This window comes from Leptinotarsa decemlineata, unplaced genomic scaffold (genome assembly GCF_025532065.1).
Source record: "Leptinotarsa decemlineata unplaced genomic scaffold, Ldec_3_MD MMD2_tig00026374_RagTag_RagTag, whole genome shotgun sequence".
In the NCBI taxonomy this organism is placed as follows: domain Eukaryota; kingdom Metazoa; phylum Arthropoda; class Insecta; order Coleoptera; family Chrysomelidae; genus Leptinotarsa; species Leptinotarsa decemlineata.
In genome coordinates, this window is record NW_027412710.1 from 2,821,941 (window position 1) to 2,894,029 (window position 72,089).

General features: G+C 36.9%; 5 protein-coding genes and 1 pseudogene across 5 annotated transcripts in view; 1 reads left to right on the forward strand and 5 right to left on the reverse strand.

Moving 5' to 3' along the window:
• Nucleotides 1-1,097, reverse strand: part of LOC141486869 (uncharacterized) — a 9,021-nt gene extending 7,924 nt beyond the window's left edge. Inside the window, exon 1 of the mRNA XM_074185455.1 lies at nucleotides 1-1,097. This exon is cut by the window's left edge and continues 309 nt beyond it. Coding sequence (XP_074041556.1) covers nucleotides 1-123 — 123 coding nt within the window. The 5' untranslated portion in view covers nucleotides 124-1,097.
• A 12,106-nt stretch (nucleotides 1,098-13,203) lies between these two features.
• Nucleotides 13,204-20,228, reverse strand: LOC141486802 (uncharacterized). Its single transcript, XM_074185368.1, has 6 exons — nucleotides 18,421-20,228; nucleotides 16,506-18,075; nucleotides 15,338-15,538; nucleotides 15,088-15,179; nucleotides 13,982-14,231; nucleotides 13,204-13,208 (listed from the first exon to the last, which is right to left on the reverse strand). The coding sequence occupies exons 1-6, from the start codon at nucleotides 18,718-18,720 to the stop codon at nucleotides 13,204-13,206; spliced, it is 2,418 nt and encodes an 805-aa protein (XP_074041469.1). The 5' UTR covers nucleotides 18,721-20,228.
• Nucleotides 20,229-26,946: 6,718 nt separating this feature from the next.
• LOC141486803 (ubiquitin carboxyl-terminal hydrolase 10-like) lies at nucleotides 26,947-28,208 on the reverse strand. The gene is made up of 2 exons (XM_074185369.1): nucleotides 28,203-28,208; nucleotides 26,947-27,270 (listed from the first exon to the last, which is right to left on the reverse strand). The coding sequence occupies exons 1-2, from the start codon at nucleotides 28,206-28,208 to the stop codon at nucleotides 26,947-26,949; spliced, it is 330 nt and encodes a 109-aa protein (XP_074041470.1).
• Nucleotides 28,209-41,283: 13,075 nt separating this feature from the next.
• Nucleotides 41,284-43,893, forward strand: LOC141486852 (uncharacterized). The gene is made up of 2 exons (XM_074185425.1): nucleotides 41,284-41,470; nucleotides 42,469-43,893. The coding sequence occupies exons 1-2, from the start codon at nucleotides 41,335-41,337 to the stop codon at nucleotides 42,885-42,887; spliced, it is 555 nt and encodes a 184-aa protein (XP_074041526.1). The 5' UTR covers nucleotides 41,284-41,334; the 3' UTR covers nucleotides 42,888-43,893.
• An 8,124-nt stretch (nucleotides 43,894-52,017) lies between these two features.
• LOC141486804 (ubiquitin carboxyl-terminal hydrolase 10 pseudogene) lies at nucleotides 52,018-52,638 on the reverse strand (annotated as a pseudogene).
• Nucleotides 52,639-68,957: 16,319 nt separating this feature from the next.
• LOC111506458 (ubiquitin carboxyl-terminal hydrolase 10-like) lies at nucleotides 68,958-70,887 on the reverse strand. Its single transcript, XM_023161525.2, has one exon. The coding sequence runs from the start codon at nucleotides 70,514-70,516 to the stop codon at nucleotides 69,383-69,385; it is 1,134 nt and encodes a 377-aa protein (XP_023017293.2). The 5' UTR covers nucleotides 70,517-70,887; the 3' UTR covers nucleotides 68,958-69,382.
• Between the last annotated feature and the right edge of the window lie 1,202 nt (nucleotides 70,888-72,089).

Here is a 72,089-nt window from a genome sequence, read left to right on the forward strand (position 1 = left end):
ATTGCCATGCAAATCTGACTGGTTTAGGCCGAAGCACGAGATCAATTGGCAAATGATGCTAATGATCTCGGTCTTGTCCCTCCCAGCCAGATTGCGAAGCATTTCCTCCATGCTGCTTGACATTCTACTCACTTAAAATTGACAGTAAAGCTCTGAGCAATTGAACGCAACGAAAAATGATATATTCAATCGTACTCAACGGAAACGTTTCTTCGTTTGCCCTAAGGAACCAACGAACCACTATCACAAGCCAGAAAACACCACAATACGGCTGATCATCAACCAGAAATCTTGGCGAAAACACACCCGAACGCTATGACACTTCAGCACTGTTCCGCTGTCAAAACGGAACTATGACAAAATATGACGTAATCCATCTTGATTTCCTGCAGGTTGAAGCCTGGCTCCCTTCCCCTTTCAACTGGTGTTTGTCAGAAAGACAAATGGGCTATGACTGGTGTTTATTGGTGGCATGAAAGTCCTGAGACATCCATACCGCCCTCCGCTGTATACCCCTACCTGGCTGGGGTGAGATGGATGAAGATATTATTCATCCGTTAACTGAAGACATAGGGGCCTTATGCGACAGAGTGTCGGGGCCTTCTATATCGGGAGGGGTCGTCTACAGCGTAATCTATAGTTTCCCTGACTAAAGGATTTTCATGAGTTTCAGCATAATCTAAAACTCGCCGATTCCTCGACTGAATGGATTGCTGAATGGAAGGCAGCTTCAAATCTCTGCGGATGGCTTCATTCCGCACGAACCACGGAGCATTCACAATCATCCGTAGAATTTTGTTTTGTAGAGTCTCCAAGATGGAGATGTTAGTCGGAGCCGCTTGTCCCCAAACGCCTGAAGCATACATGATGACAGACTTGAACATCATGTTATAGATCGTAATTTTATTCTTTAGGCTTAACTTGGAATTTCTATTTATCAAAGGGTACAGGCTTGCCACCCGACCCTGGATTTTTGCCTTTACGCTTAACAGATGCAAGTTCCAGGTGAGCCTACGATCTATAAGAAGACCTAGGTACTTGACCCGCGCTTGCCAATTAATCTCCCTTCCAGAGATTCTCACTTTCATGGCCGGAGAAGCTATCGTTCTTCCCATGGTTATTGCCTGAGTTTTGTCCGGATTCACTCGGATCTTCCACTCGAGGTACCAGCGCTCGAGGTCGCCCAATGCACGTTGCATATAGACGATCCCGAGCTCCCGACCCAAGGAAGATGAGAGGAGAGTCGTGTCATCGGCGTAGAGAGATACCTTCACATGCTCGGACCTCGGAAGGTCGCTGATATAAAGGGAGTAGAGCGTGGGAGAGAGCACGGCCCCCTGTGGCACTCCAGCGAGGATTTCTCTGTTGTCAGACAGAGAGCCCTCTACTTTAACCTGAAATGTTCTGTCTTTCAGGAAAGACCCAATCCACCGGATCAGGCCCCGAGGCAGGTCGAACGCAATTAGTTTGTGAAGAAGGCCTTCATGCCAAACGCGGTCGAAGGCCTTCGAAATGTCTAGTAGGACTAGATGGACTTTTTTATTTCTATTTAACTCCGCGATGGTGTTTTCGACCAGTCCCAGAGCCTGCAACTCAGTGGAATGTTCTCTCCTGAAGCCAAATTGCTCATCAGGCAGAACATTCCGGTCCTCAACTTCTTCGTTGAGCCTTTGAAGTACGATTCTTTCAGCCAGCTTAGCCGCCGACGAGAGCAGACTGATCGGACGATAATTCTGCGGGAAAAGCCGGTTCTGCCCCTGTTTTGGGAGCATGACGACGACCGCATGTTTCCACCTTCTGGGGAAGTATCTCAGAGCCAGAGAGCTGTTAATGATGTTCAATAGGCTCTCGACGCAGTTTTCCGGGAGCTTCTTCAATAACTTGTTAGTTATTGAGTCAACCCCCGGGGCTTTCTTGGCTTTTGCAGCCTTGATGTAGCCCTTCAATTCTTCCACAGAAGCCGGACTAATGACATCATCGTCATCTTCCCTGAGGATGCGGTGAACCCGATCCTCGAGCAGAATATCGCGATCGATGTCGTCATTTTCGTCAACGTTAAGTTGAAACTGACGTTCCATCGTGTCAGCAAAAGCCAACGCTTTGTCGGCGGGGGAGTAGCATACTCCGCGCTCTCCGTGAATGGGTGAGGGAGCTGTCTTCTTTCCTTTGAGTCTTTTAGTGATTCGCCAAAGCTCGTCACCTCCAGGCTCAATGGATTCCAACAGCTCCTCCCACCTGTCATTTCGGTAGTCAATGATGGCCTGTTTTACTTGATTGGCCATCCTGTTTGCCGCTGTTTTGTCTCCAGGGAAGAGTGTTCGCTGATAGAGCCTTCTCAGGCGGTTTCTCTCTCGTATCAAGGCTTTGATACGAGGGGGAAACTCATTGTAGCTCTTCTGCGGACACTCCTCACTGGAGGTGGCCGTCCGAAAGGCATCATTCACAGAGGTCTCGAAGCGGTGAACTGCCGCGTCGAGTTCGTTGGGAGAGCGGAGACCCTCAGGAGGGGCGCGCATCTCTCCGAGCTGAGCTGTGAAGACATCCCAATCCGTCTTATATCTCATGCAATAATCAGGGGAAGGAAGTTCATCACCCAATACCAGGATTACTGGATTATGATCGGAGTCCAGTTCCGACTGAACGTAAATTTCGCTGGTCAGAGTGACGTTTCTGAGAAGCGCGATGTCCAGCACGTCAGGCCTATACTGCCCGCGATAGAACGTAGGTTCACCTGGTCCCAACACGAGATATTCATGTCTGTCAGCATGCGCATGGAGCGCTCGGCCGTTTCGATTGGTGGCTCTGCTCCATAGTCCGTGCTTGGCATTGAAGTCGCCAGCAGCAATTGTCGGAATATCACTACCCATCAGCAATTCATCCAGTGATTCTGGGAGTAAAAGATTAGTTGGAGGGTTATAGACAGAGATTAAGCTGTGACAACCCCGCCTCAGTCGAATTTCGACCCCTACGGCCTCAGTTCCGTGTAACCGAGCACTGTCAATGCCGTATTGGACACACTGGAGGGATCGTTTGACAAGAATGCCAACTCCCCCACCAGCACGTCCAATACGTTCTCCATGGAAGAACTTGTAATTTGGAATGACAACGGATTCATTCCTCAGATGCGTCTCTTGGATTAGAGCCGCATCGATGTTATGTTCTAAGAGAAAATTCTCGAAGTCAAGTTTTTTTGGAAGAAAGCCATTGGCATTTCAAAAGACTATCTTCAAAGATCTAGGCAATGTCGGTTGTCTAGACATTAGCAGTACCAGTCAACACGTTTGTATTCACCGTGAACATTTTTTCGAGCACGGGGAATTTGGTGAATAGTTGCTTCATCTGCTCCAAAGCGGCGCAGATGTCTGAAGCCCCCTGAGACTGAGGTGAGGGCTCTGGTCGAGAAGGAGCGGGTCTTGCAGAGCTGCTGGCACCCTTGGATGCAGCTCTAGCAAAACTAACCCCTTCCTGGACACGTCCAGACCCCGCAGGTCTTCCTGAAGGGACTGGCTTTTTAGCTGGTTGTTTTCCTTTTGATTTTGACTTTTGGGTCTTGGGAAATTCTGGACATCCTCTATAATTGGCTGTATGGCCCCCTTTACAATTGTTGCACTTCGGGGGATCAGACCTTGGCTTTTTGCAGGCGCTGGTGAGATGCCTGCCTGCGCATTTGACGCATATCGGAACTGCCAAGCAGTTCTTTTGGCAGTGGCCAAAGCGCTGGCAGCGATGGCACTGACCCACCGAAGTTTTGGGGTGCTGGGGTTCGACCTGAACCTTCACACTCAAGAGATCGGTAACCTCAAATATATTCTTCTGGTCTCTATTGACCAAAGCAAGAACCATTGGCATTGGCTTTCCGGCACGCTTCATGCGCGTGACCGAAGTTAGGTCAAAGCCTTTGGATTCAAGCTCCTCACGAATATCATCGATCGTGAAGTGTTCTGGGACGCCCCTGAAGACGGCGCGGATTTGCCGGTCTTCAGGAAGTGAATAAGTGTGGTACGGAATATTTTCCGTCACCAAGAGCCTTGACAACCGACGATAATCGTCAGGGGTCACAGGCTGAACCTTAATTCCATCATGTAAGTTCACAGCTTTGGAGAAGTTGATCTTCTGCTCAGCTGCTGTCTTAATTAGCTTTACCCATTTGTCTTTCTGACGAACGACAATCGGAGGGATTTTCACCTTCTTGGAAGTGGCTGTGGCAGTAGGTTGTTCGTTCTGCCTAGTTGGAGCGGGGGAGCCACGCTCCAGATCCTGAATGGCTCTGACAGTATGTTCAGAACCTTCAGTGGAACTGTCATTTTGTTGATTTGGACTGATGTCCATTTCATTGACGTCGTTGTTGTTAATTTGAGATGTGGCCACCTCGCGTGCCCGACTTCTCGTAACTGGTCGTGACGAAGCTTCTGACTCGGAATAATAATTCCGAGCCTCAGATTTAACGTTATCGATGACTGCTTTTTTGGAAATCTTCTTCAATTTCCTGGGCTTTTCCTTTCTGATCCACTCATTTACCTTGCGGCTGGACACGTCCGGGAGTGGAGGAAAATCATCAGTAATTCTTCTTTTCTTCGAATTGGAGGAGAAGGAAAAGTTACTTTCGTTGTCGGAATCTTTTAGTGAATTCTCAATTTCAGTTTGGGCATTAGCCACTCCCTGATTTTCATCCGTCAAAATTTGACGGCTGACCCCAGGGACTGGCAATGCACTGCCATGCAAATCCGACTGGCTTAGGCCGAAGCACGAGATTAATTGGCATACAATGCTAACAATCTCGGCTTTTTCCCTGCCAGCCAGACCGCGAAGCAGATCCTCCATACTGCTATGAGATTTTATGAGCGGAAATTGACACTTATCTGACGTGAGCACAATGAACAATCACGAAAAGGATAAATTTAAACGTACTCACCAGAAGTGTTGGGGGTTCTTGCGCACTACAACACGCACACAACTAACACGAGAGAACTACATCCGGTGGTTGACTAATCATCAACTATAACACCAAAATTAACGAAATTTTCGCAGCGAAAATTTATACTTGTCACTTTGACGGATCTCAATGTGACATGTATGTTATGTACAAAATATGAATAACCAAGAATTATACTTGATAGAAATAACTGCTTAAACGCAAGCGAGACATAATTGGAACCACCTATTGGTGTTACACCCAAGTCAACTTGCCAAGTTTTTATGTCAGTGTTGGTGGTTTGACCAATCAACCCAACTGCGGTAGCAAAAATTTGTAAAGCTGTCCTGGAATGCCATCTGTCAACGAATCCAAGTTGACTTGGATATCACAACAATAGGTGGTTACACTTATGCCTCGCTTGCATTTACGCAATTATTTTTTTATCAAGTACTTTTCTTGGTGATTCACATTTTATCTTCAATCGACGACCGCCTGCCCGGTACTGACGACGCACAATGGAGGTAAATACTTTTTGTCAAGGAGGCCTGTTGCGAACGTTGAGGCTAAATCGTTTCGAAATTGAATAAAGGGAATTAACCCAGTAAAACAACAATCGATATCAAAAAGAAGATGAAAGAACTTTTTGGCGATGATTCGGACGAAGAGAATTCAATTCTGGCATGAGAGAAGTTCCGTTTGAAAATGTTATCGCCGTTGAAATCGTCTCCAGGAAGAAATAAATCAGTGGAATCTCAGAAAAAGATTCTAGCATCCGTAAGAACGGGACATTCGGACATGACTGAAGGCCTACCGGCAATTCAGAAATACAAAGGTGCGTGCTTTGTACCTTGCAGAAACTATTGATTTTGGAAATTGCAAATTGATTTTGGAAGAATGGTATTTTGATGTTTAGACCACTGAACGTTTCGTGTCCTTGAAAAACGGTAAGTACTGATACTATCAATGGGATACGATGATTTTTAAATACGCGATTAGACAAGGGTAATTGAATGTTCACAAACGAATATTATTGTTATAATAAAGCGGTATATCGGTATTCAATTTTTATTGTACTACGATAGTCTGCAAAAAATAAAGTAGCAAGTGGAGAAAATTATTGTTGGCAGTTTTATCTATTTCATAGCTAAACAACACAAGGTACTCCGTACCTTGTAGAAAATATAACAGAACTAAACCGATTACCGGGAAGAGAGTGCAAAAAACTGTTTACTCAAATGGACAGGACACCGACATATCTTCGGGTACAAAGATCAAATCTGACGAAAAGGCGAATAAAAGGAAACAGGAAAGGTGTACTCATGGCTCCAAGCGGAAGAATGAACTTTGGAATCCGACGACGGAGAAATGTAAGATCCCGGCGGATGGAAGCGTACAGAAACAAAGGCTAAAGTCAAAAAAGTAAAATGCGCCTTGCTATTACATAAAAATGTGATGAGAAATTTTTCAAAGAAAAAAAGGGTAAAAAGATTGACACTGATGAATCTACTTTTGAAGAAGAATTTGGAAGTGTCTCAGAAGTTAGTGAGACTGAAATTAATGACATGGATGTATCTGAAGATGATGAAGAAATATTAGTTGTGAGAGAAAATTTTGGGAAATTGACTCGTAAACTAGTTGAAGATGACTATGTGCTTGTAGTTTTTGATGCAAAAAATATTAATGTTTATTATGTGGGCAAGATTATTGAAATTATTAATTCCGACTATGAAGTTTCATTCATGCGGCTAATTACACAGCACAACGAAAAAATATTTTTTGAATGTTTCCTACACTAAATTAGTCAATTTCTACTAATTTTGGGGTGATAAAAACGAAAATAATAATGAAAAATTTTTATTAGCTCTGGTTTTTGAGATACACAGTACTTAATCTTAAAGGGTAGTTATACTATACGTGAAAAGTGAAAGTACATAAAACAATATTGTTATGTTTCTTTTAAAATATTTTAAGTACAAAATTAATAAAAAAAAACATTATTCTTAGTGTTTTGACAAATAAAAGAAGTTTGTACCACCAAATTTCAATTAAGTCCATCCGATTCATTGTAAGATTGCTGTCGTTTAGCTTGTCTTTTATAAAACACTTCTGGAGCATCCCTACACACAGACCAGCAGTAGTCTGCAAGCATTGCTTCATTCCAACGGCCCTGATATCTCTGTTCCATTAAGGCAATGTCTTGATGGAATCTTTCTCCATGTTCGTCACTCACAGCTCCACAGTTTTGTGGGAAGAAATTAAGATGAGAGTGAAGAAAATGAATTTTTAAGGACATGTTGCATCCAAGTTGGTGGTAAGCTTGAAGAAGCTCTTTAACCAATGCTGTGAAGTTATCATCTCTTTTGTTACCTAAAAACCCATGTACAACCCCCTTAAAGGCTTCCCAGGCTCTTTTTTCATTTCCTGTTAAAATCATGTCTAAAGCAGGATCATTTACGATTTCACGGATTTGAGGCCCAATAAAGATGCCTTCCTTGACTTTAGCATCACTCAACCTGGGAAACTTTGCTCTCAAGTACTTAAAAGCTTGTCCTTCCTGGTCCATGGCCTTCACAAAGTTTTTCATTAGTCCCAACTTAATATGTAATGGGGGAAGGAGAACATCCTTACGATCTACAAGAGGCTCGTAAACTACATTTTTCTCATTATTTTTCATTTTTCATTATTTCTCAGATATTTTCACATCATGTTTTAGAAGATTCCACTGTTGTAGTCTTGACCCTAACAGCTTAGCCTTTTCCTTAGAAGATCTCTTATAAGGTCACTCAACTCTGCTTGACTATTTCTGTGCGGATCACTAGACCTATCGCTTACCTCAAAATCAGGGTCATAGGATGTAGAAGGATGGGTTGCTCCTTCTAAACAGTCTTCATCACCTTCCTCTAAAATTTCATAGTTTTGGGGTGGAGGAGGGACTGGCAAATTGTCTGAGTGTGGTACAGGCCGAAGAGCAGATGGGAGATTAGGGTATTTAACCGTTCCTCTTTTCTTCATAGATAAACCTTGCTTAATGGGAGGAGTTAAGCAGAAATAACAGTCGTCTGTATGATTGGTAGGCTCACGCCAAACCATAGGTACTGCAAAAGCCATTGCCCGGTTTTTATTTTTCAGCCACTCTCACAATATGACGGAACAAGAATTACAACATATATGAGGAGCCCATGATTTATCTTGGTCCCCAACTTTCACACCAAAATAATGTTCATAGGCTGTCTTAACGATAGGTGTCATTTTACGTTTCTGAGCCTTAAATGTTATTTCACCACATATATAGCAAAAGCTATCGACAGAATTCACACACTTTCGAGGCATTTCAGATCAGCACTTAAATTAATTTAAAAATCAACTTCACACGATAATTTCAATAGCAACCACGTGCGTACAATTGACAAACTCACATAGGTTATGTTTACTACTTAAGAACAGATGAGAGGGGTGTTATGTAAACAAACATGTGTACCAACTCTTGGTGATGAAAAATTTCATTTGTTGAAAACTCAATATACATATATATATAATATAATGATACTATATCTTGAAAACAAGAGCTAATATATAATTTTTATGGTCACTTTCGGTTTTAACACGTGGAAATACATTAAAATCATCTAATTTCAACCCCGAAACAAAAACTTTGTTGTGTTGTGTTATCGAAGAAACTATGAAGTTCGGATGCTTTTTGAGCCTGATTTGGCTAACGTCAAATTAAAGGATAATAAAATGTTTCTGCCACAGCCAGAGATTAATGGCACACAAAACCGGAACTCAACGTTTAGTTTACCGATCAGAGTTCCTTCAACTATTAACTTACGTTAGGTTCATCAATATCAGGTGAAAATATTTACTGTTTTTTCTGTTTAATAACTTTTTTACTGTTTAATACAAAAAAATATTGGTTTTGGCTGGAATAGCCATGGTTTTGTAAAATGTCCTGTCTGTATTGAGGAAGTCTCAATACTGCATCTAAGTTTTTATTAGTCTAATTATGTTTCATTACTCTAAATATTTTATTTTTGTTTATTAATCTTTGAAAGTTTACTCATAGCATTATTATATTCATAAGTATTTTACTGAAGGCACTTTGAACCAATATCTTCTTTGATTGTGAAAAATGTTTTGTGATTCATAAAGTGCCTTCAGGTTGTATAAAATTTAGAGCTATTTTGAGTTAAAGAATATGTTGTTCAAGTGCAAATAAAGACTGATTACATTGTAAAACCATATAAATATATAATATTAAAACTCAGCTTTTTTATTATATTACAAATGATTATTAAGTCTAATGGACTCGGCTCATAGGGTGATTCAATGTGGAAAATACCCCGGTTGCATGTGTACCTCTTGATGTACACATTAAACCAAATCTAGTTTTCGATAAATTCTTTTTCATGCTGAAACCAAACGGAATTTGAAAAATTAATATTCGTACAATTGTTTTTAAATAAATTCACAAACTACACACACAAAATTTAGGGCATTAATTGAAAAACGAGCGCGCTACGAGACTTTGAAATTCACCTGATTCAATGTGAGACAACCTACCCTATCTTATATAAATTGTTCTTTAACAGACAAATCTGTGGTGTCATCTGCCATTATTGTGGAAAACTTAGAGTCTTTCATTTTATTTACAATCTTGTCACACAATCTGTCACATATTCTGCGTGGTTTTGCTGATGTAACCTGGCATTCCTTCCACAATTTTTTATGTGAGACTAAAACGTAATCACTAGCGTCAACTCTAAATTCAAGCAATGCTCTGAAATTTCCTTCACCGAAACAGCTTCCAGTTGTCTCTTGAGTCCCCTCAAGGGTATGTTTTGGGCACCACATAATATGACGCTTTCAATAATTGGAATAAGCTTCCTACATGTAGTAATAACAAAAATAACAGTCAGCCATTTACTATAATATTTCTAATGGAAATATCCCGGAACCACAACCAAAATATATCACACGTATTCTGCTCGATCGACCGTCCAACCTCTCTAATTCCACTTGTCGCCTCGTAGCCTTTTTTCTCCGTTATCAGTTCGTACTCGTGAATCAGCTACTTTTTATCCTTTGATTTGCATTAGCGTAAAGGTGGGTACTGACCGGCGTTACGAGGTGTAATGTAACATTCGCATCGAGCGGGTACGCATCGAGTATGGTAGGCTGGGTTTTGAAAATCGGCGTAACATCCTCGTCAAAACTCTGTGCTCCGCTGTCGTCGGTAGTTCACTCAAGATGGCCGACAGCGAGGACGCGTTGGTATCTTTGATTCTACTTAATTATTGTTACATCAAAATTAAGAAGAAGAAAAAACGTTACTGGACATCAAACTTATTTAAAAACAGAGGAATATGTGGTGGTTTGTCATTGATAGCAATTTTAAAAAACCGAATGATTACTGGACAGTATAAAAACTTTGTACGCATGTCTCCGATCGATTTTGAAGAACTCATGACGTTAATTGGACCAAGTGTACATAAAAAGGATACCAATTATAGAAAAGCAATTAGTGTCACGGAACGATTAGCACTAACACTTCGTTTTTATGCAACAGGAGATTCCTATACTAGTATGCAATATCTTTTCAAGATATCAAAGCAACGAATAGGATTTATAGTAAAAGACGTCAGCGAAGCCCTTATTGGAGCATTAAAAGGATATGTAAAGGTATGTACTGTTTTAATTAAATCAGAAAAAGTAGTCAGTACATATCAAATTATTTAATTAATTAAATCACCAAATTCTGATAGAAATTGTTCACTCATAGCTGGGGACCCACAGTAATTTTGATGGGACGTATTTGATGCAGGTGTTTCAGGGTTCTGCTGTGACATCGGTGAGGCCCTTGAAATTGGTTGTGTAGAGTATCCTTGTGAATAATAATTGTTAGTATTCATGCCAACATAGTCATATTCTCCGCGATCAGCACTAAACAATAAGGTACAGTTACACATGCTAGTTAGTAGCATGCTTTTTAGTATGCTCATTGGCATACTTGTTTCGAGCATGCTCTGCACTTGTCTACATTTGCTAGATATAAGCATGCTAGTTTTAAGTATGCTTCTGAAAGAGCATGCTCAAAGCAAACACTCCGGTACACATGACATTTTATACGTGCTTACTGTCAGTTCAAATAAAACCATGGACAATCAAACAGCCATTCGTATGGAGTTGAATAGAATTATTCTTTTGGTAGCGTTGCAATGCGTCCAAAAACTTCTCTCAGATAGAAAGAAAAAAACAAGGAATAGGAAGATTTGGGTCCGTGATTGGCTAGGTAGAAGAGAAAAACTTGGAGCAAGTACTCGATTGTTAGTCGAAATGCGAGAAGAAGATATTAATGGTTACAATAATCATTTGCGCATGTTACCGCATCAGTTTGACTGGTTACTATCTAAAATTGAAAGCGCTATAAAGAAACAAGATACACACATGCGAAATGCTATTCCACCAAAAGTGAAATTGGAAGTGACATTGAGATATCTAGCAACTGGAGATTCGTTATACACATTAGAAGCACTTCACAGAGTTGCAAGATCTACGATAGCTCTATTTTTACCTGAAGTGTGCGATGCAATATATAATGCTCTGAAGGATTATATGCGGGTAAGTAAAGTAAACCAGTAATTATTAGTAAGATCAAGTATTTATTGTTTGTTTTAACAAAATTTATATTCATAGCTTTAACACGTTTTCCATGCTTTGTTCAACAAATCTTCTTCGGGGACGGTAGAATCTGATTGGGATAACGAGTAAGGAAATGTGTAAGTGACTGTGTTTGTGTTTGTACTGGAAGGTATGAAAGTCATTGTTTGTGTATTTGTCATTGTTTGTGTATTTGTAGTAGGAGGTGTATAAGTGACTGAGTTTGTGATTGTATTTGAAGGTATGAAAGTTTGTGTATTTGTAGTAGGTGGGGGTATGAAAGTCATTGTTTGTATATTTGTAGCAGGAGGTGTGTAAGTGACAGGTGTAAAGGGAGACAAATTTGGGTACTGGTATCGGCGTCTTGCTGCAGTCAGAATTTTTTGGATCTCATTTTATACATCTAATGCCTCGTACAATGGTAGGGCTCGCAATTGAGCTGCAACATTTTGAGCAAAATAATGGAATTCATCGTAATTAGACTGTGTATTTATAGCAGAAGAAATATTTTCCAAACGAGCGAGCGCACAGGTAATGGGTTCTTCTTGTAAGCTTCTCTTTCTACATCGTGTTGACGAGCTGTTATTAGATGAACGGGATTGTGATCGATCTTCTGTAGTTGGAGGAGGGGAGGGTGATAGCAAGTTCACCGACTGCGGTGTCAACGAGTTTGAATATGAAACAGCATCACTTAGTTGTGAATCTTCCGATGACTCTTCTCTGTCCTGTATCTGTAAAAAAAAACTAAGTTTATAAAATATCAACTTCACATATTTATTGTTTTTTGTTTTACAGATTCCCGGTCATGGAGATTGGAAACGCATTGAACACGGATTAAGAACTAAATGGAACTTTCCTGGTTGTGTTGGGGCGATGGACGGTAAACATATAAATATACTCGCTCCTGATGATACTTCTGACTACTATAACTACAAGGGCGCCCATAGCATTATACTTCTGGCATTAGTTGATGATGACTATTGTTTTTCATACGTAAATGTTGGGACTAATGGTAGAGCTTCTGACGGAGGTGTTTATCAAAAATCGAATTTAGCACAAGCTTTGGAAAATAATACTCTCAATTTACCAGGCCAATCAGTTGTTGTGGCAGACGCTGCTTTCCCTCTAAAGTCATATCTTATGAAACCCTATCGAACAACTCCAACGCTTCAAAAAAAAATTTTTAACTACCGTTTATCGAGAGCCAGACGAATCGTTGAAAATGCGTTTGGTATTTTAGTAACAAGATTTCGAGTTCTTATGGATGCCATAGATATGGCCCCCAAAAATGTTGATAGAATTACATTAGCTGCCTGCTCTTTACACAATTGGCTTCGGAAAACATCTGATATGTACATCACACAAAGATGCGTCGACTTTGAAGATATATAACAACGTGTTGTGGTACCAGGATCATGGAGGGCACAACTGCAAAGAACTTTAGAAGGCTTACCACCTACACGCTACAGTAACCACGCTTCTCGACTGGCAGAAGCAATAAGAGACACCTACGCGCAGCTCTTTGAAACTACAGAGGCAGTACCGTGGCAATGTCATATGATATAAATTCACCATCATCATTTCATTGTTCTGCCTATATGATACAAATGAATGAATAGAAAATGCTGTACTTATTCTATGATATTAAATAACTATGTTTTACTAACATTTAAGTGCATTTTTATTTATTAAAAATCGAAACTTACCAATTCCATAGAAATAGGGTTCCTGTACTTGCCAGTGTCTCTAAGAAAAGAATTCATTTCGTGAAACCAGGATGTGGATGGGTTGTACACAGTAACGGTACCAGAACCGGATCGCTTGGAACTCTCAATTTTTTTTAATTCGCTGTGGTAAACAGACCTCAAGTTTTTTATTTTTGTTTTCATAATTTTCAAAGTCAAAGCAGGATCGTCCATGTTGGTTAATATATCTTGATATGCATTATTTCTTGCAATATTGTTTTTGTATTCTGGTATGCGTGGATTCCATAGGCATTCATTGTTCCGATATAAAATCACAAATTTCAACGTTTTTTCATCGCCCCAGCGAGACATTTTTAGCGCGAAATTGTGCACGCGCACCAGCCGCTAACGACTGATCGATACTAGCATGCTCAATAAGCAAACCTGTTCACACACGCTATAAGCACGCCCCCTTCCACCCGCGCTACAGGTAGCATGCCCAATAATCGCACGACCGTCGATTTTTGAGCAAATTCGAAACTAGCATGCTCATTATTAGCAATGTTTCGACACACGTACCACTAAGTAGCAATTGCTCAAAAGTAGCATGCTTTCGTGCTACTAACTAGCATGTGTAACTGTACCAATATATTTGATATGTAATGTTGCAGATGTATTTTTGTTGTCTTTGAATGAGATCTTAATTTATTTGCCAAAAAAATACCATAGGCTTCACATTCGTCAAGTTTGTGCGAAGGTGACTCCGTTTGCTCGGTTTTCTTTTTTAAAATATTGAAAGTAGATGCCATTATCTCTTCCGGGCTTGGGGCGACTGCTTTCTTCCTGTTTTTTGTAGGCGTAGGGCAATCATTGTCGCTGATATTGGCAGGCGGAGGGCATTCATTGTCGCTTTTATTGGCAGGCGGAGGGCAATCATCAGGCGGTTGTTCTGAAGCACCTTCACGTTCACGTAGCTGAAAATAAATATAAATCATTATTTCAGATGCCAGAAACACCGGAGCAATGGCTGGTTGTAGCGAATGACTATGATACTTTGTGGAATTTTCCATATTGCTTAGGCGCAATTGACGGTAAACATATTTTACTGCAGTCACCGATCAACAGTGGAAGTGAATTTTATAACTACAAGGGTTTCTTCAGCATCGTATTACTGGCAGTTGTTGATGCGAAATATAACTTTTTGTATGTAAACATTGGATGCCAAGAAAGAATATCGGATGGAGGAGTTTTTAACAACTGTGAATTAAACGAAAAACTAAAAAATTATACACTAAACTTCCCTCAACCCACTGCGTTGCCAGCAAGAACAGAAGAAATTCCGTTTTACTTTGTTGGCGATGAAGCTTTTGCTCTTTCCGAAAATATGATGAAAGTATATGCAGGATATCATGAACGTGGTTCAAAGGAAAGAATATATAACTACCGACTTTGCAGAGCTCGTAGAGTGGTGGAAAATGTGTTCGGCATTTTGTCTGCAGTGTTTAGAGTTTTGCGGAAACCTATGTTGTTAGAACCGAACACCGCGACATCTGTCGTAACAGCAATAACATGCCTTCACAATTTTTTAAGAAAAGGTAATAATTCTCAGGTATATACCCCTGAAGATAGCTTTGACGAAGAATCGAACGACCAGGTCAGATTAGGACACTGGAGAGACGGTAAAAATGACATGGCTAGTATGTTACCCTTGCAAATAAGACCGCGAAGGGCTACAAGATCTGCTCACCATATTCGTAATGAAGTTGCTGAATACTGCATTCAGCAGGGGTCTGTAAGCTGGCAGGACAATTATGCTTAAAATGGACTTACCGTATCTGTTGTAGCACGAGGTGTATTTCTATCCAGTATAAATATCATAGCTTTGTATGCAAACCAAGTACTATGGTATACTTCATCTGCACCTGAAATTGAAATTAACAAACGTCGACCCAAAGTAGTATATTTCGTGAATATCGTAATCTATGGTAGAAAAATAATTGTAAAAAAAATAAATAAAAACCAAATTGTATCTGTTACTTGTGGGCCTATGTACTTAAGAACTTAATAAATAATTACGTACCTTTTCCTGTACTAGTTGATTGTTTAGTTTTTTGTTTTTCCCTCCTCAATGATGCCAGTAAACTTGTCATTTTCTTTTTACATGTTTCTCTGTCGCTGTCGAATAACGAAGCCAATCTATTCCAAGCGTCTTCTTTCTTGTGTTTGTTATAATGCTCTGGATGAGCTGGGTTCCACAACACTTCCTCTTCTCTGTATTTTTCTATAAAATACAGAGTTTTTTTTGTGCCACTCCATGTTTTAAGAAATAAATACGAGAAGAACAACGTGTGATTACTCGCGACGCGCGTGCGCTCGGGACGACTTGCAAGAGCGTACTGACCGACAGCCGGGTGGAGCACCCAAAGCGAGCAACGAGCGGCTCGTTGCTCGCTGGTTTCCCCGTAACACGACGTACTGACTGCACGAATGCTCGCGGTGTAACACGTTACATTACGCCTAGTGTTGCCCAAATGCAAGAACAAGACGAGACTTAGCCAGTCTTGGTCTTGGTCTTGCGCCAATACACCTGGTCTTGGTCTTGGTCTTGGTCTTGCGCTCCCAGTCTTGGTCTTGGTCTTGGTCTTGCAGCAAGAGTCTTGCAAGTCTTGCAATTACCTATTAGTCTATTACTATTTATTAAAGTTTACTTTAAATCTTGAAAAAACGTATTAGAATTGGAACATTGTGAGCTTGAATTAACACAGCCATAGTAAAGATCAAGCAGATTAACAAATAACTGAAGATTTAATAAGAAATTCGAAAAATTAACTGACCTATATGTCGTTTTCCATGGAAGTAACTGTTTCTTAATAAACATTTATGATTTATAAGCTTACATTTGCTAAAACATGTAAAAAAACAAATTAATTACAATAACTTGACTGTATTTTAAAGAACAATACTTATCTGTCTAAAAAGAGATTGAACCCTCAACTTATAAGAAATTTAATAAAAGAGTTTTACGATTTATCATTTATTTGAACAAAAAATAAAATACAACACTAATCAACAGCTTTATCATTAGGTTATGATACTTTATATCAATTTTTTTGACCAACAATTAATACAAAGTAACCATCTGGCTGACTCATCATTTAACCTATTTCTATGTTTTCTAATTACTAATGATGCTTTAGAAAATAACCTCTCAGCAGGTACTGAAGTTGCAGGTATTGAGAGAAAATCACGGGCCATTTTCGATAAAATCGGATACTCTGTCTCATGCGTCCTCCACCAATCTAAAATGTCTTCCGAGCTGGCAGTTCTTGGTTTTCTCAGGTACTCCTCCAACTCGTCTATCACTAAGCCTTGAAGACAAGATCCAGATGACGTCGAGGGACATTCATAGAGTTTATCAAAGTCTATTACGTCTTCATCTTCATCACATACTTTATTTTCTTTTTCTGGTAATTCCAGAGATTTGTTCAGTGAGTGTAGATTTTTATATTCTTCATAAAGTTCATTGAACTTGCGCAGACTTTCTGTTTTAAGTTGCTTCCCCCACATTGTCAGGTCAAAAGTCTGAGCCTTATGCCTTGGGTCTAAAATTAAAGAAGTACAATAAATCCAGTTGCTCTTTTTGTAATGTTTAAGCATTTTGTCTCGAGCTGCTTGGAAAGCTAGAATGAGCCTTTCATCCACTTCAGATCGATTAGGTTTCTCATCTAACTGTTTTACCATAGATTCAATTTTATCTAGCAAAAGATTGAATGATACAATGACTTGCGGTAATGTAACATATTTGTCTCCACCAAGTTTTGTACTTAAAAGTTTAAAGTTTATTAGAAATTTATGTAATTTTTCGAGTCCCTGCCATTCATTAGCTGTGATTTGAAAATCATTTAATTCGGTGACAGAACTGCACAATATGTCAATGCCCGCTCTCACTTTTAAACCAAATCCAATCATATCATGTGTGGAATTCCATCTCGTTGGACAGTCAAGAATGGCATTTAGATTTGATGGCACGCCAGCTGCTTCACAAGCAGACTGAAACTTCTTCTTCACTATCTCACTTCTTTTTATTTTACTGGAAACACTGCGTAACTTTGTTACAGATGTACGCGAGTCAGCAATATTTGGTGCAGATTCTTCATCTTCCTCATCCTCAGTTTCGTCTGCATAGTCTTCGTACTGCTGATCTTGCGCGTTAGTGTCAGACTCACAGTGTAATGCTAAGGTCTTTAATAAATCTTGTACACAAAGGTTTAAAATGTGAGCAAAGCACCGGAAATGTTGATTGTCTGAATCAAAGTGTGGCGGCAGCTGTTTGCCCAGTTCATACATAAATTTGGTATTTGCAGTTGCGTTGTCGACCGTGATACCTTGTATTTTATCAATTATGCCATATTCCAATAAACATTCATGGAAAATCGTTGCAATATCTTCCCCAGTATGTCGACCGCGTGATGGTATAAAATCAAGAACTACAGATTGATACTTCCATTCGTTGTCTATATAATGAATAGTAACCCCGTAGTAACTCCTACCAGCAATTGACGTCCACCCATCAATGGTAAAAGACATTTTAGATGATAATTGTTGAAGTCGTTCCTTGAGATTCAATTGGAGCTCTTCAAATCGCTCTTTGACTTTCCTTCTAAGTGTAGACCTTTTAGGAAACACCATATTAGGGCAAATGCAAATACGTCGAAAATATACTTGTGTAGCTTCGTCATCGAAAAATGAGAAGGGAAGATATTTTTTCACCACCCAATCAACTGTAGCTGTCGTGATGTTGTCACTGCTGTTTTCCGACTGAAACAAAACAATAAATCTTGTGTTATTATTTAAAACATACAAGGTTTGAGCATATAAGAGGAGGAGGTATGTTGTTGTTAAATCGAGAAAATCGTTAAATTGATATTTGTTATATTAAGGTTGCACTGTACTGTAATTTACCAAAATAAAGTACTTAGTTGTTACTGGCCGATTAAATGAAAATATGGGTGTTTATAAAAAATATTTAAGACGATAATTACATACTTAATATGTCGCACCCCTAGATGAAAACACCACTAACTCAAAAATACTTACGTAAGTTAATGGCGTTTTTGAAAGTATCGCATGAATAGCTATGCAGAGTTGAAAAAATATTCTTACCTGTCCACTTCTTCCAGCGGTTACTAAAAAGCTTGTGATATCTCCACTTAATTTTGGTTTAACAGGAAGAAATATTTCTGATTCCTTTTTGTGGAAAGATATTAGATGTTTCCTTAAGCCTGAAGTGTTTCTGTTTTTCATTTTTATTTCAATCTTTTTATGTTGGCACAATTTACAGAAGGCAGTTTGGGATGCATGAATTATTTCGAAAAACTCTTCAAATTTGCTTTTGGGTCTTTTAGATCTGTGACTCAAACTCTCGTTACTCGGACTCGAATAATTTGAATCTTCGTCACTCATATTAAATTGTACACGTGATACGTTTTTAGAAAACAACAAGAATTAGTAAAAACAATTATTAAGTTAGACTCGAAGCACAGCTCAATTGGAAATGACTGGAATTAAAATAATTCCTTTATTTATAGTACGTTTCCTTGCTTTCTACCGCGCCGCCTCGCCACGTGCCGGCTCTATGAAAAGGATGCCGCCGCAAATCAAATAATGCCGCGTGCGGCGTACAAACACACACTAAATATTACCTACTTGTACAGACGCGACGCGTGAATAAAATATATAGAAAAGAATTAGTGAAAATCACTATTCTTTACATATAAGTGAATGTTTTGGCGTACATCTATACTAATATTATAAAGCTGAAGAGTTCGTTTGTATGTTTGATGACAGAAGTTTTAAAATAAATAAATAAGTCCTGAACGTCACTATACCTCCAAAGTTACTATTCCTCGTGGACGAAGTCGCGGGCACAGCTAGTAAATACTTACTCTCATCATCTCTCTCAGAGATATTCGGGCTGGTAAGTAATACAAAACTCTTATCGCAGGCTTTTTATTTTATTAGTAGGTAAGTACCTACGCTTTTTATATTATTTTATTAGTTTTGTAGAATTTTTTTACACGTTTCAAGTATATTTAAAAGTGGCTACAATATTTATTAAACGGGTGCGGGGTGATATTTGAACACTTTTTTGCTATTTTTTCTTGTAAAAACTTAAGAAATATAATGACTAAATGTACAATAATAGTACCTAAGTAATTAGTTTAAAACCATATAAGTAATCAATATTATAATATATACTTACTAGAATGAATTAATTTGACATCTACTACCTATCCTTACCATTTTATCCCAATCATAATACTACTTGCGTGATCAGTATAATGTATTCATTTTCATTCTAAGCACTCTGAAACTTATTTATTCTTTGGAACACCTGTAGGTACTCTTAAAATTCGAAATTATTTTACACGAGTATACCTACGCCTACGCCCTATGGCGGCAATCAAATAGTGTCAAATGTTATGATTTCGGCGTGGCGGCAACGATTGTTTTAGATTTCAAAAGAAGCCGCCGGCGCGTGTATCGTAACCATGTACTTCCGAAAAGCGGCAAATTTCTTTGAGAAGTAAGTACAAAACCTTTGAAGCCGCATTATCAAAGTGCCGATGGTTAAAACATAACTATGCATGCACTCAGTTTGATTTTAATAGATAGGTCCAGTTTTTCATACCTATTCTTTGATACAGTTTTTTGCGTCTCATAGAATTTCTAAGCGTACCTACCTATACACCGAACTGTTACACCTAACTACTCAGTGAAATAGCGCTAAGTCCTAGCTGCAAGACGCAAGAGTCTTGCAGGCTATGTCTTGTTCTTGCTCAAGTCTTGCACGGTCAGTCTTGGTCTTGGTCTTGCTAAAAATACGCGGTCTTGTTCTTGGTCTTGGTCTTGCAAAAACGCAAGAACAAGACCAAGACTGCAAGACCAAGACTGAATTTGGGCAACACTAATTACGCCCCGTAACGCCTGTCAGTACCCACCTTAACAGGCAACTCTCCCAAAGGGTAGAAATACGGAGTCAATCTCCTAACACAGTTCTCTTCAATTGTTTTTTTTCTGCTGCATTTATGCTGACTATTACACTGTTTGCTTCACTCTCATGAGTCATGCATTAGTACTACCTTCACAATGACCAAACATTACACAAAATTCGCAGTGATCCCATTGTGATTCTTTGGAGTACCCTCGATCTCATTGCGCTACTACTGCTCCAGATGGAAATATTACATACAATTGACGTAGATATTGTATACGAGGGCATCCAGTAACAGAGACTGAAATATTAGATTAGTTCAGTAATTAACGTTATCAAATTTGAATACGCACACCAGTCATTCACTGAGAACCATCAGATGGTAGATGCTTGCTTTTGGGCTAACGTTTCGTTGCTGTGCTGCTGTTTCTGGTTTCAAGGGTGGGAATATAAGGAAAAATGGATGATGGCGTTCCTAGGGTCAAAATACTCCGGAGGTAAAATAGCCCCCCAATCGGATCTCCAGGTGGGAGTTGATCTAAGGGCATCATCCTGCAGAAGTTATTCGAAAACTACTATTTCTGACAGTCAGCAGGGTCTTTCCAACATCAATCCACAGGGAAATAGCATGGTAAATGCAGTTGCTAAGAGGCCTACTAGCAAGTTCAAAATCGATTTCTGCAACATCAGAGGACTCAACTCAAATATAAACCGAGTGTACCAACATCTGCAATCAAATAGTCCTCCTATTATTGCACTCACAGAAACCAATGTCAGAAACCAACATATTGTAGAATATCTGCGTAACTTTGGAATATCTCTTTTTATCAGAAGCGATCTCTCCTGTCAACGGCAGGGAATGCTGGAATCCCGAAAATTTGATGTTATGTGGTTCTAAATAATATCACAGATCACCAAATTTATATGCTGCGTTCATCAACCACCTAGTGATACACAATATAGGGTACTATTCTCTTCACTTGACTGCAAATCAATCATCCCAGTGTCGAAATTTCCATATTCGGTGACTTCAATGTCAAAAATATCGAATGACTCAAATTTTTAGATATCAACGACGAACAAGGTCGCGAAGCAGAGGATTTACTCAGATTACAAATGAGCCAACCAGAATTCCTGACCGTGATGGAGAATTTGCTAGTCTTCTGGATCTATACCTAACAAACAATGTAGAAATTTACGGTAACCGTAAGGTCTCCATTGGGATTTTCTGTCCACAAATTCATTTCAGTGTTGAGTGAATTACCGATGAATGTTGGGGAACAATCTAAGCCGCGCAAAGTTTGACATTACAGATCAGTTGAATGGGAGGATCTTCAAGATCATGTCGCTGGAATTCAAAGGCTACTTCTCAAAAGCTTGGAACACTGTTCCGAACCAGAAAACTGTACATACCTCAGCAACTTTTGATGCTTTATAAAGCTCAGATCAAACCTTCTTTGGAGTATTGTTCTCATGTATGGAGCTCTGACCCCGAACTTATCCTGAAGTTACTGGATTCCATCCAAAAAATAGTCATCTGCGTGATTAGAGACGCAAACATCACGTACAACTTTGATAGCCTGGAACATCAAAGAAAGGTTGCAGATATGTATCTATTGGCGGGTTGGCTGTCCTTGTTCATCTTCCACTGCCTGAACCACTGCCTGGCGAGTGCATTGGTATGTGATGTGGGGGTTGAGCAAACCGGCCATCGGATGCCTGCTACCACGTAGCCCCGCTGGATACGGGATTGACAGAATCACTTGTGGCTCTGTTATTTCCTAACTGAATGGCATTTCAATAACGGCCTAACCATAAGGTGTGTGTATCCGTGCCGAGAGGATGAGTAACACTGAGCTTATCAGCTGTTTCAACTCTTCAACTCCTGATCCAATAACTGGACCTCAAGAAAAAGTTTGGTGGTGCAGCCAGGAAACGGCTGGGTCGTCTCCTCAAGAGCGGGGTACCTTATGAAACTGCCTTGCACCAAATTCTTCAGCGGCGTACGCAGAATCTGTCTCAGGTGGCAGAACAAACCCCTCATGAGCAGGTTAGCAAACATTTGCGCTCAAGTGATAATTCACCAAACCAGTGGCGAAAAAGCCCTGCACGGCACGCGCACGCACACACGGCAAAACAGCCTATTTACGACGACAAAAGTCAAAAAAATAAAGTTTTATTTTGAATAAAATTTCAATGCCAAACTGATCTCGAATATCCCTTATATCCAATACAAGATTAGGTTTTTTCTAGAAATGCCCTAATCCATGGGGCAGGTAGCCGAACTTCGAGTTCTTTCATCACCCTTACTCGGCTCATCAGGTCTATCCCAACCGTAGGTCGATTTGTTGTGTTTTTGTGAAGTTATAGTGCATTAAGTGGAATATTTTCAATATGTAGATTTTACCTTGTGGTAAGTACATTGTAATTTCAATATAATTATGTAGTTATAGAAATATCCTAGTGAAATATTCGAACATATCCGTTGAATGCACATTTTTTTTTGTTGTTTGCCTTAGTTTGACTAGATTTTCAAAAAAAGTTCCACATTGTTCCGATTAGAAAAAGTGAACAAACAACCCACGTGTCTGAACTTTAGTTCGCAATAGTTTTTAGCACACCTTTTTGCCACCTTTTCACATAATTCGTCATTTTTCACAGGTAGTCAGACAGTCGATGGCGCTGTGGCGTTGCCGAAAATAACCAGAAAAGAACTGTTCTTGATACTGAGGAGCGAAAGTTTGTTCAAGTCATCGATACCTAAGTGCAATAAACGATTGTTTGATTACATTGTCGACAAATACAACATTGAGGATTGTCCATCAACAACAGAAAAAGCATTGAGAATTAAAATAAAAGTTTTCATCACGAAGTTGAGGTCTAAATGGGGAGAATGCCACAACATGCAAGAACGATTCTTTGACAAACATGCAAGGTGGTTGAGCGAAGAATTCCAAGTTCTTCAATTTTTGAATAGTGAAGCAGTTACACCTAGGAGAAAAAGAATCCAAAGCAGACTAAAAAAAGTTTTGAAGAGTGTTCTCTGCGCACAAAACAACGAAATGTTTGAACTTTTGTCGACAATGTATCTCCTGAGCAACTTTCTTATGCTGCCGAATCCAGCTTAGTGAAGACGGGAAGAAGAAAAACTGCGAACGTTATAAAGCTTGCTCTCGAAGCTTCACCAAGGAGTTCGAAAAAAATGCAGCATGTGAAAGAAATACCTTCATTACAAAAATACAGCCCGGAAGAAGCTTTGGCACTCATTATTGATACGAATCTTACCAAAGAACATTACATTAATATTCAGAGAGGTGCCAAAACAAGAGGGGCCAATATTTATCCTGCTTACAATACCATTTCAGAAGTGAAAAAAAAAATGTTACCCAAATAGTATTATAATTTCTGCAAGCGAGGCTGCGATACCTCTTCAAGATCTCTTGGACTTGATAATCCGCCAGTTATTCGAAGTCCAGAGTGAAGTTCTTCAACTGCACCTCCCTACTGAAGTAACGCAGATTGATGTCCATTATAAATGGGGCTTAGATGGGAGTGGATGTCACAGTATTCACAAGCAAAATTTCACAAATAATCCAAAGTACTCAGATTCCAATATTGTCATTAGTACAATAGTGCCACTAGAAATGTCAGTTGTGCATAGAGAACAAAAGTTTATATTCTGGAAGAACTTCAGTCCATCTTCGACAAAATACTGTCGCCCTATATGTTTCAAGTTGGTAAAAGAAAATAATGAAACCACAAAGCAAATGTATGCATTCATTATGCAGCAAATTCAAAATCTGAAACCAACAGATATCCTGCTGAACGCAAAAAAAGTATTCAGTTTAAGCATATACCCATATGCACAATGATGGATGGGAAAACGTGTAATGTGTTGACGGACACAGCGTCAACACAGGCTTGTAATATATGTCGAGTCACACCAAGAGATATAAATGACCTTGAGAAAGTGATAGCTAGACCATGCAACATTTCTGCATTCAAGTTTGGAATCTCAATTTTGCATTCATATCTCAGGTGCTACGAATATCTTTTGCACATAGCCTATAAGATGGAATCAAAATAGTGGCAAGCTAGAGGAGATACAGCAAAAAACGCAGTGAAGGAAAGAAAAAAACATATCACTGATCTATTTTATGAGAAGATGGGTCTAGTTGTAGATCAGCCAAAGCAGGGTGGAGGAAACTCAAATGTCGGGAACACCGCGAGAAAATTTTTTGACAATTCCTCTATTGTTGCAGAAATAACAGGTCTGGATGAGAATCTATTGAAGAGATTTGCCAATATATTGAGCACAATGTCCAGTTGCCACTATATAAAACTAGACACAAATCTCACTGTCTAGAGACTGCAAAACTTTGTGTGCAAAATTACGGGTGGTACAAGATGAGTGCTTCTGTTCACAAGCTGCTTATTCACAGTAGTGACATAATAGCCTGTTTGCCATTACCTGTGGGACAACTTTCAGAAGATGTTTTGGAAGCAACCCAAAAAGAATATAAAAACATCTGGATGAAATCCAAATGCAGATTTGGATTTCATCCAGATTCTCGTCGAGTAAGACTGTGGAGACGACCTGGAAATAATGAACGTTTGAGACACTTCCAGGAAGTCCACACATACAGAGGTGGTACAGTAATGCTATGGGGGAATCATGATCGGCGGCAGAACCGAACTCGTTTTTCCAAATCGCTCCCTCACTGCTCGACAGTACCTCGACACCATTCTTCTACCTATCGTCCGTCCGTTTGCTGGTGCTGTTGGTGAAAACTTCCACCTGATGCACGATAATGCTCGTCCACATGTCGCGCGTCTAGTGACTGACTGGCTCACCAACGAAGGAGTTGATGTATTGCCATGGCCAGCACAATCACCGGACCTGAATCCCATCGAGCATGTGTGGGACATACTTCAACGAAGAATTACTCCGCATATGGGGAACATTCACACAACGTTTCAATTGAGAGAGCTTTTAATCGCTGAATGGGCAAATGTACCTCAACAAGACATTGACAATCTCATTTTGTCGATGCACGATAGATGTAGGGCCGTAATAAACCAGCGTGGAGGCCATACTTTGTACTGATTCCAATTTTTTTTGTATCATGATTTTTTTTCGGGGTGCCAAAGAAGAGCCATATTTTTTTTAGTTTTGCTTATAAGTTGTAAGTTACATTCGTTTAATAATCACCCGCCAACTTTTTTTTCCCTAAAGCGATCTAAAAAAAAATTATTGCCATTTTTAAAAATATCCCTAGACTTTTCCGATGTGTATATATATATATATATATATATATATATATATATATATATATATATATATATATTCATATATTTTTTTTAATAATTAAAAATTGAATATGTCTTACAGTGATAATTCAGAAAGTGAAAGTGTGCAGTCTCCTGCAGAGAAAGCAAAATCACACTATCAAGTCATCAGTAAGTTATTTATATTTTTATATTTTGTATTTGAAGTGTTTATTGATCTGTGCATTAAGCCCGTGTATATTTGGTATGTCTCAAGAGTCAGTAATTGTAAAATCTGCTCTCTTGATTGTTTGAAATTTATGTAATTTTCATAGCGCATAACATTTTCAAATTAATTAACAGTTATTTTAATTTTCTTCTTATGAAAAATAATGTTAATCTATTTAAAATTTGCTTGAAATCTGTTTTTCCGTTAACCAGCTGTCGCACCCCTACGAACGACAACCCTCGGAAGTCGAAACTTGTGCGAGCTGAGGACTAACGAGGTCTTACCTTTTAACGTGTGATTCCTAACACGGGTTGCAGGATAGCAAGTGAAAATTGATCTTTCAGCCTGGGGCTTGAACCACCGACCAACACGGCGCTCGATTTGAGTGAGTGAACAAAGCACCTACGTCGAACCGACCGGCTACCGACCGACCATGTACTAAAACACTTGCTCCAAGATTAAATTTTATAAAGACTAACAAAATTGTATTTTAAAATCAACTGACAACGAGTAGCGCACGAATGTTTTTCTTATTAGTTATTAATTTTACCAAATTTATTAATTAATTACTTTTCTAACGGTGGCGGAATATATCAAAGCCACTAGTATATCAAAGCCACAATGAAATATATCGATGTATATTATAATTACATATTTTTCATTAATATTGTTGTAAGTCATGCCCTCAAGAAAATAACGCCAGACGCCACTGGTAGTCATAAAACCAATTGTGACGTAGCTAAGAGCGCGCGAATGCTCCAGTTCTTTCGATTGCCAAATATAGGCGCCATTCACTCGCCCATCGAGACAGTCAAGTGGAAGTTACATTGCGGTATGCGAAACGATCTAATAAGGCGATAGACACTTGAAAATAGGTGAAGTTTAAGTGTTTTGTCGCATTAAAAGTGAGTTTGATATTATTGTTCAGTGAAGTAAATTATTGGTAAACCCAAGGGGAAAAATGTAACAATATTTCAGTACCCAACAATCATCAAAAGGGTCACAAAATATTATTACTGAAAAGTCATCTAACATTCGATTATACTTCTTGAACCTATCATATTATACTCATTCAACCTATCATAAAGAATTTTTTCAAAGTCAAGCAAAACAATTGGTATATAAATATTACATTATAATATTATATTTAAACAATAGTCATAATTAACAACATAAATCATATTGGGTGTTATTCAGATCACATTATATCGCTACGCCTGTAGAACAGCAGATAAGCAACCCGAGTTCCCTGGGGCTTCAGCACGTACTCATTCTGCTCGGTCTTGACCGAGTAATCGTTGTACCGCAACCAACAGTTGTAGCCGACGTGGAAGGCATCGGTTACGTAATGTCCCATGTCAGCCTCATTGCCGTCGTGGTACACGATGGCGAATAGCTTGTACTGCTTCTCTTCTGGAGAGTGTGTTTTCGACGAATCCAGTGTCGAATCAATATTCAAATCGAATTCATATTCCAAATCCTTGATGATCTTAGTGCAACCGCCGTGGGTGAAATCGGAAAACTGCAAATGCAAGATGAGGACAACAGGAGGTTCGTGGAGTGTCACTTACTCCCAAGCTTCGACCTGGCCATTAGTTTTCGAAGAAATCATCCCCTCCAATTTGTTTTTGGATACGAATAGGTCGAGCGCTTCCTTGACACTCTGAACTGTTAACGTTGAGAGGCAACGTGAGAAAAGGCTAGACATTTTCAGTAATGAGACCTCCGGCACAGTGTATGCTCGATTTTAGTTGTCCCTCGAAGATGTCGCATATCGGTGAACTGGCAAAATTGGTCCTTCTGTATCCATATCCACTATTTTTTGATCCTTAAAGTTTCCACTCATCACTTGAATCTTCGCCGGTAGCAGAGTCAATAGGAGGTTTTCCCTCTTCAGAGCAACATTCAAACAACTCCAACATTTCGTCTTTTGAACCGTTCAAAAGAAAACTCAGAAACTCTTCCGCATCTTGCTGTCTACCCTCTATATATTCAACTGAAACAATTACTTTGATTACTATCTGGATCGATCTATCATTCAAAGAATTTTTCTCAAATATTTATAAAGTTTTATTTTTTCTGTCGAAACTCTATCATCCACCTTTCATATCAAGTCGAGCCAAACATCACTGAATATATTGAAAAAAGAGTTGCAAAATGTCATCACATAATTCAATGTTTATGGGAAAATAGATGTTTCGAAAAAGTTTTTTTTCTTTCAGTTTCTGTCTGAAACGTCTGTGTATGCACTACATACATATCTTTACAAAGAGTTTGCATTGTAGTTATTTTTTTTTCTTTCTCTCTTTGGAAGACTCCCACATGTTTTGGTTGATAATGGTGAATTAGAAAGCTAAAGAGTACTTAATGAATCGAAGAGGTTTTGTATTAAAGTGTATAGTATTTTAAAATTCTTGCAAAGCGCTTTCGACTTTCGTCATCATCAGTGCTCACCATCATCAGTGCTCAACTTGTCAGGCAAGTTGCCTGACAAGTAAGTAATCTCAAACAATTTTTCCAAATTTCTTAACCTTAAAAAATTTTACAACTTCAATTTCACTAAATTCCCTTTTCAACTAGATCACTTTCTTTCAGGTGAGCACTGATGATGACGAAAGTCGAAAGCGCTTTGCAAGAATTTTAAAATATTATACACTTTAATACAAAACCTCTTCGATTCATTAATTCAAATAAGTGTATTCAGCTTTTCCAAATCCTTTTAAAGAGTACTTTACAAAAAAATTATCTTTCCTGAAAAGAGTTTCTCTTCATTTCATACATTTCATAATCAGTTCGAAATAAAAACCGTTCGCAACTATTTACAAAAAGTAAGGCTCTTCGACACCCAAAGCAAATTTGAAAAGGATCACTTCGTTTGACAAAATTGAAAAATAACTATTTTGATTAGGTCACACTTCGATTCTGAAAAAATATAGTCCTACTTTCACAAAAACTACTATGCACACTTATCAAGTTGAGATTGTGAGCTGGGCAATGCAAAACGATAAGAGAGTATTAGGTAACAAACTGAATCTTCAAAGTGTTAAAAAATAAATCATAATTCGAAACAATTGAGATAACTTAAATGATTTAAACGGTTGATGAAATGAAAGGCATAATCGATCATAGAACAATTATGTAAAAAAATGTTACTGTATCGAAACTCTGTTATTACTCAGTTGTGACGCCAAATTCCGTATCAATCTTATTTCAACCCGAATATAAAAAAAATAACTGCAAGTCCAAAGAATTCTCGAAATACGAACTACCTTAAGGTATCAATGGTTTTTGAACCATCTAAATTCCCGACCTAGTCCACGAATGCAACACAATGTTCCTAAGTATGTACAATTACTAAAGTACCAAACTTCGAAACTAGTAGAAATAGAAAAATATCTTTAAGTCCTAATAAATTTCAAAGTGCCGAACTATTTTAAAATATCAACAATTGTTAAAATGTCAAAACTCGGGAGAACAATACAAATCAAAAAATATTTCTATGTCCTAAGAAATTTCAAAGTGCCAAAATATTTCACAAAGTATCAACAATTTTTAAAGTATCAAAATTCGGGAAAATAATGCAAGTCGAAAAATATTTCTAAGTCCGAAGAAATTTCAAAGTGCGGAAATATTTCAAAGTATCAACAATTGTTAAAGTATCAAAAATTCGGGAAAATAATGCAAGTCGAAAAATATTTCTAAGTCCGAAGAAATTCCAAAGTGCCGAAATATTTCAAAGTATCAACAATTGTTAAAGTATCAAAAATTCGGGAAAATAATGCAAGTCGAAAAATATTTCCAAGTCCGAAGAAATTTCAAAGTGCCGAAATATTTCAAAGTATCGACAATTGTTAGAATGTCAAAATTCGGGAAAATAATGTTATTTTGATAGGGGCTGGCTTATTCTACCCTTGAAGGCGAAGGGGCACTGGCATGGGCCGTCCTAGCTTTATAACAGTGGAGGAGGCGGGGTTCATAAGAAAGTTCTTAATTATCAGGGCGCCACAAGGTTTACCTTACCATCCAGTGCCTTTTCGTAATGATCCACTCGCGAAACCTAGAAATAGTGGAACACAATGATGTCGAGTAACTAGAAATTCAATGGGTAGATATGTCTAGTGAAATCAAAATATAAAGCCACCAACACTGTTTATTTTCACCCATATAGCACGACAATCCTGCTTACGTAACGTTAGACGGTAACTATGGTAATGGGTAAGCAGTCAGAAATATTCAGAGTGGAATCAATGGTGAAATTAGAAAGACAAATGCGATGAAGTAATAGTCAGGGGTAGGTTACCATGGTATGGCCATATCACGTTTACAGGATCCACCCCTGTTAAAACAAGCATTCAAGTGCGTGGTCAGGGCAAGACTTCAATAGAACGGTGTCCGACAGCCCCAAAAAAACCCTAACTTATACAGTGTGACCCATTTAAGATGGAAGTACCCTTATAAAACTTACATTTTTCAACCGATTGGAATGTTTTTTTTTGTTAGGTAGATATTCAAAAAGTCTATTAGGACACCAAATATCATGAATAAATCTCAATTTCCAGGGCCAACTAATCTTATTTTTCAAGGTCAAAAATCTAAAAAAATAACTAGCGATTTTTTTAGAAAAACTTTGACTACACCACTGGATTTGTGACATTACGTAAATTACGTTGAAATGCGTCAATCAATAAAAAAGTTATAAAGGAATGAAATTTGAAAAATATGCCGTTTAATCAACCCACCAATTCATGTTCAGGATTTTTATGAAAATTCTGAATACACCACTGGATTCAGGATGTCTTGAAATATCACTGTTCACAGTTTCATTGAAATCTGTTCAGTAATAAAACAGTTATAAGGGAATGAAATTTGAAAAATATGTTGTAAAATGAAATTTTAACAACGTTCTTACTACACCACTGTTGATTATTGAAAAAATTATTGGGGTGATTATTGCAATGTCGTACAATTATAACATCTGAAAATCATGATGGTAAAAATAGTCTATAGGTATTTCTCGAAGTGGAGTGGATACATAAACAAGTACAATCAGGAGAGAACTCCTGGTTAATCTTCATGAAAACAATTTCAACAATATAAGACAAGTCTAATGTACTCCCAATAGAAATTATAACGAAAAAAATATGCAATGGATAATAATTATTATCATTCCAGTAGGTAATATCAGCTGTGATTTCTTCCTTTTGTTGAATAGCAAAAAATGAGATTTGCAATTTTAACTGCCTGTTATTCAGAATGCATTAATGAAATAAACAAGTTAGCTGTGACTTACAGTTTCTCATCTATTTATTTGCACATGAATTGTCATTTTGTTAAATTGTCATTTTGTTACGCACCATTAGTGAACTGAATAATTTGTGTTTCAAAATAAAAACAGATAATGGCTCAATTGTCAATTCAAGAAAAAATCGAAATTATACGTCTTTCCGGTGATGATTACCGGAGTGAAAAAGAAGTAACTAGAATATTCAATGAAAGACACCCAAATCGTCCAACCATAAGTAACAGCACGGTACATAAAATAAACCAAGTTTTCAATCGGACTGGAGCAGTAACCACATATATTTTAAAGAACAATATACGAAGAAGGAACGAAAATAACCAGACTATATTAGATTACTTCAGAAATAATCCAAATAGTAGTTTGAGGGATGCCAGCTTAGATTTAAACTTACCTAGGGAGAATATTAGGCGATGTCTGAAGAAAAATAAATTGAGGCCATTTAAACCAAAGTTTTTACATACTCTGGAACTAGGTGATCAAGAAAAACGATTGGAATTCTGCTTATGGGCCCAGGGCGAGTATCTTAATGACAGGCAATTTTTAAAGAAAATTTTATTTAGTGATGAAGCTAGTTTCACAACAAATGGAGTGGTTTCATCACAAAATATTCGCTATTGGGCCACTGAAAATCCTAACTGGGTGATAAACTGTAAAAGGCAGTATTCAGAAAAAGTGAACGTTTGGTGTGGAATACTGAATGAAAGGATAATTGGACCATTCTTTTTCGACGGCAACATGAATGGCGCAATTTTCCTACAATTTTTAAGGAATGAATTTTCGGACGCAATAGATGAACTTCCCCTTGCAGAAACAAGAAATTTATATTTTCAGTTAGATGGTTGTTCCATACATAATGCGGGAATTGTGAAGAGTTGGCTGAATCAAAATTACCCTAATCGTTGGATAGGAAGGGGGAGTACATTAATTGGATGGCCACCAAGATCGCCTGACCTTACTTCACTCGATTTTTTCCTTTGGGGTTATGTTACACAAAAGGTTTACAAATCACGACCAAGGAATCGAGTGGAACTGTGCACCAGAATTCAGCAAGCTTGCGATGCAATTACTCCACAACAATTGAGGAATACTTTAAAAAATATTCGTAAGCGATATGATAAATGCATTGAATTGGATGGAAGTTTGGTGGAGGCCACCAGAATATGAATTGCACTCATTTATTTTTCAATTCGGTATCTTCTTGGTTTCTATTTTTACATTGATTGTAATAAAAGATTGTTTTCCGCTAGTTTGTAGCAATTAGAAAAATGTACTTACAGTTAGTTTTTTGTAGATTCATTTGAAATTATTGACACTAAAGTTTGTTGTGATTAACTGATTGATTGATATGGTTCGACATACATTATGAAAGGAAATTGATTCTCCCATAAACGTTTCATGAATTTTATTTGAATAAATAATATTTTGTTGAATATTGCCCCTAATCCAGTGGTGTAGTAAGAACGTTGCTAAAATTCCATTGAACAACATATTTTTCAAATTTTATTCCTTTATAACTTTTTTATTACTGAACAGATTTCGATGAAACTGTGATCAGTAATATTTCAAGACATCCTGAATCCAGTGGAGTATACAGAATTTTCATAAAATTCCTGAACATGAATTGGTGGGTTGATTAAACGGCATATTTTTCAAATTTCATTCCTTTATAACTTTTTTATTGATTGACGCATTTCAACGTAATTTACATTTTACCCATTTGAAAATGTCACAAATCCAGTGGTGTAGTCAGAGTTTTTCTAAAAAAATCGCTAGTATTTTTTTTAGATTTTTGACCTTGAAAAATAAGATTAGTTGGCCCTGGAAATTGAGATTTATTCATGATATTTGGTGTCCTAATAGACTTTTTGAATATCTACCTAACAAAAAAAATCATTCCAATCGGTTAAAAAAGTAAGTTTTATAAGGGTGCTTCCATCTTAAATGGGTCACACTGTATGTAGTAATGATAAGTAAATAAACTATCGATATAGTTCAAGGAACGAGTCCCTTGTATGACAATTCATTAAATTTACAATTTCTAAATATTTTAAACGGAACAATGACCCACTGAGGGTCTCAAAACGCGAAAATGTACAAAAAAATAACTATTCTTCTGATATGGTTAAAGTCGGTTCAGTTGAAAATAATAATTGAATACCAGGAGTAAACATCAGTAATGGTACTTGCTGGAAAAAAGGGCGGTTGGCATTCCCTGTGGATTCTATCTCTGCTTCAATGAACGGCTCCTGTGTTGAGGGCCGAAATGACTTTACTGGGCCACAAAGTCCATATTTTGTGCCCTGCACTAGAACCCTGTGAAATTCATACTCTTTCACGAACAGTTAAGAGAAAAATGAAAAGAAATCAATATGATTCTTACTTAATTAAGTTTCTTAAGGAAACCTATCTATAAGAAAGCAAAAAAAAAAACGACTAAACTAGAATAATGTTTAGTTTTATACACAAAATATAATACCTTCAAGAAGGGTAGAATTTTCTCTCCTCATGGCTTCGGCTACAAATAAGTCCGCTGAGGTGAATCAAATGGTCAATGCGATTATCCAAACCTTTAACAAATGAGTGATGGTGATGCTAAGAATACCCAAAATGGTGGAAAATAGACTCACGTGATATGCAAAATGATCCCAGATAAACTGAACGGGCTAGTCACCTTAACCAACAATTGTCGTCACTAAAACTATACGACTCAAATGCCGACAATTTGCCCAAAATTATACAGGCGAAGTGAAATCCTGGAATCCTATTACAGAAGGTATAATACAAAATTAACCTCAGCACTTTAACACCTGTTGCATACCAGAAATCATGTTTTTCCGTCGAGATAGGCTAAATTTTCACGTTTCCACTCTCGAAATGTCCCCCTAACAGTACATTCTCGGTTGGTGTGCGCGCTCACCACCTAATAAATTCAACCTGAGGAACTGCCCACGCCATCCAACAGTGACTGGATTACTCACATATTTAGCGAAAACAGTATGCTAGCAACATAGCACTTCATTCAGGCAGAAACTGAAGGGTGTTCTACACTAGGATAATTTACGGTCATGAAGACAATTGCAGATTATAAATATAAAATGGGTGATTCGTCTTAATGTGAAAAATAAACGTAACAAGTTCATATGTAGAATTAAAAGAAATCGTAGTATATATACTCGAAACAAAAATTACTGTATCTATAAAATATAGTTACGGAATGAGCTTTTCATTATCAGTTACATGAAGTGGAACAATTCGTATCTATTCATAAAAGTATTACCTTTTGACAATTACAGCTGTTTTGAAAAGTATCACTTCATGTGTCTGTACGATACGTTTATAACAGACAATATGTTTTTTTACTAAAACAGTAAGCAAAAGCAGGAAGTGAAGCAGCAGGTGAAATATCGACTTAATTTCTGCTGTACATATTCAATAGTAAGTTACACTTGAGGGAAAAAACTAATCAATCCTTTTTCTTATGTTTCAGGTACTTGCGTATATTCCAAGCCTCAAAGTCCAAGCAGTTTCCCAGTAAGTAAAATGTATCTTTCAGGCCTCAGAGTCCAGGTAGTAAGTATCCCAGTAAAAAAATAAAATCCTCGAGAAAAGAAAAGTCTCATTTGAACTAATGTGACGCTGACTTTTGCTGAGACTGAGATATAATAACTCTTCCCAAAAGAATGTGACAGAAAATGTATGGTTGAAGTTAATGATCTTAATTCATGAAAAGAAATTATATGTTTTATCACATTTCCTAAATATCTATGTGACAACGTGCAAGCTGCATTTTCATTTAATTAAATTCAATCCAATCGAATTTTGGAAAATATTTGATTTTTTTCAATCTTGGCAACAATGTCAGGAAACGATGTTTTTCAATAATTTCAATAATTGTCAACAATAGAAAATGTTTTCCCACATCCATAAAAATAAATGTTTTAATGATCGATCGCAACTGTTGATTTCCATTTCAATATTCTTCAATAAAATGGAATGACTAGTTTCACTAGTTCGGACTTCCATTGTCTATTATATAAAATGATTTGAAATCCCTGAAACAAGTAAAAAAAGAATAATTAAAAAAGAATAGTTGAAAATAACAATTATATTAAGCAACAATAAACCTGAAATGAAATGATAGTAAAATAACCTACAAGTAAAAATATAATAATTGAATAAATAAAAATTAAAGGAATGCAAAAAGAAAATAATAAAAAAATAAAAAAGTGTAGAGATTCCAAGTCACGTTAGTTCACGACGTTTCGATTGTTGGTATCTACAATCGTCTTCGGGTGATGACGTTTTTTAATTATTCTTTTTTTACTTGTTTCAGGGATTTCAAATCATTTTATATAATAGACAATGGAAGTCCGAACTAGTGAAATTCATCACGAAACATTGTCAACCACCTTCAAACAAACATGGAATGACTAGGTTATCTTTTATCCTCACTAAGTTATGTTGAAGATACTTGATGTCTCAAGTATCTTCAACACTGTTAACCGTTAACGGTTAACAGTGTTCGATTAGCATTGTGATTCATCACGTTCGATCGAACATTACTTCTAATAAAAGGACAGTAACGTTGGCAACAGCCCCTTTAGGGTAGCTGTTGTGATATATGAGAAAAATTAAATACAGGGTGATTCAAAAGTACTTTGACAAACTTCAGGAGGTGATTCCTCACAATATTCTAATATGAATTGTCCAAATAAATAAATGTCCGGAAACGCTTCGTTTCCAAGATACAGGATGTTGAAGTTTTATTTTTATTTTCGTTTTTTTTCAAATAGCTTTTGAAATACTGAACTTAATAAAACGAAACTTGGAACTAGGAGGTTTTTGAGGTGTCGAATTCGAACCTGATGTTATTATTGCTCTTACTCGTAGGGGGCGCCACCTACACGTCTTTTTCTTTTTTAAAGATTCATAACTTTTTTGGGCGTACTTCTAGCACATTTTTCAGTAAAAAAATCGATTCCTCTATCATATCTACGTGAATAAGCTACCCTTGTTACTAGTCGCTGTAAGCAACCGTTTTCTAAATATTTGGACTTGAAAACTTCAAGTCGATTATTTGATAATCGATGCATGTTGAAGTTATTACGAATATTTTGCTTTTTTCACATGAATGCTTTGGAAATGAATTTGACGTTTTACTCGTTTCAAGAGGTGATTACTGTTGGGTACGTTCCTTTATGACATCCTTAAGCAAAATAGTTATTTTTTTATCAAAGGTGCATAATCAGTATTTGTTTTAATAAAGTTTGCAAGAAATGTCAACATTTTATTTCAGGAAATTTTGAATATGTAGAATAAACTAAAATAAACGAAAGTAAATTGTATTCAAATAAATTGTTGGAAGTGTCCACCTTCAGCGAAGATACAGGCAGTCAGTCGTCTAGTCATTGAATCTCGTACCCGCTCAAAAATTATTGGTGTATTTCTTATTGTGTCACAGGCGTCTACTATTCGGTTTCTTAGATCTTCCTCGTTCACTAATGGAGTCTTATGACTTCAAATGTCCCCAAAAATAAAAATCTATCGGGTTTAGATCTGGGGACCTTGGTGCCCACGCCTGGTTAGGTTCTTCTACACCCCTACCGATCCATCGATTTGGATAGACTGTGTTAAGGAATTCCCTGGCTACAACGCTAAAATGGGCCGGAGCCCCATCATGCATAAACCATATGCGGATACGAATTTCTAATGGTACATTCTGAAGTAGTCCCGGCAATTCATTTTCTGAAAAGTGTCTGTAAGTTGCGCCATTCAGTCGGAGCGGAAGAAAAAAAGGACCTATCAAGTAATTATCAATTATTACCGCCCATACATTTACAGAAAATTGATACTGATAATGCCTTTCACTAACTGCGTGCGGATTTTCGAGAGCCCAAACATGGTTGTTATGAAAGTTTGTGATAGCATTTCGGGAGAAGTTTGCCTCGTCCGTGAAGAGTACATATCTTAAATATTGAGGATTTCCAGTCAATTTTCTCAAAAACCATTGACACATAGTAATGCATTGGGGAAAGTCTCGTGGCAAAAGAGCTTGTACCCTTTTAATATGGTATGGATAAAACTGTTGATCGTGGATAATTTTCCAAACTGTGGATTGAGTAGAATTGACAGCTTCAGCAATTACTCTTGTGTTTGTTTCTGGATTCTCCTCGAGAGCGTTCAAAATAGCTTCTTCTAATTCTGGGGTTCGGACTGCTCGTGGTCTTCCAATAATATCAGCTGCCCTCTTTAAGCTACCTGTTTCTGCCAAACGACGGTGGAGACTAGCAAATGTTGGAGCTGAAGGCAGTACTCGATTGGGAAATCGCTCCTGGTAAAAACGTCTTGCTTCGCGCGCATTGCCATCCGCAAGGCCATAAACGAAATGCATATCGGCTAAATGAGCATCATTGTTTAAATAATCCATTTTTTCAAAATAAGTGTTTTCTACTTCTACTTACGGAAACTTCAACAAAACGTCTAACTGTCACAAAATATGTAATAACCAAAACTACTCACAAACGTCAAATTTATTTCCAAAGCATTCTTGTGAAAAAAGCAAAATATTCGTAATAACTTCAACATGCTTCGATTATTAAATAATCGACTTGAAGTTTTCAAGTCCAAATATTTAGAAAACGGTTGCTTACAGCGACTAGTAACAAGGGTAGCTTATTTACGTAGATATGATAGAGGAATCGATTTTTTTACTGAAAAATGTGCTAGAAGTACGCCCAAAAAAGTTATGAATCTTTAAAAAAGAAAAAGACGTGTAGGTGACGCCTCCTACGAGTAAGAGCAATAAGAACATCAGGTTCGAATTCGACACCTCAAAAACCTCCTAATTCCAAGTTTCGTTTAATTAGGTTCAGTATTTCAAAAGTTATTTGAAAAAAAAAACGAAAATAAAAATAAAACTTCAATATCCTGTATCTTGGAAATGAAGCGTTTCCGGACATTTATTTATTTGGACAATTCATATTAGAATATTGTGAGGAATCACCTCCTGAAGTTTGTCAAAGTACTTTTGAATCACCCTGTATAGACAATACAATGTACACAATTGAAATTATACAAGGAGGCATACCTTCGAGTTCAGAAGGGTTTTCCACTGATACGAATAAAAAAATTGTTCCGGTGAGACGAGTCTCTTCCAGGTTCCACAAAAAAATCTAATCTACGAATGGTCCAATCGGATCAAGACTTCCAATGGCTCCAAGAATACTAGGAACTATACTGACCATAAATTCTTCTGGAATGAGGAAAAAATATAAGTACACCTTTTTCTAAAGGCGAAAATGAATCAGAAAGATTGACCCAAAATGGCGTGTTCCTACTCAAGTGAAGTTCACTAATCGTAAAAAGAGTGAAAGGGCCACAAACAACCAAAAATCAACAAATAGTCAAATATCAACGGCCACCTTTTTCACTAGTAATGAAGCTTTTGAAAATTTCTCCTCTACGAGATTTTTTTAAACACAAATTTTTCGAAAGGTTTTTACTGAAATTGCACTTGAGGAATCCTGATAATGACAGGTCGATCGCCCTACCTTGCTACCTTCCCCACCCGGAAATATCGGGTGGGGAATCATTCCCTTGAAGCCTACTTTAAAAAAGTTCGAATATTGGAACGCAGGTGCATACCCCATGAGCAGACTTGAGCGAACCAATCACATTTCGCGTTGAAAATGCTTGATTTCCGATTATTTCCAACATTCTTCCAAATAAATTGAGAATCAACCATAACGGAGTACCCGAAAATTGGAAAACAATAATTTAATGATATTACCACATACAACTGATGAATATTTTCACAAATTGGAAAATATTAGTTTCTCTTTTGAAACGAGTGGGTGAAGTTTCTCCACTGGTCACTTAGAGTTGAAGTTTAGCAGTTTATTAAAATAAATCTGCTGAAAAGGCGTATTAACTTAGACCTAGGAAGCTGGTCAACAGATGACCCTAATAGGGCAAAACTGGTCCAATTTATAACGTTCACCAATTACTCAACTACATTTCTAATTCTGACAAATTACCCCGATAACGGTTCGAACAATTGCTTCCCAGCAAGACTTTCTGGGAAAATTCCAACAATAAATAAAAATGAGACTTCTCACGCCCTCTATCGACAACGGGAGTTACCCTCTCGTGATCCGGACGTGATAGCTAATTGAAGATCACGACTGAGATCCAATCTGGGACGAAATTCTATTCTCAGTCAACAGTCGACAAAAATGGAGACGAAAGTAAACAATCGAAAAAGCGATGGAATCGGACTACAACTGGACAATCATCAGCTAACAGATGGGTAACGTATCAAAATGGTCTTTAACTAGAATGGGAAACTATTTCCTGAAGATTTGTCTTTCAGCCCAAACGAACCTACATTATAACTTTTCGTTTTTGTTTCAGACGGTTCAGTCTCGAGATTGAGAAAGAGCGAGCCCAAGTGACATTTGTCGGCTGACGGCTAGCAGATTCGGAAACTAGCTGACCGAAAGACCATACCTTTATCGATAATTTCATTCATTCAACCTCAAATCACCGTGCTTGTGACCTTCATCCAGTGCAGTGGAATATTGCCGTGATAGAACAATGGAGGATATCGTGTTATTAACAATTTGAATTATAGCATCTGAAATGTATATTTATTGTGAACAAAAAATATTTTGATAGAGTTGATAATATTCTTCATTTTATATGATGAATAATTTAAGTGGGGATTTATCCCGTTACAGCATCTTCCACAGGATCCATTCGATCTATTCTTCCCAAAACATGTGCCAATTTTGTTTGCAATTTCACCACTTCGCTAGAAGTTCTTAGTCCACTCAATGTACCTAGTAGAAGTCCAATCTCATAGAACTTTCCTTTGACTGCCAGTTCATCTTCTCGCGCGTCACAATTGGTGGGCTGTCACGATGACAGTCGCGGCATACCGGTTCACTACACAGGAGAAGGAGTGAGTTCGTGGAAGTTATATTTTTGGGCGCCAGGTAAATTGAAATGCCAAAGTCCCCATAATTACGCTCTAATCATTTCCTCAACTTACCAAAAGAAATGAAATGAAACTGGCAAGCCACAATCCCAATAAATCTCATATTGATTATCGATACCAACAATTATTCAAACAATATAAGAGAATAACAAGTTGCAAGAAATGGTTGTAAAAGCTAATGAAAAGAATATGGCCGAAAATCTCAATCTTATTGTCCAAGATATGCATGAAAGACAATCAAGGACATCTAATATTATTGTATGTAATATCCAATAATCGAATCTGAATACTCAGCGTGACAGGGCCAAAGAAGATATAAAAAATATCAATGAAATTCTTAGTGACCTTTCTAATGAAGTAACCATCAGAAAGACTTTCAGACTTGGTAAATTTTCCGAAGACAGAAACAGACCTATCAAAGTAGTTCTGTTGAACAGTGATGAAGCCCTATATGTTTTATGGAACAAGAACAAAATTATAGTTCCTGGAATAATTGTATTTGGTGACCAAACAAAATTACAAAAAGAATACTATCTCTCAGTCAAGTCTAAGCTTGCGGATCTCACTTCTCAGGGAGTAAACAACAAGAAGATCCGTTATATCAACAATATACCAACAATTGTGGATGTTTCTCCTGAGCAGAAGCGAAAAAACTGAATCAATATCCTAATATACCCTTTAATACTGATATCATTTATAAAAATATACAAAGCCTAATAGCAAATCATGACCAACTCGTGCATGACATCATTTGTTACCAGCCTTCAGTAGTTTTACTCAGTGAAGCCCGAACAACAACCGACATTGAAGACTTTGAACTTGATATTGACGGCTACAGGATTGTGAGAATTGATTCATCTAGCAGGCATAATGGTGGTGTTGTGATTTATTTACGGAAGGAATTTGATTTTAAAATATATAAAAAAGTTTGTATTGACAGGGTTTATTGGTGTTCAATAATTAGCTTTAAGATGCATGGTGAGAACATACTTTTAGGCTGTTTGTATCGTTTGTATAGTTAATGAGCCTACAAGGATGACTAACAACAGCAGCTCTTTAAAGGCTCGCGCAAACCGGAGCGGCCGCGAACGCGGTGGCGGACGCGGTGGCGATGCGTTCAAACGCTATGCGTGTAAAATAATTAAAGAGGGCAAACCTAAGCGATCTACCACACGCGCCCGCTTGTTTTGCAGCGAACTGTCCGCGTCTCGCTTGGCGTTTTGGCGGTAGAACGCTGCTTACACTATTTGCCCGCTCAATTCGCGCGATCTTCTGCAGGACAAAACATGTTGAGCACAGAGGAGCTTATCGAAAATGTTCGTGTTAAACCAATTTTGTATGATCTCACTAATAGTGAGTATAAAAATATCAAGAAAAAAGACAAAATATGGGACGAGATTGCCGAGTCGTTTGAAGTAACTGGTAAGTACAAAATAACATATTTGTAGTAGGTAATGTATTTTTCTTGAAATATTTATTTTAATCATTAATTATTGTCATTAAAAAACGAAACAAATCTTTGACGAATTTGAAATGCAGTATTTGTTGATCTTCTGTTATCATTTCTATTTCTAATGGTTCCAGGGTACGCTTCATTTTCTTCTAATAAATTGGATGGCAAGTCACACTGTTTTATGAGCAAGTAATTGTGTAATACACGAATAGTTTTAACAATAATTATGGCTGTTTCAACTCTTACTTCAATAGGTCTGAAGAGAAGCCGCCACTTATTGGATAACATTCCAAATGCATTTTCCACGACACGGCGTGCTCGGCACAACCTTTTATTAAAGACTTCTTTTTTTAGATCAGATTTTGATTGACGATGTGGAAAAGGTCGCATTAAATATTCCTTTAGTGGGAAAGCTTCATCACCAACAAGAACACAAGGTGTACACTCATCTGGAAATGGCAAAGGTTTATCTTTTGGGACATTAAAGGTTTTGTTATCAAGTCTTTGCCCCATAATAGATTGTTCGAACAATCCACCGTCGCTATTTCTGCCATATCCTCCAACATCCAAACAGATAAATTTGTAATCATAATCTACGATAGCTAGTAAAACGAAAGAAAACTTTTGCAAATAACAAAAGTAATTGGATCCAGTTTTATCCGGACATTTTATGGTAATATGCTTTCCGTCAATGCTTCCTAAACAGTTTGGAAATTGCCATTTTTCGTAGAAACCATTTATACTTTTTTCCCATATTTCTTCAGTTGGTTCAGGCATGTATAAGGGTTGCATATGGTTCCAAAGCGCAGTACAAACCTCAAAAACTATGGCGCTCACTGTTCGAAATCCCATTCTAAAACTATGGTCAATAGTTTTACATGAATCTCTAGTTGCAAGATATCCTAAAAATAAATATTTTCTTAAAGCATTTTAATAGATTAGCAATAAAAATGTTAACTTGTTTCAGGTGAAGAAATAAAGAAAAAATGGAAAAACATACGCGATTCCTATAGTAAATATTTAAGAACCGAAAAAACCACCACTGGACAAGAAACGAAGATCTTGGATCGTTATAAAACTTGGCCTTGGGCTCAACAAGTGGAATTTTTGCGACCTTCCTTGGCATTTGCCAAAACACATTCAAACGTAATGTCAGTACGACAACCACCATCATCTGAACTTACTGAAGAAGGCCACAATCAAGTCCAATGTCAGGAAACAGCAGATAAAAATGACCCTTCGGTTGAATCACAGACACCTAGTGAAAGTACCCACTTTCTGACATGCAGCAAACAAATACTAACCGTCAGCCAATTGGTACAAATCAGCCACCAGCAAAAAAGAACAAAAAACATGAATTCAGCAAAGCACCAGCAACTCAGTTAAGCCAACGGCAAAATCAGCCAGCAAAACACCAATCATCTTCATCATCTGTAGAGCAAGTTATTTCTTATTTTGATAGGAAAACTGCAGAAAGTGCATATGATGACATTGATAATATATTCAAAGGATATGTTAAGACTGTAAAAAAATTTTCAAAAAGAAGACAGGCTATCATTAAATTTAAAATATCACAACTACTAATGGAGCAAGAATTGGAGCATCTGGATGAGGAAGAGCGACGCAGGTCTACGAACTCGTACGTTTTTCCACAACCTGAGGCTTACTCCAATCCTGTGGTGCATATTTCTGAAAATTCTTCTCTGGACAGACCGGGATCATCAGAATCCAATTTTCACGACAGTGAATCTTCTGTAGATTGGTATGAAAGATTTGGAACTTCACTAACGAAGTTCTCGTCCAACATTTAAAACATGTGCAATACTTAATTAGGTAGATACTTATTTCGTTATTTACTTGTTCAACAAATAAAAATTATGTTTTAAAAATAATTATTTCGTTAGTTACTTACTAAGTGTTACAGCTAGTCGTTCAGCTGGTCCTATAGGTTCTCTGTAATGAGTAAACTGTTTTGTTATGTCCTCTTTTATGAGATCTAATATTTCATCGAAACATTCTACAGTCATCCTGAAATATATTAAAAAGCGCTGTTCGTCCTCTCTTAGTTCGTGATATAATGTGTGAAATTCTCCTTGAATTTCACGAGTTAAGTTAATATCGTGAATCCAAATTCTTCGTTTCTTTCTACAAAAAAATATACAGGCCAATTTTATAACTATACCTATTTATTAAGAAACAAGATTAGTTTATACTTACTTTTGAGGTTCACCATCTTCGTCAATTAACATGGCGAGAAGCAACGTTTCCTCTTCAAAATCCATATCGTTTCTTACACTTTGAACGCATTGGTGTGCGGTGGTTTTGTTCGCTTTGCGACCGCATCGCCACCGCGTCCGCCACCGCGTTCGCGGCCGCTCCGGTTTGCGCGAGCCTTAATTGATTATGTATTGACCAATCGAGGTACTTTTCAAGTGAAAGTTCACAATACTCCCAAAATTGCCGATCATAGTGTAATAACAATGTCGATTAAATTTTCATCAAATCTTAATAATGATTAAAAAAAATTTTTAGAAATTTTAGAGGGAACAATCTTGATTTATTGAACACTGGATTAATAATGGAAAATTGGGTTTTGTACTCAACTGATGTTAATGTTATTTACGACAACCTGATGGAGAATATAAAAAGGCAGCTAGATCTAATTTCACCATTGAAATCATTCACAATAAAGAAAAATCAACTGCCCTGGTATGACTATGAAGTTGTTGTATGTAACAAAGCAAGAGATAGGGCTTATAAAGCATTTAGGAGTAGCACTGGTGTAAACGAAAGACAATTGAACTGGAATATATATAAAAACCACAGAAATGAAGTGGTGAATCTTCTCAAAATAAAAAAATTGAGTTATTATAAAACAGAAATAGATAATTGTTCAAGGAATCCGAGAAAAATGTGGAAAATACTCAAAACTCTTATCAAACCCAATAATGCACCTATACCCACCCAAATAATTTTTGAAACAACAACAGCTAATTTAGATTACGACAAGGCTGAAATGTTCAATTCTTTTTTCATTGATAGTATAGTATCAATTAAAAATAGTATTCCCTTGGCCCACCCTTGGTCAAACCATAACCTTCCAATAATTGAATGCACTCTGGTAGTTTTTAAGCCTTCAACCTTGAATTAGCTAAACATTTTAGTAAATAGTTTAGACAGCAAGTGCAATTCAGATATTCTGAATAATAAAGTGCTGAAAAGTATCTTTCATGTGATTGGTCCGATAATCTTGAACTTTATCAATACGTCACTTACTACTGGTGTTTTTCCTCATTAGCTTAAAACAAGTACAGTTGTACCAGTTCCCAAAATAATAAATACAAATGAGGCTATCAATTTCCGACCTATCAATACATTACCAAGCTTGGAAAAAGTACTTGAATTAGCTGTGTACGATCAAATTCTTGACTACATCAATACAAATAAACTTTTAATGGAATACCAATCAGGGTTTAGAGCTGGTCATTCCTGTGAAACTGCTCTTCAAGTAACACTATCCAAATGGAAAATTGATATGGATGCAAATAGGTACATTGTAGCAGTGTTCCTCGATTTTAAACGAGCTTTCGAGACTATAGATATTTCAATTCTACTTATGAAACTACAGTACTATAGTTTGACTGGCAACGTTTTCAATTGGTTCTCTAGTTACTTACAAGAGAGGTCACAGTGTACTAAAGTAAACTACATTTCAACAAAAAAAGCCATCAATACAGGTGCTCCACAAGGTAGTGTACTAGGTCCGTTACTGTTTATTTTATATCTAAATGACATCAATCATATTCAGGACTGTGAATTTATAAACCTCTTTGCAGATGACACTTTGTTGACAGCAATCGATATCAGCTTAACGAATGCTGTCAAAAAAATTAATAATATGCTTATTAGAATATCCGAAATCCTCAATATCAATAAAATGAAACTCAATATAAACAAAACCGAATCAATGATCATAACCACTCAATATAAATATAATCTAATCGACAAAAAATCCATAAACATAAAAATATATAGTGAAACAATTGAATTGGTTGAGGAATTCAAATACCTCGGATTTATGATAGACAACACTCTGAGCCTAAAAAAACATTTTAATTACATTCATAACAAAATTATTAAAAAAAAATTCTTCTTTACAAGAATTAGTAACACGTTGACATTTAAAACATCACTAAAAGTCTATAATACGATAATTCGACCTCATTTTGATTACTGTCCATTACTTCTCAATCTTTTTGATGAAAACTCTATATACTCTTTGCAAAAACTACAAAATAGATGTATGATGTAATAGATACACCCCTATAATGACCATGCTTCAGGTTCTCGATTGGCTATCTGTAAAAGACAGGCTTTCCTATTTTTCCATAATATTTATTTTCAAAATTATTACTGGAAAATTTCCTACCTATTTCAACCAGTTCATAAGTTATCAAAATGAAATCCATTAGAATAAGAGAATAAGAACTTAAATGTTACCCAAACAAAATATACCATGACAATGAATTCTCTTTTTCACAAGGGTCTCTTGGACTACAATAAACTTCCCAATGATGTTAAATGTAGTGACTCCATTTTAATTTTTAAAAACTGTCTAATTAAATATCTGAAAGAAAAATATGTTTGACTTTAACATATCTTCCACATTTATATCAGCTTTTCAGTTCATTGGTCTATCGGGAGTTGTACACTCCATCCTTTGATTTTATTTATTTTTATTATTCTTGTCATACTTTTGCTTGTATTTTCAAAATGTGATTGTTATAACAGTATTATGTATATTAGGATTCCTAAATTAATAAATGCTCTCATCTTATAACCTGAATTTCTAATCAACAAGAGGGAAAAATTTTATAATTGTGTATAATTGTAAAGTAATTGAAAATTACCCTGATAGAATATTAACGGTATTGAGGTAAGAATTAACGCCAAGTGTTATGTTCAGGACAGCTGGACGTTATTGGGCACAATTATTATTTTCACAGTTCTAACCGTAAGATAACAAAAAAATAATTTGAACCGTACTGAAGTCACCTTCAGCTACATTTATAACAGACAATATGTTTTCCTTTTTTTACAAAAAATTAGCAACAAGCAGGAAGTGAAGCTGCAGGTACGTAAACTCCAAAATACTATGAGATATCCGAAGTCATAAGCCGTGGGCCCAGAGTGCAGACGCAATATTAAAGAAACCAAATGAGTGAAATATTGACTTAATTTCCGCTGTACATATTCAATAGTAAGTTGCACTTGAGGGAAATAAAAAAAACTAATCAATTCTTTTTCTTATGTTTCAGGTACTTGCGTATATTCCAAGCCTCAAAGTCCAAGCAGTTTCCCAGTAAGTAAAATGTATCTTCGAGGCCTCAAAGTCCAGGCAGTATCCCAGTAAAAAATAAAACCTTTGAGAAAAGAAAAGTCTCATTTGGACTAATTTGACGCTAATATTTGCTTTTGTGAGTTATAATAACCTTTATATATAATAACGCAGACTGCGATTCCAAGAATTGCATTTACTGGATACCCTGCGAGTGCGGAGAATCATTCATCGGTGAAAGTTTGCATTGCTGAGCACAAGAAACACACACAGCGAGAAGAAACCAGCAATTTCGGAATAGCAGAGCATGTTTGGACTCATCAACACAACATCAAGTGGGCTCAAGCTGAAATCATCCACAAAGAAGAACACTGGTTTAGGAGAAAATTCAAAGAAGCCGCGTATATGTTGTCCAACAACGCATTCAGTCAAGCTAGCGTAGAGATACGTAACATATGGAAACTTCTAATCAAGCGAAAAACGACCAACTCCCGCCAAACAATCATCTCCCGCCAAACAATCATCTCCCGCCAAAACCAATAAAGCGGAAAGAGGGGATAAGTGAAAGCACTCGAATGACCTATAAATAGTCAGATCTCGGAGGAATAAGTCCAGTTATCACCCGAAGACGATTGTGGATACTTACAATCGAAACGTTGTGACATAACTTGGTTTGAAATCTTTTAATTTTTTCATTTTTTGTTAATAATATTTTTAATTTTTTCAAATTTTTCGGCTTTTATTAATATTTCAATTTTTATTTGTTTGGTTGTTGTATGTTATTTCTTTGTAATTTCAGTTTTTTGTTCAATAAAATTGTTATTTTCGGTTAATCTCTTTGATTTTTTTCAGGGTTATCAAATCAATTTATATTATATTAGACAATGGAAGTCCGAACTGATGAAATACAAACATCTATGTCATTATTGCAGCCTAAATTACAACCTGTACTTTTAACACGTTCAGAGATTACTTATCTCTCGTTTTATCCCATATTACTTTGTCATCATGTTCAGAATCAAAAATATATATATGAATATTAGAACTAAAAGATTTTTTCTTTTTTTAATCTGTGTGACTGTGTATAAATCATTTATTTATTACTTATTCTATATATACAGCTATATATAAAACTAGTACAATGTTACTGTATGGCTGCTGTTCCAATGTTTTGACAGGCTCAGAATCAACGAATTTAGGCGTGCGCAGCGTTATAGAACAGTGCTCTAAAAAAATTGTTCTACAGCGCCATGTAGTGGCGAGTTACAGAAAAATTGATAGCCTAAAGACATTCTCTATGAAAAATTACTTATACATGTCAAGTTTCATCAGGATCGGTTGAGCGATGTAGAAGTTTATCACTTACTAACCAACCAACCAACCAACAAACATCCATTTTCATATATTAGATTTTGCCTCTATCGTATTTGGATATTACTACATCGTATACATAAACTTATTTATGTATACTTATATAGGATTGGGCACTTGGGGACTCTTTCCATCATTAGTGAATAATATGACATGAATAATAAAAAAATTAATTTTGCTTTGCTTGTTATCTCATGTACCCAATTACTATATCAATACAGCCTCTAACATGCGTAGTATCTTTTCAGCTCAATCCTATACAATATATGTAGAGTTCATTCTCTGTACTCCTCCCCACTTTCACTGCTTTCGGGACCCTCTTCTAATGATTAGCAGCTTACCAACCGTGGTGACGTGGGCGTGTCATTTCTTAATTTCCTATAGACCGCAGGCGGGTCTCTGTGTCTCTCGGTTGAAGTTCCTGTTATCGATATCTGTGGGGGAAATCCGGTCCATGTTGGCGATCAAGCGGGAACATTTCTAATTTTTACTAATTTTCCTGCTGTCTCCTGAATGCGTTTCTGTATCACGCGTCCTAGCTTCCGCCCACCTGTGCTCTGGCTGGCTGGTGCTCTGTAAGGGTTGTATCTGGCGACTGGCCGGTCTTAATAATTAATTTTTATTTCATTCTTATGAAAAATAATGTACTGAAACACTTGCTTCAAAAATAAATTTCATAAAAGCTGACAAAATTGTATTTCAAAATCAACTGACAGCGAGTAGCGCACCAATGTTTTTCTTATTTGTCAATAATATTAACAAACTTATTAATTAATTTTCTAATGGTGGTGGAATTTATATTGAAACATTTATTATTGATATTAATAATTCAGCATCTTCAGTGATAAATTGTGAAAACTACCTAATATTCTTGAGTTTCCTAGTGTATTAAAGCCACCTTAAAATTTATCCATGTATACAGGGTGTAACTGAATAAGTGTAAAACATTTAAGGAGGTGATTCCTCATCGAAAAAAAGATAGGATCTTTCATATAAAGAAATTTCATTGAAGCATCCCTTGTTAAGATACAGCCCCTTAAAGGGGGTACATAAAATTTGTACAACAATTTTTTTCACAAGCACTAAAAAAGTTACGATATTGAAAACCTGACGTTTTGTACTATCAAAAAGACACTCAACCAGAAATTTATTTGGTTTACCCCATGGTTGTAAGGGCTGGAAAAAGCAACGCCTAAAATTTATTTCCAATGTAACTTTTTGTCTTATCATTTGTTTACCATTTAAAAATTTATTTCCGATAGCCTGTTTCATTCTAAACAAAAAATGTCTCTTGGGTTTTTTGCCCAAGATAAACCAGTTCGCAGCAAAAAATTATATTACGAACAACTACAGAGATACATCGTCATAAATGCGAAAATACGAAACTAATCTATCTAGTAGGTCGCTATTTGCGATAGTGACAATTAAATTGGTATGACACTGTTAGTTTGTGAATTTTCGAAATTGAATTAATACTAATTGTGTGTTGTTGTTCTGTTCTTAATTTGTTACTTTAATAATTCAATTGTTATTAAAATGGCATACACAAATGAGGAAATAGCTGATATGCATTATGTTTACGGTACGTCGCAGGGGAATGGGTTAAAAGCTTCTAAAAGATATGCTGAGATGTATCCTCAACGGCAGCATCTTTCACATAGAATATTTGCTCGACTTCATCAACGATTACGAGAATATGGTTCATTCGACAAAAGAACGCAGGATTGTGGTCGCCAGCGAGAAGTACGAACACCACAGCTTGACGAAGCAGTACTTAATTTGATTGAAGAACAACCTACTACCAGTACTAGAAAGATTGCTTTCCAGCTAAATGTTGATCATATGACGGTATTTCGAATTTTAAAGGAACAACTCTCATACCCTTACCATCTGCAACGAGTACAGGCACTGTTACCGCGAGACTTTCCGAACCGTCTTGAATTTTGCAATTGAATGCTGGAAATGATTAGAAGAAATTGTGACTTTCTGAAGACGATATAATTCACAAACGAATGTAGTTTTTCTCGGGACAAAATTATTAATTTTCATAAATACCACATATGGGCTGATGAAAACTCTCACGCTATTGTCGAAACTAACCATCAAGAACAGTTTTCTCTTAACGTGTGGCTCGGAGTTATTGGGGATGATTTAATTGGCCTCATTTTCTACCTCCTCGATTAAATGGTGAGGCATACATTCAATTTTTAAGAGAAGTGCATCCAGTACTGCTGGAAGAAGTTCCTGTGGGCGTCAGAAGGGATATATGCTTTATGCATGATGGGGCTCTCGCTCATTTCAGTCAAGTAGCACGTCAGCATTTAAATGAAACATATGCAAATCAATGGATAGGTCGAGGAGGACCACAGAACTGACCCGCGCGATCCCCGGATCTCAATCCTCTCGATTTATCTATTTGGGGTCATTTACAGCATTTGGTTTATCGTACTCCTGTTCGCGATGTAGAGGACTCAAGAAACCGCATCATCGATGCGTGCAGGGTAATCAGAGAGACTCCAGGAATATTTGAGTGAATACGTGGCTCAATACGCCGACGTCTAGATGCATGCGTAATGTCTGAACGTAGACATATTGAACATTTACTATGATTTCTACATGCTGTGTGTTTTGTTTTTAATAAATTAGTTTTCTTTATTGCCCTTTAATCATTTAATGCATGTACTAACTACAAAATAACAATAAATCCAGTTCGCATTTATGACGATGTATCTCTGTAGTTGATCGTAAAATAATTGTTTGCTGCGAACTGGTTTATTTTGGGCAATAAACCCAAGATACATTTTTTGTTTAGAATGAAACAGGCTATCGGAAATAAATTTTTAAATGGTAAACAAATGATAAGACAAAAAGTTACATTGGAAATAAATTTTAGGCGTTGCTCCAATGACGTTTCTTTATATGAAAGATCCTATCTTTTTTTCGATGAGGAATCACCTCCTCAAATGTTTTACACTTATTCAGTTACACCCTGTATTTCAATTACATATTTTTCATAAATATTTCAGTACCCAACAATCATCAGAAGGGTCACAAAATATTATAACTGAAACTGGATATCACCAAAATCAGTTAAACACAAGACATACTACTAATGTTATGTAAGATTTTATTAATCTAATAGTATCAGGATATGCTAATTTTTATTTGAGTAACTATTTACACTTTGAAAAATATTTCAAAAGTAAATAATGAAAATGTTATGTCCAATACTTTGTTGGTAACATACTTCAGTTATCATAGACCAATTGTCACCGTAAGAGGCACTGACAGAGGCAACATCGAAGATAACTATCGTCGAAGTCACGAATTGAGTTGTTACAATTTGAAATAAATGTTTGTATATAATGAAAATGAACGTTTATTGATTGAACAATCATCATTTTCTAGAAAAAATCGTAATATTCTATTTTTACAGTATGCCATATTAGTTTCTGTCGAAATCTGTTCCTCCCATCCTTCAGAGTTTTGTCTGCAAATGCTCCAATAATAATTAACTCCAATCCCCATCAAGTCCCTAGCTACTGGTGTTATCATTCAGGACCGGTATACTTCTGAAAACTCTTCTTTAGAGCTAATACTGTATCGCAATTCGTTCAAATTTATGGCAGTAGTTTCACCATACATTTTGAGAATATACTTTTTCACTTTGCTCTTCAATAATGAAAGCTTCAGCTGGTTCACGAATAAAATGAAGCAAAACAATTCGTATATGAATAATACATTATAATGTTATATTTAAACAATAGTCATAATCAACAACATAAATCATATTGGGCGTTATTCAGATCACATCATATCGCTGCGCCTGTAGAACAGTAGATAAGGAACCCGAGCTCCCTGGGGCTTCAACACGTACTCATTCTGCACGGTCTTGACCGAGGAATCGTTGTACCGCAACCAACAGTTGTAGCCGACGTGGAAGGCATCGGTTACGTAATGTCCCATGTCAGCCTCATTGCCGTCGTGGTACACGACGGCGAATAGCTTGTACTGCTTCTCTTCTGGAGAGTGTGTTTTCGACGAATCCAATATCGAATTAATATTCAAATCGAAATCATAATCCAAATCCTTGATGATTTTAATGCAACCGCCGTGGCTGAAATCGAAAAACTGCAAATGCAAGATAAGGACAACGGGAGGTTCGCAGATTGTTACTTGCTCCCACGCTTCGACCTGGCCATTAGTTTGCGAAGAAATCATCCCCTCCAATTTGTTTTTGGATACGAATAGGTCGAGCGCTTCCTTGACACTCTGAACTGTTCCAACGTTGAGAGGCAGCGTGAGGAAAGGCTGGACATTTTCAGTAATGAGACCTCCAGCACAGTGTATGCTCGATTTTAGTTGTCCCTCGAAGATGTCGCATATCGGTGTACTGGCAAAATTGGTCCTTCTGAAAGTGGATAGCATCAATGCCTGCTATCATGGAAATTTTCCTCCAACTTGAAGATTTTTGTGGTATAACTTTTGCTAGCACAGAACAACATGTAGATGCCAGGCTGTCCAGGATAACAAGGGATGAAACAGACGTTGCCAAATTCGTTTCATGGTTTGCTACTCACGACCCTTTCCCAACAGGTGACTATGTCATGTCTATTAGTACAGGAGTTGTGGGTGACACGACTATAAACTGCCACCAGGCATTATTGAAAGGAAAGGAAAGTATTGGGAGGATTGTTGGCAACAACTTTCGTGATGTTAAGTTTCAACGCAAAAACCGAGTTGTCCCTCTTAAAGCTTTCACCTCTCGAGTAACAATTAATAAAGAAGTGGTTCCAGTCAACCCAGAAACCATTTTCAAAAGAATAACCTTCCTCCAAAAAACAAATGCACAGTTGAAGGATCTGTTTACGTATGAGTTGGCACCTTATCCTCTGTCCATGTTTGATGAAACAGGAATGAGGAAAACCCGCAAATCAGTGTTTTATGATCTATTCTCACCTATGAAGAGTGAAGACATCGACATGTCCAAAGCAACATTCGTACTTGACGGAGGATTTCTTATTCATCGAGTTGTCTGGCAATCAAAGGAAAAGTTCTCAGACATCCTCGCTAAATATGTCAATTACGTCAAGCGGTACTTTGGCAAACAAGGAACGACGATAGTTTTTGATGGCTATCCACACGATGCGAAGGACAAGAGTACTAAGACTGTCGAGCGATTGCGCCGCCAACAGAAAGCCTCTGCAGCCAGGGTCGAATTCGACGAGACCATGACAGCGACCATGCCCAAAGATAGATTTCTCGCAAATGATTCCAACAAGGATAAACTTATCCAACTGCTGCGGGAAAAGTTGTCACAAGAGGGGTTCTGCGTGATACAAGCCGATGAAGATGCAGATACCCTAATTGTGGAAACCGCCTTGGAAATGGCCCACGAAAAGCAAGAACGTGTCATTATAGTTGGAGAGGACACCGACCTCCTTGTTATACTAACTGGGCGAGCTCCTTCATCAGATGTCATTGTCATGAGACCAGGAAAGGGGGTGTTGAACAACACCTTTTATTCTCCCAACCACTTCAGACATGATGATATTATCAAGGAGCATCTCCCCTTTCTTCACGCATTTAGTGGATGCGACACCACATCTTCTTTCTACAGGCAAGGTAAATTGAAATTCGTGAAAGTCATGGCAAAAAATCCTCATTTAGCCACATACGCCTCCGTCTTCTCTGATGAGAATGCGTCTAAAGAGGATGTTATACATGCAGGGAAACAATTCCTGATGTACGTATACTCTTCACAGCATGCGGAAACAATCAACAGCGTGAGGTTTTCCCAATTCAAAAACAGCCTCTCCAAACCCGGATTTGACCTGGCATCATTGCCCCCGACCGATGCGGCACTTGAGCACCATTCACTGAGAACATACCACCAAGTTCAGCATTGGTATGGGTACGAGAAACCTGCCACGTTATGGGGGTGGGAACAGAGTGGGCATGGGCTGATCCCAACAACGACCACCAGGGATTCAGCCCCAGCAGACGTGCTTAACAGCCTTTCCTGTAAATGTGTGAAGGGCTGCATGGGAAAATGCAGCTGCCGCAAGCATGGCTTGAAGTGCTCAGTGATATGCCGCAGCTGCAAGGGTCAATCCTGCACTAATGCCCCTGTTGAAATTGAGATTGCATCCGAAGTCGCGCCCTGCTATGATGACGATGAGGCCGATGAGGAAGCAATGGACAAGGAAATGAACGAGATGCCGCCTCTGTTGTCCATTTTACAGCATCCTTCAACTTCGGCTGACCCGGTGCCATCAACTTCTGCTGATCCCGAGCCGTCAACTTCCGCTGACCCCAAGCCAACCTCGAATACTGGCCCAAGACCTTGTGAGCAAGAAGAACCTGTCCCCTCTGTCTCCAAAAGACGGCGAAAATAATTATTGTACAAATAAATAAACGACGAGCCTTGTATTTATATTCATAATTATTTAATGTATTACATTCACAAGTTGTTTTTCATTTTTTTTTCATTTTTTGTATTACAATACCTAACTCTAATATATACAATGCAGTTCTATGATGTGTAATCTTAAGACAATCATGTTAGTAAATAAAGACTAAGAAAGAAAAATTAACTTTTATTCTTGCTACCTTGGTCCCTTTTCAATGAGCGACTTTTATGATGACGTCAACATGGAATTTTAAATTTCCTACCTACTTCATTAGGTATTTTACGTACTTTCTCGATATAATTCTGGGAAGTGAACTAAGGCATTGGTCGTATTAGATTAATACACATGATTATCAGATTACAGGTAAGTTCTGTTCACAAGCTCTGCTGTGCATTTGGCGAAAAACCGGAAAACCAGTTTTTTGGAGATTGTAGGTAATGAATTTGAAATTTAAGGTGTCCACTCAAATTGAAATTTGATGCTCTACAGCTTTTATTCTATGGTGTTTTTTGTTTGGATTGACCGTTTACATGTTACAGCTGTCTGAAAGTGACATAAGTGGAGTTTTTAGCAAAGTTGGTAAAAATTGCCAATCTTTGACGCACGATTGCGGCTACACCAGTGAACCGATTCGGGTGTTTGAGTAAGTCATTAGACGTAGAATTTAATGCTCTTTAATTTTGTCGAGTATGATTTTTTCTATAGGACGTGTCGTTTACGAGTTATAAGCGATTTTGCGTGTATTTAATGAAAAAAGTGCAAAAATTTCGAGGTTTTTTTGTTCCCAAAAGTTAAGCTCACCACCTGCGATGGTGCAAACTCAGATTACATGTATTTAGGACCATTAGAAGGTATTAAAACCATCTCCAGCTTTCCCCGAATTACGCCGACTAAAAATCCCCTTTTTACTGGCCTATATACTTTTCTAAAAAAATATAGTTCTACTTTCACAAAAACTACTATGCATACTTATCAAGTTGAGATTGTAAGCCGGGCAATGCAAAATGATAAAAGAGTATTCAGTAACAAACTGAGTATTCCAAGTGTTGAAAAATAAATTATAATTCGAAACTAGTTGGGAAAACTCATATGATTCAAACATTTGATGAAATGAAAGACATGATCGATCATAGAACAAATATATAGAAAAAATATTTTCTTTGTCGAAACTCTACTCATTTCATAAGAAGTGAAAAAATCGTATATATATATATATATATATATATATATATATATATATATATATACATATATATATACGAGAAAGCTGTACCCATAAAGCTGTATAGAACCCACAAAAAAATCCTATACGTGTTCAACTTTTTCGTCAATTTGATGTTCAATTTATTGTTTTTCGCTCATTTTTACTGCCCTGAAGAAGCTTCACATTAGGAGCGAAAGCTTGGCAAAGTAAAGCAGAGTTTGATTTTTTGACTGAGAGACCCTGTTGATCTATTTTACCATATGTACAGTGTCACATAAAGTCCGCATCAAATGGGATTTTTTTTGTTCATCTCTTCAAGCAACTTTTGATATCTCCATTAGGTTGTGCTTTAAAAATGATGCCAAATGACATGCATATGACCGATCAGGTGATTTTTCTTCCCTGTCAAATTTGACATTTTTTTCAAAAAATGTTCAGAAAAGCAGTTATTTTTCGAAAATCGGTAAAGGGAAAAGATGATTGTTTTTTTAATTTTTACCCATATACCAATTTTTAGCTCTCTAGTACAAATTTAGTTTTTTTACAGTTTTTCGAAAATTTGACATTTGCCGATTTCTCAAATTTAGCCAAACCTCAACAAAGTTAGTGCTTTAAGCCTAACTTATCGTTCCAACGCATTTTTATTACCAATTGCAATTCTAAATACAACTTATTTCGCAAAAATTTAAAACGCCAGAAAAAATTATGCCAAAAATGATGCAAAGTTGATACAGTTTTTAAAAACAGATAAATATTTCACTTTATTTTTACTTTTTGCGAAATAGCTTGAAAAATAAACATAATTAAAAACCAATATCAATGAAAAGTCAATAATTTATTCTTTACTGCACTTTTCAAACAGTTAAACTTTGATTCACTAATTACGAAAAATTACAACGCAATTAAACTAAGGGAAGGAATTATACGAAAGTAATTTCACATTTAGTAAATATCTTTTATGAGGTATGAATGAACAAAATTACTTCAGAAATCAATTTAGATTTTCTTGCCTAGAAAACTAAACCGTAAAAAATTCTAACAAACATCTATTAAAGTTATAATTTAAATTAAGAACACTAAATCAAATCGAAACATATGCCTAAACCATGTAAATACCAATAGAAATACAAAATATACAAAATAAAAAGTCACATTTGGGTGTGCCTTCCACCACGTTCAATGCAATCAATTGTCCTTTTTGAAACATCTTTAACTGCATTCTTTATACTACTGGGTTTCGTGCTTACAACACATTCTCGAATAACTGCCTCTAAATGGTTTATATCTCGAAAAGGTCTTTGCTTATACACCTTTTGTTTTAAGTAACCCCACAAGAAGAAATCTAGTGGGGTTATATCAGGAGATTAGGCGGCCAAAAGTGTTCCATATTGGGACTGATTACTTTGCCCCTAAATATTTCCAAAAGACGCTCTTTAACCACCCTTGTAGTATGAATAGGTGTACCATCACATTGATACCACACAACATTTCTTACTTAAAATGGCATATTATCCAAAACTTCAGATAGTTCGGTATTCACAAAGTGTAGGTAGTCCGCAGAATTTAAATTATGTCTTAAAAAGTATGGTCCTATAATTTGATCGTTTAATATGCCACACCATACATTCGTCTTGAACGAATATTGATCACGACATTCGATTACGAAATGTGGGTTTTCTTTTGCCCACCACCTGCAGTTTTGCGAACTCGCAACGCCATTTGAAGAGAAGGTCGCTTCATCTGTCCATAAAATTTGATATCAGTGGCGTTATCAGTGGACTGTAATTTTAATTGTAATTAATTTCGATACGAGAGCATCATAGTTACCTGATGGTTGAAGTTTTTCTCTTGGATAAGCTGCTCTGGGGTTTCTCAGGAGCTCATTGGAATGTTTTCCAGCTAAATTAACTGTTGATGCATATACTCGTTGACAAAACATTCACAAAAGGGATAAATAGCGGTATATCGAGGAGATAGCGAACGAACTGATTATATCGTTTTCAAAACGGTTGCGATTCAACTTCAAAATCATTCACAACACTAAATCTTCCTTCTGGTAAGTCATAAAAAAACCATAAACAAAAAACTTTGAATGCTCGGTCTCGCGATAAAGACATCGAACTGAAAATTGAAATGTTGCAGGTTTTCCGAACAAAACGTACACGCAAAGAAACATATTAATTTAAATGTACCTATATAATACTATCGTTATATAATTTCTTGTTTGTTCCATTTATTTCATTATGGACTAAAAAAATCAATTAAAAAACAATATAATAAAATATTGAAATTAATTCAATATAACACAGTAAACGTATATGCAAAGAAACATATTTTTTAAATGTACCTATATAATACTCTCGCTATATAATGCTCTCGTTAAAGTTTTACATGAGCAGACAAAATCAAATGAATTTAAAGATTTGAGAGCAATAAGTATATTGCCAACTTTGTCGAAAGTTCTGGAGAAAGCTATGGAAACACAAATCAAGTCTCATCTAAGTAGTCACTCTTTATTACCATCAATTCAATCCAGTTTCCGTAGGGGTTATGGCTGTACGATAGCACTTCTCCACATCACTGATGATATCTTTAGAGCTACTGATCAAGGTCAGTGCACACTGCTAGTTTTACTTGACTTTAGTCGTGCTTTCGACGCAATTAATTACGATTTGTTAATAAACATGTTACATTATATAGGTTTCTTAGAAAATTCGCGAGTGCTAATAGGCAATTATCTCAAGAATAGGCAGCAACAAGTTGAGCTCTGAATATTTGAAACTCAAGACAGGTATCCCGCAGGGATCTATACTGCGGCCTCTTCTGTTTATTATATACTCCTCTCATCTGGTGCCTGGAATAAAAGCCTGCTGATGAAACCCAACTTTACTATAGTTTCCTTCCACATATGGTGGATGATGCATGCAATCTTATTAATAATGATCTTGGGGCCTTCGCAAAAGCTGCCAAAGACCATTGCCTACTTACTAATCCTGAAAAATCAAAAGTCAGGTTGTCTGGATGTACACTTCAGCGTAAAAAAGTGGAGGACTCTATCATTATTATGGTAAATAATTAGAAGCTGGAAATGGTTAAGGAAGCAAAAAACCTAGAAGTATTTATGGACCCTGACTTGAGATTTGAAAAAATTATAAATAGACAATTACAACAGGCGTACTGTAATCTGAAAATGATATACAGGGTGTTTGGTAGCTGGGTGCAAACCTTTAAGGGGGTGATACACTAGCCCATGTAGAACATATTCATACAAACATTTTTATTTTCTAGCGCGTTTTTGATTTTTAAGGGAACTTTTACGATTTTTAGTACAAAAACCCAAAATTGGTCAATTAAATGCTAATAACTTCGAATCTTAACAGAAATGTCCGGTTTTTTTAATTTATTTTAGTAGTCTTATGTGTCCCCAATCGTACTAAAGTAGTTTGAAGCACCATTGTGTCCAAAAAAGTTATGTACAGAGCATTTAAACTTTACAAAAAAAGAAAGAAAATAAAAAATCTGACCTTTGATGCCAATTAAAAAAATAAATAAAATACATACAGGTGTTCAGACACCTTTAAAAACATGCTTAGTTATTGCTCTTTCGTTTGAGGTATCATTTACCTAGCTAAGTCTTGAACTTTTTTTATTAGGGTACCTGAACCAGTTAAAGGTCGTAAATATGGATATTTGAAAAATTAAAAAAAAAAGTAATTTAAATGAAATTCAGCTCAAAAACCTTTAAACCAAAATCCTAAAGCAATATGCGATATTATTTTTAGACTTACATGAAATAAATAATAAGAAACTTAGCCAAACTTGAAAGAAGAGAAAACTGAACAAAGGCCGGTGCCGGTGGCATTTTACAACAAAGAATTTGACATGAAGCTAGTCATTAATTGGAATGCATTCTGTTGTTATGATTTAGACCTTATGCTAGGGCCATAAACTTGCTTTTGAGTTTATCAATTTTTAGGTACCTGAGTTGAGTAATCATCTTGGATCCCTCGCCGGGTCGGTTTGGTTGGCCAAACAAGTTCTCTAGTCACTGCTTCGCCCTTTCAAGTTGCGAGTAGACGTTGGTTTTGTGTTCCCCATTTTTGTAATTCACCGTGTTCAGTTGTAGCCTTTCGCTCCTGCAGGTGTTGTTTATTTTGGACTATCGAACTTTTTGTTGTGTCTGCTGCCATGGCTGAGTTTACGAGTCCTGAACAAGCCGATATCATTTTTATGTATGGCAGAGCTGATGGTAACGCATCTCTGGCACGACGTTTGTACCTGAACCGCAGGTAAATTAATTTCTAATTGTAGCGGTAGTTAAATTTTGCCATTTTCACCTTCAAAAGACGTTAAAAATGAGTTATTTTATTGCAGGGTGCCTAAAGTCCGTGTGTTTTCTAACACATATCGTAGGCTGTCTGAATCTGGTATTCATCATGCTGAACCTGCAGTAAATCCAGGAAGACATAATGTCAATGTTGAGGAGCAAATTCTCGCAGCCTTCGAAGCGGATCCTACCACCAGCATCAGAGTTGTAGCGAGAGATTTGAACCTTTCGATATGGAAAGTGTGGAGTACGATGCACAACGAAAAGAAATATTCGTTTCACGGCACGGGTGTGCAAGGCTTGGAGGAAACGGATCCGGCGAGAGGATACAGTTCTGCCGTTTTTTGCTAAACGCAGATATTGACGACGCGTGGTTCTTAAAGTCCATCCTCTGGACTGACGAATCGAAGTTCTCCAGGGAAGGAATTACTAATTTCCACAACCTTCATGAATGGGATGATAAGGACAGCAATCGAAATTGGAAAAAACAGGTAAATAAATGATTTTTATTATTATTATTTTATTACCCATGTTCAACACGTGTTTAATTACCTAAATTAACTAATTTTATTGCATTTTTGTTTCAGATTTCTTTACAAAGACAATTTTCAATAAATGTGTGGGCTGGGGTCATCGGACGCACATTGGTTGGCCCACACATTTTGCCTGACAATTTGAATGGACAAAATTACCTCGAATTCATGATAAACGACTTGCCAATGTTACTCTATGATGCCGAAGTACCAATATTGGACACGGACAGGCCGATCACATTTCAGCAAGATGGAAGCCCAGCACATTGGGCTGTAAGCGTCCGCGAACACCTGAACCGCTGTTTTCTTGCCAACTGGATCGGGAGAGACGGACCCATCCCCTGGCCTGCCAGATCGCCCGACCTGACTCCGTTGGATTTTTTTGTGTGGGGTCGGGTGAAAGAACTCGTAAACACAACAGAAATCACCACGAGAGAAGAATTACTTCAGCGAATAGAGGCAGCGTTTGAAATTATGAAACAGGAAATGCAAATGAAAGTAACCACAACTGAAGTACGAAATCGTTGTAGAAAGTGTATACGCAATGGTGGAGGACATTTTGAACACCAGCAATAAATTTTTACAGTACAAAACATTTTTTTCTTTAATTCCACAAAAATCCATAATTACGACCTTTAACTGGTTCAGGTACCCTAATTAAAAAAGTTTAAGAGTTAGCTAGGTAAATGATACCTCAAACGAAAGAGCAATAACTAAGCATGTTTTTAAAGGTGTCTGAATACCTGTATGTATTTTATTTATTTTTTTAATTGGCACCAAATGTCAGATTTTTTATTTTCTGCTCTGTACATAACTTTTTTGGACACAATGGTGCTTCAAACTACTTTAGTACGATTGGGGACACATAAGACTACTAAAATAAATTTAAAAAACCGGACATTTCTGTTAAGATTCGAGGTTATTAGCATTTAATTGACCAATTTCGGGTTTTTGTACTAAAAATCGTAAAAGTTCCCTTAAAAATCAAAAACGCGCTAGAAAATAAAAATGTTGGTATGAATATAATAATAATAATAATAAAGGTCTTTATTATTTTCAAATAATATACATACAGATTTTAACATTGTATACAAAAAATAAAAACATTTCTGAAAATACAGGGCGAAGTTCATTTTCTGCAGACAAACGATAGTTTTACAACGAAAATGTTCTTCCAGCCCACTAGCCCATGTTCTACATGGGCTAGTGTATCACCCCCTTAAAGGTTTGCATCCAGCTACCAAACACCCTGTATAATAATCGACGTTTGTTACCCATTAAAGTTGAAAAATCATTATGTGAAACGATAGTTTTATCAGCCTTAAATTATGCTGACTCTCTCTACGGCCCTAATTTAACGACACTCTATAAGAAAAAGATACAGAAACTGCAAAACTCATGTCTAAGATTAATCTACAGTATAAGAAGACGACAAAGAGTTTATCATAAATTGAAATAAATCGGGTGGTTGAATATGAACAACATGCTGTTGTTTTCTACTATAAAATAACAAGTTTTCTTTTACTTACATAAGAAAATAACTTACCGTACAGATTTACATAATCTGAATATTCGAAATAAAGGCCTATTGACTGTACCTTTCTTTAGAACGGAATATTTTAGACGGTCATTTGTGTTTACACAACAGAAAATAAACTTCGCCCTTTATTTCCATATATGAACCTTGATTTCTAATATTCATTGTATTCTTTTTAATGCGGAAATAATAAAGACGATTTATCAAATTTTTTTTTACTTAACAAAAATTTCTGGAAAGATGAATTCTTCTTAAATTAAAATAAATATAAATAAAATCAAATAGTTACCAAGTTTATCTATACAATATACAGGGTGTCCCTGGACTTCCTCTTTTCCTCTCGGGAATGTATAGATGGGGTCAAAATATCACCAGTACTTCATATAACTTTTTTCCTAAAATCCTTCGTTACCAAGTAACGGGCCCTCGAAGTTACAAAATGAAAAATGTTTTTCTTTGATAACTTTTCAAGTGAATATTCAAAATCATCCATATTTTGGTAATTGACTAAACAAATGAATTCCTTCGATGAGCTTTCATGCAAGAGTCAGTTGTTTTGCTACAAAGTCAGGAACGGACTACCCCCGATGGTCCACACCCCAAAACTTTGAAATGACAGATATTTTTCAATATTTTTCAACAAATTAAGGTTACTTGGACAATTTTATGAATGAAAGTACTCGTGTGGAAAGTCGATCGGAGCAACGAGTCTTGATAAAAATGTAGTTTCACTCGACGACATCAAACCCGCTCGTCCACCATTATTTGAAATGAATAATTATCAAAGCAGAAATGATAATGATAATGTTAATTCAACAACATTTATCCTGAGATGTCTACCATTATTCGAAAATATTAGTTTTTAAGGAAAATGGAAATGATAGGTAAAATGTTCATAACGAATTTTTATAATGCAAACACGTTCAACTAACGAAACTCAAGAGCCTCAAGAGCAAACAGAAATGAAAAATCCGCTACAGAAACTGCTCGATATGACCACCTTCTCTCTCTATACATTTTCTTAGTCTGCGAAGACACCCTCTCTGTACTTGAAATAGCATTCCAGGGTCGTTTCGTATGGCTTCACAATGTAATGTTATTCTATTCAACAATGCATCTCTTGTGCGAATAGGTGTAGCGTAAACAAGGCTTTTTAGATGCCCCCACAGAAAGAAATCCAATGGATTTAAATCCGGAGACCGCGATGGCCATGAATATGGCCCACCTCTACCAATCCATCTATTGTGGAAATTATGGTTCAGATGGTCACGCACAATCAAACTAAAATGAGGAGGAGCGCCATCATGCATAAACCACCTATCTCTTCGGGTTTGCAATGGAACATGTTCCAAAAGTCCATTCAAATCGTTCTGAATGAACTCCAAATAACGTTCTCCATTCAATCGGCCCTGTAGAACGAATGGTCCTATAAGATGGTTTCCTATGATACCAGCCCAAACATTCACGTTGAATTTCCGTTGGTGTTTGGTTTGCAATATCCCATGGGGATTTTCTTCGGCCCATATATGGAGATTATGAGAGTTGATAACTCCATCTCTACTGAAACCTGCTTCATCAGTGAATAAAACTCGATTAATAAAAGTCATATCCTCTCTTTGCCTATCCATGAACCAATTGGCATATTCCAGTCGTGCTGGAAAATCTTGAGGTGTCATGGCATGTACCTTCTGGATGTGAAATGGGTGGAGCAGTTGTTCCCTAATTATTCTATGAATAGTGGACTTGGATGTATAGAACTGTTCTGATAGATTTCTGATGCTCATTGAAGGATCATCAGCGACGGCTTCCAAAATATTTTCCTCCAATACAACGGTACGTACAGTCCTAGGAGCGCCCTCACCACCTCGTTTTGGCAAAACTGTACCTACAATAATATCGAAATAAAACAACGTGCTCAAATTAATTATCAATTATTACATACCTGTCTCCCTCAAGCTGCGATCGACACGCTCGAATGTTTCTCTTGACGGTACCGTTCGATTGGGAAAATGCTCGGAATACAGACGACGAGCTTCTGCAGCATTACAAAATGCTCGTCCATAAAATACATGCATATCTGCATATTCATTGAATGTGAACTGTTCGGCCATATCAAAAAAATTCAAAATATCCTATGAATATTGACAATACAATGATAGTCATATGACAACGCACCACTCAACAAAATAAAATCGCATTCCAGTTTCTCATTTTTTATCAAAACTTTCTAAAAGGTTTTTTTGTCAACATCTGTGAAAGAAATGGAACATAATTATTCCCTGGATATCTTTCACCTGATCATGTGCAGCCGTTTTTGTAGTTCATTCGTTTGCTTTTTATTAGTATAGTAAATATTTTTTCCGATGTGCGTTTTTTCAGCTAAATTTAGATTCGTGTTAAAGAATTTCTCCCATAAAATTATAATTATCAGTGAAACTCCTCAACAGTTTAGCTGTGAAGAAGAATTTGAAACATTCGAATGTTGAGTTTCATGAGATTCAGATAACTGATCAACACGAAACGTGATTATTCCACACGTATTATGTACATACAAAATATGGAATGAATTCGATATTTCATAGTAGAGTAGCTTGTTAGTTTGAAAACACCACGAATCTACAGAACTTGATATTTCTTTTGAAACAATATCTGCTATCACAATTGTGACTTAAACTTCCATATAGGTACTGTACTTTTTGTTTACGACTTCATTTTAGCATACTTTGTATTATTTCTGTTATAAATGTTGTTGAATTAACGTTATCATTATTATTTCTGCTTTGATAATTATTCATTTCAAATAATGGTGGACGAGCGGGTTTGATGTCGTCGAGTAGAACTACATTTTTATCAAGACTCGTTGCTCCGATCGACTTTCCACACGAGTACTTTTATTCAAAAAATTGTCCAAGTAACCTTATTTTGTTGAAAAATATTGAAAAATAGCTGTCATTTCAAAGTTTTGGGGTGTGGACCATCGGGGGTAGTCCGTTCCTGACTTTGTAGCAAAACAACTGACTCCTGCATGGAAGCTCATCGACGGAATTCATTTGTTTAGTCAATTACCAAAATTTGGATGATTTTGAATATTCACTTGAAAAGTTATCAAAGAAAAACATTTTTCATTTTGTAACTTCGAGGGCCCGTAACTTGGTTACGAAGACTTTTAGGAAAAAAAGTTATATGAAGTACTGGTGATATTTTGACCCCATCTATACATTCCCGAGAGGAAAAGAGGAAGTCCAGGGACACCCTGTATATAAATATATTTGTTAAATCAACGATTAATTGACGGACACTTATTTCAAATTAACAAACACCACCTGAATGATGTGAAACACTACAGTAGTCGAGTTGGGTCAATTAGGTGCAAACAACGGCGTTGTTTGGCAAGTTTTGAAACGTCCGGGGTTCCCCCCGACAGGCGGCACACTCCACGGTGAATCCCCGACGAAGTTTACTAGACGACTGTAATTACCCAGTTGGCATTTTGGTAACGACAAACGAAATTTTACCTAATAATTATTTACAGCATTTTTTTAAAGAATTTGTCTTTTTCGTTAAATTTGCCACCGATATCTAGCATTGCATTCAAATAACTCAAAGCGAAAGGGTTAAAGTCGTGTAGAGTCCATTTTTAAATTGCCCCCCTTAACTATCAAATTGCCCACCTGTGGAGTCTGGGCCCCACGTTGGGAAACATTGCTTTAGACGGTTTATTAAATTTCATTTATATTCTTCTTTTTTGACCACCCTGTATTATTAACTATCGAAATTTTATATAAAGTCTATTAAATTTGGTTCTACTCTACAAGAAACCCGCCCAAAACATAATGATAAAGGTTTCCTTGTAGGAAAAATTGATAATTATTGTAGGGTCTGCAAATATCTATGATGGAATCGGCCGATACTTGATGAAAATCCATAACTAACGTATTCTAAAAACACTTTATTGTTTGATTTTCACTAGATAGTTTTACAAAAACGCCACACGTGTTTCGCCATACAATGGCTTCTTCGGGCGTGTCTTAATTATCACACAATAAAGTGTTTTTAGAATACGTCTGCAAATATCATTTTTGACATAAAAATCATCATACACAAAAAGTATTTAGATTTTGATTTAAAATCCAAAAACGTAATTATAATAATAAATTTGGTACCCGGGCTTTTTCTGATTATAATTTCGTATTAATTTTCATGTAATATCTAGAGCCCCCCCCATGCCCCCTTCCCCACATGGTTACTGTATGCAGAACTTCCCATCCCACGCTCCTCCGGGGTGGTCCTGAACTTACTGATGGGCACTTCAGCAAGATTGACATCTGACCTCCTTCGGTCGAAAGTCAGCCTTAAGGTGCTTTTACTTTCTAATCTATTGTTTTGTTTTATCTTGGCTTTCTCAACTGATTTTTTAAATGGGGTCCCCAAAAACTAACCGGAGAATATTGTTTAAAAAGAGATCGCGGTCGAGTGATTCTCATTGAACCTGAAAAGGAAGTGTTTGTTATCTGTGATTCACTTGAGTAATTTGGGAAAAGTTTTCAATATTCTACGATATTGTGGCTAGACAATAAAAAAAATGTGAATTTTTTTCGGAGTGTGTCATATGTGGGGCTGATTATTGATAAAAATGGTATCCATAAAGCTCCTGAAGCGATAAGGGCGATTGAAAATATATCAGTGCCAAAAACGGTCTCACAACTCAAATCTTTTTTGGAGATGCTCACTTATTACAACAGATTCATACCGAGTATGCCCAATATTGTGAGTCCGTTGTACGAGTTTTTGAAAAAGAATGTAGTATGGCAATGGAATGAATGTTGCTAAGATGCATTCGAAAAAATTGAAATGGTTCTGCTTTCCGATACCTTTTTGGTTCATTTCAATGCAGCCCTCAAGTCTACGTTAACAGTTGATAGCAGTGCCTGCGGTTTGGAAGCGGTTCTGTCTCAGATTGGTGAGGACGGTGTGGAGCGCTCCGTGTGCTTTGCGTTTCGAACGTTGGCGGATGCAGAGAAGAGTTATTCACAGTTAGATAAGGAAGCACTAGCAACGGTATTCGGTGTCAAGCGTTTTTACCAGTATTTACATGGTCGGCATTTCATTTTACGCAGTGACAATCGTCCATTAGTTAGTATTTTTGGTCCCAAAACGGGAATCCCGTTTATGGCAGTCAACCGTTTACAACGTTATGCTTATATCCTAAGTGGGTTTGACCACATGATTGAGTATGTCAGCGAACATTGGAGACTTCCTTTCTAGACTGCCGATTCTTGATGCTGTCAAAGATTCAAAAAGTTTTGATTTCGAAGAAGACATGAAAGATTTTGAAAATTCTCATATCAACTTGAATTATTTATCAAACACAAAATATTTACCTATTGATGTAACTAGAATTCGAAATGAAACCATTATGGATTCAGTATTATCACAAGTGGTGTCATACGTGGTGTCTCGAGGAAGTGAACACTTTTCATAATATACGTCTCGAAATTGGCATCGAAGAAGATGTTCTTCTTTGGGGGCACCGTGTTTTAGTTCCATCTTCTCTACGTAAAAAAAAATTAGTCGGACTGTATAGTGGACATTTTGATATCGTTAAGATGAAGTCACTTGTCTGATCTTATGTATGGTGGCCATCTCTCAATAAAGATATTGAAGGGATCCTGAAAAAATTTCAAGGATGTCAGTCGGCGCGTAGCGCCCCAGATAAAATGCCTTTGGCATCGTGGCCAATACCTGAGGAAATTTGGAAAAGAATTCATATAGACTTTCTAGGACCTTCGAAGAATATATACTTTTTGGTTTTTACAGATGCCTACTCTAAATGGCTAGAAGTGTTTCCGATGACGTCTATCACAAGCAAAGTGACCATTCAAAAATTGCGCGAACTTTTCTAGTGTTTTGAAATACCCACAATGTTAGTTTCAGATAATGGCCCTCAGCTGATTTCAGAAGAATTCATTACATTCACCAAAGTCAATGGCATAAATCATGTTATCACACCACCTTATAATCCATCTTCAAACGAACGGCCGAAAACTCTGTTAAAACAGTTCAAGAATTGAAAGAATTGTCCGATAATCAGCTGGTTGACGTAAACCTCTCGTTATGTAAATTTCTATTGCTATATAGAAACACTCCGCACAGATGTGATAGATGACTCATTGAGGAAAGCTTATTTAGTTGAATCGCAGGTTGCTAAAACAAACAATTATAAAGGAAAAAGAAAATGTAACTTCAAGATAGGACAGATTGTGTACGTTAGGGACTATCGAGAGAATAAACCCGTGTGGTGTACAGCTGAAATAGAAACATTTCTAGACAATAAAGTTTGCATTAATCAGATAAGATATTGTATTGTTTGTTCTTCGTCAATAGAAAGCCCTATCTCAAATGTATTAGATCATAAGAATTTTGCTCACTTCCCCTATGAACGCCCTAAGCGAAATGAGCCTGATAGGCCCTGTTACGACACATTTAAGGGATGAAGTGAGAAATGTAGTGTTCAATTGAAACTACGTTTTTCCACAAACACAACTGTATTGAACTGAAAAGGTAATAGGGACATGTCCAGTGAAATAGGCGCGCCTGAGGCCAGATATTCAGGTGTGCGCGCTGTTTACATGGTATTTTGACTATACTACATTACACACAGGATTTTTTTTTCTTATTTATTAATATTAACAAATTGATTGATAAATTAATCAATTTTATAATGGTGGTGGAATTTATATGGAAACATTTAATATCGATATTTATAATTCAGGATTTTCAGTAGCTAAGATTCCTACCTACCTAAGATTCTTGAGTTTACTAGTATATCAAAGTCACAATAAAATATATTCATGTATATTTTAATTACATAGCTTTCATTAATATTGTTGGAAATCTCGCCCTAAAGAAAATAACGCCGGCCGCAACTCGTAACCATGAACCAATTGTTAAAAGGGTCACAAAATATTACTACTGAAAAGTCATCTAATAGTCGAATATACTTCTTGAACCTATCATATTAAAATCAATCAACCTATCATAAATATATTTTTCAAACAAAGTGAAGCAAAACAATTGGTATATGAATATTACATTATAATGTTATATTATAACAATAGTCATAATCAACAACATAAATCATATTGGGCGTTATTCAGATCACATCATATCGCTACGCCTGTAGAACAGTAGATAAGGAACCCGAGTGCCCTGGGGCTTCAACACGTACTCATCCTGCACGGTCTTGACCGAGGAATCGTTGTACCGCAACCAACAGTTGTAGCCGACATGGAAGGCATCGGTTACGTAATGTCCCATGTCAGCCTCATCGCCGTCGTGGTACACGACGGCGAATAGCTTGTACTGCTTCTCTTCTGGAGAGTGTGATTTCGACGAATCCAGTATCGAATCAATATTCAAATCGAATTCATAGTCCAAATCTTTGACGATCTTAGTGCAACCGCCGTGGCTGAAATCGAAAAACTGCAAATGCAAGATAAGGACAACAGGAGGTTCGTGGAGTGCCACTTGCTCCCAAGCTTCGACCTGGCCATTACATTCCAATCTGTTTTTGGAGATGAATAGGTCGAGCGCTCCCCTGACACTCTGAACTGTTCCAACGTTGAGAGGCAGCGTGAGGAAAGGCTGGATATTTTCTGTGATGTGACCTCCGGCACGATGTATGCTCGACTTCAGTTTTCCCTCAAAGATGTCGCTTACCGGTGTACTGGCAAAATTGGTCCTTCTGTATACATATCCACTATTTTTTGATCCTTGAAGCTTCCACTCATCACTTGAATTATCGCCGGTAGCAGAGTCAACAGGAGGATTTCCCTCTTCAGAGCAACATTTAAACAACTCCATCATTTCGTCTTTTAGACCGTTCAAAAGAAAACTTAGAAACTCTTCCGCATCTTGCTGTCTACCTTCTATCCAGTCTGTCCGCATGCTATGCAACAATTTATGAATACACCTCGGGCTGAATGGGGTGCACGTTTTGATGATCACGGAAAGTTTACCCACTCCCCTATCTTGCCTCCTTATTTTGGAAGGCGAGCAGTCAAACTGCCTCACAAAACGACACATTCCGACTATAAATGGGATGGACTTTCTTCTTACGTTCGAAGGGATGTTTTCGCTCAGACAGTTTAGCATGTTGTAAAATGGTGGGCATGCGATCAGGGCTTGCAAAATCGCGTTCAAGTAACAATAATTGTTTCGATTAACCAGACCCCTTGGCTGAAAACTCACTGGCCTACTGTCGATCGTGTAAGTAGACAGAAACTCGTCCATCCTGTAATATTCAGAATCCACAACCTGGTCGAACGTTCTGGAGGAGTAAATGCGTTGTACTACTAGATTTTGCGACGGTTAGACTTCACTTCCACTATAACACTAATTCTTGTTCAAATTCCTATCCGTATTAAATAAATATATATCAATGTTATCTCCAGGACTAAGAGATGCAAACTAATATATGACATAGATGGTTGGTCACTTTATAGGCGAAACAGGTATATTCAGGTAATTATCGAGGTAACAAAATGAATTTTGACTATAGGTAGATTCAATACATTTAGTGGATTTATTGGTTATAATGCCAGAGGTAGGAATTCTACCTATCATCAAATTCATATTTACCTGTAACAATTAGTTTGATTACTATCTGCATGTAGAACGTTCATCAGTAGAACTTTGTACTGGAAATTCCGTCACAGGATACGATGAAAAGGAAGAAGATAAGGAAAACGATTTGAAGTTTCAAGAAAGTAATGGAGGCAATAGGAAGAATAGAGAAAGCCCAGAGAGAACTGGAGTATTGTGAAAAGCAAGGATAAGAAAAGTATGATAGAAAGAAAAGGATAAATAATAAAAGAGAAAGTAGTGGAAAAACAGGAGGATAGAGAAAGTTGAAACCAACGTAGCGATTTTGGACACAAGGACCAAGCTCTAGGGAGCACTTGTGAAACCAAAAGTACTGTTACTTCAGGTGTGGCAGTCTATTTATCCAAGGATCTAATAGTACCACCTAGAACTACGACTATATGTATGGCGAAACTGAAGAAAATCACCTCACTGTCAACGGATGATATAGTGATAGAGAGCGCAGAAGTAAGACAAGGACTTATGGTAGCCAGATCAGTATGTAAGGTAGCAAGAGAGATCCTCATCCAAATCATGAATATTTTACAAACGGACTTGTTAGTTCAACGAAAAACAGTCATAGCACGAGCCTATGAAGCGGACACAGAGCAAGCAAAGACAAACAAAGAAGTGAAAGAAATAAGAAGCGTGAGCAAGGTCGAGGAACAAACTATATTGCAACAGTTGAATTTAGACGATTCCACAGGAGAAAGAGATAAGAAATAGGGTCAACTAGTGAAAGAATACATTGATATTTTTAAAGCACCGAATCAGAAGATAACTTGTACGAGTGATATAAAGCATAGAATCATAACCGAAGACGTACCCCCTATTGCCAAACGTCCCTACAAGATACCATATCAACGTCAAAGTTTAATGAGAAAAGAGAATGTATCCCAGACATCACGTCAACAACTGTAGCAAAATCATTTGTTACACAAATAGTGACTATGCACGGAGCACCCAAACAATCATCAACCCACATGGGTTCCAAATTATTTGGAGAAATTTGTAGCTTATTGAATATACAAAAAATTAAATACTACACCTTATCATCCTTGTTGCAATGGTATGACAGAACGAATGCACAAAGACATGAAGCTAATGTTATCTCATTATATCCATGAAAAATAATCTGAACACCTGAATTTTATAATGATAGCTTATAGAAATCAAATTCACTGATCCACTAAAGTGAGCCCCTTTTATCTAATATTTGGAA

What these genes read in the sequence shown, in the direction of transcription:
- LOC141486802 (XM_074185368.1), bottom strand. Translation starts at nt 18,720, where the DNA reads ATGAGTGACGAAGATTCAAATTATTCGAGTCCGAGTAACGAGAGTTTG. An exon ending in GATTTTATCGAAAATGGCCC is followed by an intron (nt 15,539 to 16,505) that starts GTGATTTTCTCT and finishes TGTATTTTATAG; the next exon opens with AAAAATACAGAGAAGAGGAA. An exon ending in ATCAACTAGTACAGGAAAAG is followed by an intron (nt 15,180 to 15,337) that starts GTACGTAATTAT and finishes TTTCAATTTCAG; the next exon opens with GTGCAGATGAAGTATACCAT.
- LOC141486852 (XM_074185425.1), top strand. Translation starts at nt 41,335, where the DNA reads ATGTTGAGCACAGAGGAGCTTATCGAAAATGTTCGTGTTAAACCAATT. An exon ending in CGAGTCGTTTGAAGTAACTG is followed by an intron (nt 41,471 to 42,468) that starts GTAAGTACAAAA and finishes AACTTGTTTCAG; the next exon opens with GTGAAGAAATAAAGAAAAAA.
- LOC111506458 (XM_023161525.2), bottom strand. Translation starts at nt 70,516, where the DNA reads ATGGACGAGTTTCTGTCTACTTACACGATCGACAGTAGGCCAGTGAGT.